The sequence below is a fragment of the Amborella trichopoda genome, chromosome 9, assembly GCF_054954075.1.
Source record: "Amborella trichopoda isolate Santa Cruz 75 chromosome 9, AtrichopodaSantaCruz75HAP2 v2.0, whole genome shotgun sequence".
Classification (NCBI taxonomy): Eukaryota; Viridiplantae; Streptophyta; class Magnoliopsida; order Amborellales; family Amborellaceae; genus Amborella; species Amborella trichopoda.
The window spans coordinates 35,353,837-35,425,925 of NC_142344.1; the positions used below are offsets into that span (position 1 = coordinate 35,353,837).

General features: G+C 36.8%; 1 protein-coding gene across 3 annotated transcripts; it reads right to left on the bottom strand.

Annotated features, from left to right (window-relative positions):
- Positions 1 to 6,806: 6,806 nt before the first annotated feature.
- Positions 6,807 to 31,824, bottom strand: LOC18446603 (ABC transporter B family member 14). 3 transcript variants are annotated; one of them, XM_006856718.4, is made up of 11 exons: positions 31,285 to 31,824; positions 22,969 to 23,023; positions 22,511 to 22,686; positions 17,638 to 17,838; positions 12,012 to 12,271; positions 11,612 to 11,925; positions 11,244 to 11,467; positions 10,766 to 11,139; positions 10,223 to 10,650; positions 9,858 to 10,099; positions 6,807 to 8,203 (listed from the first exon to the last, which is right to left on the bottom strand). In XM_006856718.4, the coding sequence occupies exons 1-11, from the start codon at positions 31,585 to 31,587 to the stop codon at positions 6,983 to 6,985; spliced, it is 3,798 nt and encodes a 1,265-aa protein (XP_006856780.3). In that variant the 5' UTR covers positions 31,588 to 31,824; the 3' UTR covers positions 6,807 to 6,982. The 3 variants fall into 3 exon arrangements, with proteins under 3 accessions (XP_006856780.3, XP_088704582.1, XP_088704581.1); XM_088848456.1 differs by having other exon boundaries at positions 6,807 to 8,252; positions 31,285 to 31,818; XM_088848455.1 differs by lacking the exons at positions 22,511 to 22,686; positions 22,969 to 23,023; positions 31,285 to 31,824 and having other exon boundaries at positions 12,012 to 12,276; positions 17,638 to 17,765.
- Between the last annotated feature and the right edge of the window lie 40,265 nt (positions 31,825 to 72,089).

Here is a 72,089-nt window from a genome sequence, read left to right on the forward strand (position 1 = left end):
GAAAACTCACGAGGCTTCTGAACTATTTTTGAAATTTCAAACCAACAACTTCAAAAAGCCAAAACATAATTTTAAAAATAATTCATCCTATTTTCTTAGTTGATAATATAAGAAAAAACAACTACTCATATATTCTGAATCTGAAAACTCATGAGGGGCTTCTAAACTATTTTTGAAATTTCAAACCAACAACTTCAAAAAGCCAAAACATAATTTTAAAAATAATTCATCCTATTTTCTTCGTCGATAATATAAGATAAAACAACCACTCATATATTCTGAATCTGAAAACTCATGAGGCATCTGAACTATTTTTGAAATTTCAAACCAACAAACCCTAAAAGGCAAAACAAGATTTTAAAAATAATTCCTACATCTATCATTTCTGCAAATACTAGATGGTTGGAAAGCTACTAACGAAATCCACAAAGGTTGGCGATACTATATATCTCCCTCTACACATGGCAAATCGGTTGATGATCAGTATAAGATTTTCCTTGAGAATATAAGTAAACAACATGACTGTATGCTTTGAAACTGAAAACTCAGGAGGTCTGGGAACTGTTTTGAATTTCAAACAAAGCCTAAACCTAAAATGGTAACCATCAATGACTCATACCTCCTCGGCTTCTGTAAATGATGTATGGTTCAAAAGCCACTGACAAAATCCTGAGAGCTTTACAATGCTTAAATCCTGAGAGCTTTACAATGCTTACATCTTGATATGACATCTCCCTCTAAACATGGTGAATCAATTGATGATAAGTATAAGATCTTCCTTGACATTATAAGATCACATAAAGACTCATCACATACCCTTGAAACTGAAAGCTCAAGCGGTTTTTCTACCAAGGAAAAGAATGCTTGAAGTTAAGATCATCACAAATACACATAGAAATGAGCTCAAGGTGTTTCTAGTGGTAGGCCGTAATGGGGGGAAGATGGGACTGAGAAATTCATTCTTACTATAGGAAGGGGACCTATTCACCAATGAGCTGGCCAAAAAGGGGGGAAAAAGGGCAAGCCTATGCACCTCCAAAGACTTAAGGAAAATATATTCTCACACACCAATGAGAAACAAAGAGGAAGAATTCCTAAAGTTAAGAATAATGAATTGAATACAATTCTAAACATGTGAATCAATTGATGATGGGCATTAAATCTTCATTAATAATATAAGAGAATCCGGAGGTTTCTAAGTCAATAGTCAAGGTATATGAAGACAATAATATGTTTTTATTTTTATTTTCTTTGAGGTGGAAATCAAAGTATCAAACTCTATTTTTATAGATTCTAGATATCCTCTTATGATTTGAAGCATCTCAAAGCAAGAGTGAATCTCGAAAACATTAGAAATAGATTGAGATCAGTGTGTCGTGACTTGCCAAGTCCACTCGGGCTCAGGCGAGTAACTAGGGGCGAGGCTGAGTTTACATGAGTTGGGTGTACAACTGGGGATTTGAAAAAAAATCAAAAAAAATTTAAAAACATTTGAAAAATGTTGGATTGTTTTATAATATTTTTCTATATGATTTGGATGTATTTAGCAAAGACTGGCGAGTGATTTTTGCCATAATCACGATTTTTATATATACCTCATCTTTTGAAACTTTTTGAAATGCCCCAAACTATATATTGCTTTTTTTAATCCAATTTTCCTCTACATCTTTAACTTGTGTTAAATTTTTAAAGTTGTTTTAGATTTCAATTTACTATTATTACTTGGATTTTAGTCTTTCAAAATTCTCTTTTTTTTTTAAAAGGATCTGTGTTAGACTCAGGACTTGGCTGAGTAAATTAGGGGGAGGCTAGGTGGCAAGTCCCCTAGCCGAGGCAAGTCGCGACATACTGGTTGAGATTTCAAATTTTGGGGTGTGAAATTTTACAAATCTTAAATGACTCATCCTTGATTATGGATGAACCACATTCAAACCCCCAACCAAATACAAATCATTACATGGGTATGAATTCATAATGCAATGCTCGAAGGGTTGCCATGGGGCCAACTACTTGAGGTGTTTCTCAATATCTCAATCAATTAGCTGCTTAACCGAAGTGCAAGTAGGATGGATAATCATATGTGATTTAAGAATTATATAATCACGGTAAAAGGCTTTAAAATAAATTCAAATAAACTCTAAATTTTGGTGATAGGTGATGGATTTGGACATAATGCCGCTTAATTGTGGTGAGCAAGAAGACATCCTATTAATTTATGATAGGGGGTAAATTTTTTATAAAATTATGTCAAATAAATGATTGGACAAGTTAACTAGGTATCCATACAATGAGGCTATGTAATGTATGAAGCTCTGTAGAGATGGTGTCAAGTTTAGTAATAATAATAGTAGAAATGAGGACTTAGTTAAGATTGATGGCCAAGAAGTTCTTAAAAGAGATTATTTTTTATATTGCAACTTGATAATCTATGCGAAAGAGAGATCGAGAAAGATATTGCTCATAGAATTAAAGCAGGTTGGATGAAATGGAGATGTACTTCTTGAATCTTATGTGATTATCTCATACTAATGAAACTGAAAGGGAAGTTCTATACGATGGTTGTAAGACCAGCCATACTCTTCAGGATGGAATGTTGGGAAGCCAATAACATATCCATAGTGAGTGTAGTTGAGATTAATGAGTGGCAAGACAAAGAAATATATAATTAGGAATAAATTCATCTCAAAGAATTTAGCAGTAACTCCAATAGGCAATAAAATAAAGAAAAGTAGAATTAGGTGGTATGGTTATGTGCATTATCGACCTAGAACAACACCAGGTAAGAGAGGAGATTTAGTCAAGTAAAAGGATCTAAAAGCGCAAAAGAAAGGCCTAAAAGAACATAGATAGAAGTAATGAGAAAAGGTATAGTGACATATAGCTTGACTAAAGGTATGACCCTTGGTAGAACATAATGTCGGAACAAACTTCATGTAGCCGACCACAGATGATTGTGATAAGACTCAGATGATGATGATATCCAAATATGTCAAACCACGTTCACTAACGTACAATATGCAATAAAATGACAAGATTAAAAATATTTGAATTAAAAGATCAAATCAGTTCAAGAATATGTAGGACAGGGGGTAAGCACTCTAAAAAAGTAGTGCCTACTTTGGTACCAATGTATGAAAGAATGAAGCATCCAAACATTTGCCAATTATGCCTACCCAAACCAAATTCTAACTGCTATATAACAGATGTTAAAAGAGGATTGGCCGTAAAGTCCCATGTCTATGATGGTTGGGAAGAAAACTCCATTTTCACTTAAAAGAACCGTTCCCACTTTGTTGGACTTCGAAATTTAAATAAAAAGGATGAAGTCCCCGATGGAGAAGATATAATAAATACAATTGACAGATGCACAGGCGGAGTGAACACAGAACAACGAATACAGAGAAGCTTTGAAGATGAGGGTTTACCATGCAACAAGTAAGGTTAATTGGGACAATTGAGTCACATTCCCCTTATTTTCTTTAATTTTTTTTATTACTATTTTCATGTGTTCATCAAGCAGAGGATATTTTGTTCCAATTTTGTAACTAGATATAATTAATTGAGCAGTTACACGAATTCCATGATAAATGTACCAACTTTATATAAATAAAGGATGATTGTTGGGATTGAAGGACTTAAGGGTAGTTCGACCTCGGGAGAGAGTTAAAGATGAGTAAGTAGAGGGCTCCTTTCTTGATACACCCAAAAAACTGCACATGAATGTGATCCGACACTCTAAATTTTAGGGTTTGAATATCCGAGAACAATGATGACTTATAGTATCTTTTAATATAGTATAATCAAGAACCAAGATTCATGTAGCCGACCCTAATTAATTAAAAAAAAACTAAAACAATGATGATGATTATATCCAAGAACAATAACATTTAAAGTATATTCATTGGCCTTCATACATATAGATTCTATCTTATTGGCTCTCACGGAGGCGTGAAACAATTAGCCCATCAAGACGTGGTCATCCATGGATCCACAATGAGTTGAGTTCACATTAGGTGGGTAACAACTTGGGTCACGTCTAGGTCAAGCCCAACCCCAAATCGACAAGACCAATCGGTTCCGAGTCAAAATATAAAAAAAATAAAACTATATGGATTATATAATACATATATGTGTTATATGTATTATATATGTTGTGATATTATATTTATTATATAATATCACAACATATTTGTATTATATATAGAAAATACAGGTTAGACTTGTTCAAAAAAATCGGTTCCGAGTCAACATATATGTCGTGATATTATATATAGAAAATACGGGCTAGACTTGTTCAAGAAAAAAGAAAATATGAGCTAGACCCGGACCCAACCCGAGCCAACTCTCGGGTCATACTTCTGGAATCGACTCCGACTCCGACTCCTCAAGTACAAAAGTTAAACCGGGACCTAAATCAGTTTGATCCGTTACTGCGAGTTGACCCAACCCCATTGACAACCCTAGTTCAATTAATGTCCCAAACAAGTTCCAAGTATCGTTTATTCCTGAGATACCGTTATCAAGTTTCAAAAGAACAGTTGTTTTGAAATAAATTTGTCCCAAACAAATTAGAAATCACTAGCCATTTTGAAACACAACATAAGCAGTTCACCTATTTTGTTCAAGAAATCATGGCTTTTGATTGAAACAAGCATGTCGGTAAACATTGTTCAGGAGTAAGAATAATAAGAGGCAACATCATTTGGACTCTATGAGATTAGAAAGTATAAATCGTTGTGCACCCCTGAAATGGTAGAGGGCCAATGATATATATTATAATTTTAGTTTTAAAGTTTATTTATAGGGTTTTCTAATTTTTTAGGGATTTTAGGGTTTTTGTACGTTTTGTTTATTTCATAAATACTATTCACAAATACTGTTTACAGGGATAAAATTATCATTGTGAATTTTAAGTTTAAGTTGGCATATATGGTCAATGTATTATTTGTTTGGACATTTTTTGTATTTAAAACAGTACATAATATTATAAATAGGTGTATGGGGCCTAAGAGAAGGCTTTTACAACTTTAGCTTGGATGTAGAAAAAAAACCATATATTTCTTTGAATTGTGCTTATGTTTGGTTTTGTTTCTTGATAATTACACTATTTCTTTAAATTTTTCTGCATCAGTTACAAAGCATAACATGAAAAAAAGTGGTGCAAAAAGAGACTCGGGATGTGCAGAACTCCTTACGGATCTTGAAGTCCTTCAAAATCTATTGAAATAAATTCACATCCTAGAGTAGGCAGGTCAAGATAAAGCAACTTTAGAAGACATTGCTTGGCTTTTACATAACACTGAAAACTCAAATTATGTTATCAAGTTCCACAAACACAACCCTTATTATCTGAAAATTTTTAATCACCCCCAAAATTAATTTATTGAATTAATTATTTATTTTCATTCATATTATTATAAATATTTTGTCCCTCTAGACGTGACGTATTTAAATTTGTGTCTATTGATGGGCACAATCACGTGCCTAATTGAGAGGGGTAGGGATGGAAGGGAAAGAGGAAGATAGAATGAAAAATAAAAACCCATAAGAGAGAAAGAGAGAAAAAACCAAATCCAATATTCAAGAGAGAGAAAAGAAGAGATAGAGAGGGAGTAAAAAACGAACCTAATCCAAGAGAGAGAGAGTGAAAAAGGAAAACCCAATCCAAGTGTGTAAAAAAGGAAAACCCAATTCAAGATAAAGGAAGAGTGAAAAAAAATAAAAAATTCAATATTCCTTTTTCTATTGTAGTTGTTTTTATTTAATTTTACTGGCATCAAATTTTTCTAGTCCATTTGATAAATGATCATTAGATTCTCATATAGTGAAACAAATTTGCAATTTTTTGTGGTATACATTATTATTTGGGCAGTTAACTTGTTAATCCTTTTGTCATAACATTTTTTTTAGTTTGTTTTGTTTTTCCAATGATTTTTCTTTCTTGTATGTTATATGAATTATGAAAGTGATTTATGATTTAGTTGACTCCAATTACACTTTAACTTGTTTGTATTTTCCTCCTTATGTTTGAATAGTTTTCTTGTTCGATATGCTTAAAGGATTTGGTAAACGCCCAATATGCTTAAATGTTTTATCGTACGGAAAAAACAATTATAAAAGAGCGATATGAATGACCAAAATGGTTAAATTTTCATTCTGTATTTGCAACGTATTTTATAGGCCTAAATTCTTAAATGCATAAACTCCATTAATAGGGGATAGGCGCATATTCAATATAGCATATGGTGCAACTTAATGAATGCTTAAGCGCTTGAATTTTCGTCTTAAACATGCTTAATTCCATTGGAGCATATGGGCTAAAACAATGGGTTGAAATTTTCGCACATCGGGGATTAAGGTAAGGGAGGAGGGCTTTAGCTGCTGTATAAATGGTCAATCAGTTTACCCGAAGGCCAATGTACATGCCCCCCCCCCCCCCCCCCCCTTACCCCCCACATGGGCGTGTTGGATCCCTATTGAATAAAAAATTTATATACAATAGAAATGGAAGAAAATGTACGAATAAGAAATTGTGGAACCGGTTTTTGGTAGGAACCAATTGGTTTTCGGTAAAAACCAGTTTTTGGTAAGAACTGGTTGGTCCATTGACAGAACTGAACAGTTCCTACAGTGAATCGTTGAGTTCAAGGGGGAACCGGCCAGTTCATGATATATGTTGAGATCTGGACCGGCCTGATCGATCTTACATCTAGATCAAGCAATTCCAATTCAGATGGATGCTTTTTTGGCTTTTTTAAAACATTAATACAAATATTAAAATGGAAACAGCACCTTTCAATCTATAGTTTCAGGGCCAAAAGAATCATGCAATAAAATATGAACCCATATGGGTACCTCAAGGCAAACTTGGGCCCTCAAAAACATAACAAGATTTCCATCATATTAGTGTTGTTGAATTATTGGCAATATGATTTTGATACTTTAACTCCTATAAACCAATGACCTTAATTTTAGTGATCAGCTAAGGTGAATCTAAAACAGTCCGCTGCTGTAGTGACACAAGCTGAGTGTATGTGCCACCAACCATGTTGGTGAGCTCCTCATGGCTCCCACTTTCCTTCACCTTTCCATTTTCCAGCACAACAATCTTATCAGCATTCATGATGGTAGACAACCTATGCGCCACCACAACTGTTGTCCTTCCCTCCATTAGCTTATCTAGTGCTCTCTGTACCAGATTTTCTGAAGTCGCATCCAAGGCACTAGTAGCCTCATCAAGGAGAAGGATTGAGGGGTCTTTCAAGATAGCTCGAGCAATGGCGACTCTTTGCTTCTGACCCCCCGATAAAAGAACACCTCTCTCTCCTACTCTGGTGTTATAACCATCAGGCATGCAGCTGATGAACCCATGAGCATGAGCTGCCTTAGAGGCCCTCAGTACCTCTACTTCAGATGCTCCATCTCTGCCATATAAGATGTTCTCATATATGGTGGTGGAGAATAATGCAGGTTCCTGCTGAACCAGACCGACTCTCTTGCGATAAGATTTCAGGTTCATGCCTCTAATGTCATGCCCGTCAATAAGTATACAACCGGAAATAGGGTCATAGAACCTCATTAAGAGTGCAATTACGGAGCTCTTGCCAGAACCACTTTGACCTACGATAGCAACAGTGCAGCCTGCCTCAACTTTCAAATTCAAGTCATCAAACACTACTACTTCTGGCCTGACAGGGTACCTGAACCCCACATTCTTCAATTCTATGTCTCCACTAACTTCAGTGACTACCTCTGAGGAGGGGTCATCAGGCTCAATTAAAGTTTTTCGTTCAAGGATGTTAAAAACTGAAGCAAGAGCTTGTGATCCCTTGACTATATCAGGGGCCAGAGCAAGCGTCTCTGCCACACCTAGAGCAGTTATCACTAACACCATGAAGGACTTCATGATGTCACCAAAATCTGATTTCCCATGTCTCATGAGAAGGCTTGCATACCAGAGAGCAATCGCATATGAACAATACATAAAAAACTGGGACATTCCATAGCCTAGTCCAGATATGTTGCCACGTAAAAGGCTTCGCTTCCTTGGAAGGTAGAGCTCCAGAGCAAATAGGGCTGAAACTCGATCCTCTGCACAGAATGCAACAATTGTTCGGATATTGTTGATGGCTTCTCGAGCTACAGCTGATGCTCGAAAATAAGCACTGTTGTAGTCTCCTCCAAACCCCCTGAGGAATAGTTGCTGCGCCCAAGGATCATAAGCTAGTTGAGAGATTCATGATAGCAATAGACTGCAAGAATCCAAAATTCTGAGAATGAACTAGAGAAAGAAACAAAGATGGTCATGAGATGACAGGAGGAACTGCATAATATGTATATGAGAAAAGAACTTAAATGTGTGTTATGGTGCATGGTGATGTGAGGGAACAATATAAGCCACAGCACTGCCCATCTGAATTTCATACCATTTCTTTTTGGCTAGGAGAACTGAGGTTTTGTTGGGTCCCCAACCAAAATCAATAAATAAATTGGTGAACCAATCATATAAAACATAATGCGATTATGGATGAAATAATGATCAGAAACAGCATTTATTATGACCGAGAAAGCCACTAGCATATTAGTATATAAGCAGGCATTTGCTATCACCCTAGAGAGCAATAGATCATTTATCAAGTTCAAAGGATGATCAAAACTAGATCATTGGTGTCCTGAGAGTTCAAAGATTGTATTTCCAGTATTACAGGAAAACTAGGCATACATGAATCTTAATTCCCAAGGTTGTCAAAGAGGGACATTTCATATGAAATGTGGTAGAATATCAGTTTGGGTGAGAGAGGTCAATCGTTCAAATCCTTTTAAGTTTGTCCCAAGAAAAACCAAACAAGCTGACTCATCCTTTTAGGAATTGGGCTTGGGCGTGGGCTGGAGTGGTTAGCAGCTGGCGTCAACAACGCTACATCTTAAGTTCGATACCTACTGCTGAAATATAAAAAAAAATTAATAATATGAAATGAAGCAATGTTTTCAAACAGAGGACATGGATCTTAAGCAAGATAAGACTTGCATCAGAGTCTTTAAAAAGGAGCAACAAGAAAAGGCATTTCCATTATCATCATCTTCAAAATGTGTCCAGTTAAATTTTTAACCCATGATAAACCTTCATGTACCAGCAATAGGGGTGGCAATGGGTATGGGTCAGGCCCTGCTGGACCCGGACCCAGACCCAAATGTATTCGGGTCCAAGTTTTGGACCTGGACCTGACCCATCGGGTCCAAAAGTTGGACCCATATCCATACCCGTCAGGTCCCAGATCTATCCCATCAGGTCCCATGTCTGGTCTGGCCACCCTCACTATGAGCTTCTTTTTTTTATTTTTTGCCCTTTCCTTACTATCATATACCCAAATTATTGGCAACAAGGTCACAACCCGCCATTAGATTTCAAGTCGTCTTATTTGTCATTTAATAGCTAAAGATGATTATGAATTCTTATTGTATACGATCTTTAATACACCCAAACTAATAGGGCCTGAAGTATTTTATCTCCAACAATTTACAGGTACGGGTCAGGCCCAACCGAACCTGGACCCGAATAGTATTCGGGTCCAGGTTTTGGACCTGGACCCTACTTGCCGGGTCCAAATGTTGGACTCATACCCGGACCTATTTAGGTATACCCAGTGGGTCCCGGGTCAGGTCTGGGTCCATAGCCACCCCTAACCAAGAGGTATAACTTACACATGATTTGGCAACACAATGCTGAAGTCAAATGAAATCATAGAAGGATATCAAGTATAGTTACAAAGTACTAAATTTAGTGAATCCACACGTGGCCCAAGAATTAGACTCATATTCAAGGAGAAAAAACCCCAGCTTTCAAGTTAAATACTTACTTCACCGATAGAAGCACCAATAAGTAGTGGGAATGTAGCAATTACAACGGCTGCCATGCGCCAAGTCAGCATAAATGCAATGGTAAATGCTGTGACAGTAAGGGAGATGTTTTGTACAATAGTAGAAATACGGTCTGCCAATGCACTTCTCACCAACGTCGCATCTGCTGCTAAGTGTGATGTCAATGATCCACAGTTATTCTCATCCAAATCAAACCAGCCAACCTCATTTCGAAGTATAACTGCAGTTAAGAAACCATTCAAATTGGTTAAACCTAACTAGGCCAAGAGAGGTGGAAATGGATATGTAAAACAGGGATATGCAACATTATATCAAAATTGTAGATGAACAATGCTAATAAGACCTGAGAACATCATGCTACGAACTCGAGCAGTAAGGCGCTCCCCCATCCAAGTATAAAAATAATGTTGCAACAAATATATGGGAAGAGTAACCACAGCTGCTCCAACAAATATAAGTGAAATCCTTTCAATCTCATGCTTGACATGTAGCTTGTCAGGGGAATAGAAAGTGGTCAGGCAATGAGTTATCCCAAGAGCAAAGAGAGGACCCTCCATGCCTGCCAGGATGGCACCCAACGAGCCAAGAACTGCGAACCGCCACTCAGGCGTATTCAGTCTGACTAATTTCCAGAAATATGGAGTAGCGTTTGAATTTTTCTTTTCCGAATGAGGGATGTCGCTCTGTGATTGTAGATCCTTGAATTTTGGGTTCGGATAATCTAACTCAGAGGTGGGGCATGTGGGAAAATGGGGAGTCTTAAGGAAATTCCTAGTGAACACAATTTAAGGTAAGATAAGAGTGAAGAATCCATAAAGCTAGATCTAAAGAATGAAATCCAGAATCGTTTAGGGTATCTTGAAAGAAAAAGAAAGTGCAGCCTTACTTTGTCTGGTTAGGAAGTGTCTTGCTTGGAAGCTCATCATTTGCTGATATCTGTAAGCTCAACAGAGAGGCATACACGCCATCTTTTCCAGTCGATATCAGCTGTTCATGGGTGCCACATTCAACGACCTTGCCATTTTGCAGAACTGCAATACAGTTGGCATTGCGAACTGTAGATAACCGATGTGCAATAATAATAGTCGTCCGGCCTAACATAATAGTATCAAGTGCCTGCTGAACAAGGTGCTCAGACTCTGTATCAAGTGCGCTGGTTGCTTCATCAAGAAGTAAAATCTTAGGGTTTCTTAGCACTGCTCTAGCAATTGCAATCCTCTGCTTCTGCCCTCCAGAAAGCTGGGTGCCACCATATCCAACCTGCCAAGTCAAACAAGTAAAAGCAAATAAAAAACCTAAGTACAGATGTTTCATTTAGCCCCACAGAACAGTTTTAAAACCTTGTTCCCTCTGTTGTAACAAACCTGAGTGCTGTAATTTTCAGGCAATCTTCGGATAAAAGAATCCGCATTTGCAGCTTTTGCAGCTTCCATAATCATCTGAATATCAGAACTTTCATTTCCATAGCTGATATTTTCAGCAATGGTGGTAGCAAACAACGCTGGTTCCTGACTAACTAGTCCAATTTGGCTCCTCAGCCACTTCATTTTCAGACTCTTGAGGTCATGCCCATCCAACATAATAACACCTGGTGAGTACCAAATATCATATAGCAAATCATAGAATAACCATTCATGTAAGTATTGGGCAACTACCATCAGCACCTTTTCTAAGACATTCCTTTACAAACACATGCTATAATTTTATTAATGATTATATGTTTCAGAAATACCTGAAGTTGGGTCATAAAAACGTTCAACCAGGGATAGAATTGTGCTTTTCCCTGAACCGCTTGGACCGACAATTGCAAAAGTACTCCCAGCTGGAATAGAAAGGCTTAGATCTTCAAATATTAGACCCGCTCGAGAGGGATAAGAAAAAGTAACCCCACAAAATGCAATATTGCCAGCCACATTTGGTAAAACTACTCCATTTTCCGACAGCACAGACACACTCGGACCTTTCTCAATCATACTCATTAAATTGCTTGCAGCTGCCCGGCCTTCAGCAAAGGCACTGAGATTCGGAGCTGCTTGACCAAGTGATCTACAAAGCCCCAAAAATGTTTTCAGGAAAGAAAAATAAATTCGAAATATAGAATGCAACCAGATAGATTCCATCTAAGAGCTTACATTCCACTGATAACAACATTGAGAATTGTTGTGAAGGCTTTGCCACCATTAGTTGCTTGATGCCTGACAAGGACACCTGCATACCAGAGTAGTAAGGCCCACGCACCAAACAGTAGACCATAGGTTATGCCGACACCCAGTCCTTTGGCCATGCCACTTTTTCTCCCCAACTTCAAGGAAGTTTCAAGTGAAGTTGAATATGCTTTACTTGCTTTGTCCTCCCCAACAAAAGAATGAACTGTGCGAATTTGTGAAATCACCTGACCTAGTCAAACACAAAGATGTATCAGAATACAGCGATAACTAAGAATTCAGAGGCAGCACTACTAACATGTGCGCCTACTGACTTGTAAGGTGCCAGAGAACACATTCCAATCTTTTGGGAGTTTTGGAAAGACTTTCATCTTTGCAACAACTGAAAATATCTCAACAGGATCAGTACTAATGTACTATTCCCATGTGTAACCTCACGTCACATAGCGGGCTTTTCCCATCTTGAATTGTACCATTTATGTGCAAACTGACCTCATAAACCAATATATATGCAGCGGAGTACTTTCCCATAGGCAGCTAAACTATATCCAAATCAGAGTACCTTAGGGAGTCTTCATGAAATTTAGAAAACAAGTTGGACAAAAGAAAATATGTCTGAAACAAAATCAGCACATTCAGGTCGACAACCATTAATCACAATGCATCCTCAAGTTAAGAGGGGTTTGATAATGCATGCCAGGAAGAGGAAGAAAAACTATACTTGCTGATTATGCTAGGTAAGGATTCTCAGTGGGATGGTGAATAGTTCACTGATCCATATGAAAAGGATTTATCTGTGGCTAGTGAGAAAATTTAGGGACACACTTAGGTTGAATCACATTCAAATAAAACTCATAAGATGCAATTACACATATATTTGGAGGTGACGAGACTTGAGGGAAAATTTAACCACCCTGCAACTCTGTGGAAAACTTGTTCAGTCAAAGTTACATGTCAACACATAAGGATACTTGTAGCACAAGGATTGAGACATCCTTAACATTATGACTCGGAACATTTCAATGCCATGCATCATATTAGCTATACCAAGGAACACAAGCAGGCAAACACATAATAATCATACCTCCGTTACAAAGACTAGGGAAAACGGCATGACCGATTCTGTATGATGCAGAATACAATAAATAAATCATCAAATGAAGTAAGCTTTGAAACATTTGGAGTCATTTCTAACAAATCTTGAATCGTAAATCCATACAAATTATGTAGGACCAGAGAAATCAACAAAAAATCTAGTTTTAAAAAAGAAACAAGGAAGCAGCCACAAACTCTCTTCCAATTCAAAATATGACCGACATCAGACTTTATCGATCTCATGCAATAGAAATTTCAGGAAATAGAAAAAATTTTGATCTATTATCGATCAAACATTTGAAGTATGCCTAGATGCAGAGACTTAACAAAAAGAAATCAAATAACTATAAGATCAGGCGTCACACCAGAATGTATATCTTGGAGATATATATATATATATATGTATATATATATATATATATAATAGGAAAAAGCTGAGATTAGCCCACTAGCTCATATGAACATATGAGCCAACGGCCCAGATTGAATCTGAGCCGATCTGACGATCACGGATGTCCGGTAGTGTTTGAATTTTATTTATTTTTCTACAAATTCAAATCACTTGAAATTTTAGGCATGTGTTTATCAAAAATAGGTGAATCTTTGAAAAATATCAAAAAAATATTTTACATGAAATAAATTTACCAAAATACCCCCAAAAAGTTTCGAGCGGTATTTTGGTTATTTTGTTTTTCACAAATAATTTTTTTTATATTTTGATTAGGTGCGTCTTGATGAGAAGAACACACACCTAAAATTTCAAGTGATTTGGATTTGTAGAAAAAAAATAATTCAAGTACTACTGGACATCCGTGATAGTCAGATCGGCCCAGATTAAATCTAGGCCGTTGGGCTCATATGTTCATATGAGCTAGTGGGCTAATCCCAGCTTTTTCCATATATATATATAGGGAAAATATATAATGAGACCATTTATCTTTGGTACAAAGTGGTCACAATTCATATTGACCATTAAATGTGAAATTGGGTGGTTGCATTTATTTCATTGACAAAACTCAAAGTTCAAAGGAAATTTTCTTGAACTTTGTGACATCTCAGATTTCACATTGGATGATTATAAGTAATTGTGACCTCCATGTAGCAAAAGTAAATGGTCTCATTGTATACAATCCCATATATATATATATATATATAAGGAAAAGTTTATATAGAGTCGAGGCTCTAAACAATCAAATTTGAGCATACCTCAAAAATCTCACTAGAAGAGGTTGTTTTGATGCCCAAATATATTCAAATTGATCATCTCGATCTCAAAATTCATGGACATGAGAAAAAATGGATTTCAAGTTTATTTTTGGAAATAGTGTATTTTGTAACACATTTTTGGACCGTCAATTTTAAAGAATTTCAAGTTTTCATAGATATGTCGACCTACACTATTTTCGACGCCTTTAAACTTTATAAACAAATGTGAAAATATATTTTAAGGCTGTCACAAAAATTTCCAATATTGAAACCACCTTGCTCGATACTATATGAAGGTAGGCTCTAATTTGATTGTTTAGAGCCTAGGCTCTATACAAACCACACCCATATATATATATATATATATAGGAGCAATGATCCAATGCAACGGTTGTATCATAGTATAATGCAACGACAATTCTAGAAAATCATGTTTGTGGTACTTGTATGACCTCAAATTTTGCACACACACTCTCTTCATCTCAATAATCAATCCCCCAAAAAAAACAAAGTTTAATTTGAACCCTAGATATGGTCAAAATGAGTCCCCTCCAAAAACGAATCTAGACCATTCATTTTGTGAATTTCAAGATCTTAGCTTTTATAAACTCAAAATCATTTTTTTCTTTTTTAACATTGTTCATCTAATGAAAATAAAGCCATCCAAAAAAATTGATAATGAAAAAATTCTTTTAAGGCCTAGATCTAAGCATCTCACCAAAATGAACGGCCTATGTTAATTGAGCTAAAAAAATACTTTCTAGGTTGTGTTTTCAATTTTTTTTTCTTTTTCTGTGATTGTTCATTAGAATGAAAAGATTGTATATTTCAAAATTTGGATCAAACAAATGGCCATAAGATGGTTTTCTAAGGTTGTTGCCATAAGATGGTTTTTAAAGGTTGTTGCATCACACGCACACGCGCACGCGCACGCGCGCACACACACACACACACATATATATATAGATGCATGAATAGGAGGGAGGAAAACAAGTGTGTGTTAAGACTGAAGTTAAGGAAAACTACATCCATTCCAGCACTAGTTTGAGTTTGAAATTATGAAGGTGCCTAGGCAAACATGCTAAGTATCTAATCTGCACAAGCTTCTTGAGGGCTTCAAGTTTCAAATGATATCCCACCTTCTCCTTGTGACAAGGTCTAGCATTGGCTAAATATAAATTTATGAGCAAGCTGTTGGCATTGGCAAGCAGAAATTAAACTCTGCGAATAAACAATTATGTCATGATTTCTTCTCCATGTTTAAAGTTCTCCGAATCAGGATGCTCACCCTAGTCCACGCAGTTTGGCACATTAAAAAATTCTCTCATGAAATATTCGAGTTCGGCCAAGTTATTCAGTTTTATGCCGGAATTTATACACTGTAATATTTTGGTAGAATGTGCTTGCCTCTTTATGCTTGAGATAAAGTTCAAATCCTATTGTTAGCACAACAATATTTTTCCATAATATAAAACTTCACCATGCTTACTCAAAATTGAAAAACTCAAGCAAGTTGACTAGGTTTTCACTCTGTCCAAGTCAAGGACTCGGAGTTTTTTAAAAGAAGTTCTTCTTGACTCTAAAACCAATGATCTAAATAAGAAAAGTTACAAAGAAAAACACATAGAAGAAGCCATGAAGACTTAGCTAGTAGGGGTGAGAATTTACCCAATTTGGATCTAAAACCCCAATTTTGAAGATTTGGATCCGATGGGTCGATCCAAATCTAAAATTTGGATCCAAATAGTAAATACAGATCGGATTCAGGTACAAGTGGATCCAACCCAATTATTATATTTTATATATATATATTATTGTATTTTTTGCCATATATTATTTTACAGATATAAAATGATATTTACCCAAAAATAGATATAAAATAACATTTTTTATCTGAATAGGGTCGCAGATCAGAATCCCATATATACTTTTCAAATCCTGATCTGGATCCGAATATTCTGGATCTAATCCAGGTTCAAATATGATTAGATCCAGATTAGGATCCAATATATACTTTTCGGATCCAAATCTGTATCACAATGGACCTGGAACAGGACCTGATCCGACCCATTCTCAGCCCTATCAGCGAGCTAGAAAAGCTACAAAACTGTGTCTGCAAATCCATATGAATTTGGTGAGTTTGTTCCAACTTTTTCTTCATATTTTGCATCTGAAAATAGTAGTTGAAGGTTGAGAAAGATTGTATGAGAAAGGAAAAAGTTATTGGGAATCATTTTATTTTATTGGACAGATTTAGATGGGTTTTGATGGGTACATGATTGCTGGAAATTATATTGGGGTTTGCTTAGAGGAGCTTTACAATAGTAACAATTGATTTTGAACTCTGATTCTTTTGTGGATAACAAAGTTAGCGACCTTTGTACACCCTCTTGAGTCCCAAAAAAATTTACATCAACTTTTCGTAGGTGTTTTGATAAGAGTTGCATGCCACATATTTGTTAATATTTCTGGTTGAGTTCAAAACCCAGCTTGCATGTTATTTTAGTTGTATTTATTTCTGAAAACCAAAAGATCTATTGTTTTTGGGCCAGCATTTCTAAAATTGTTGTAGTATATAGAGGCACATTTTGGGCCCTTGGATCTAGCCCCACATGTGTGCCGCACTCCATGGATGGGGCGTGGAGCCCTTGAACCCACTTGTCACCCATAGGGTTGGCAAGCCCCTCTACTTCTTCCCTTAGAACTTCTTGTTTTGATTAAAATATGTTTTAAGTTAGTTAGGTAATCTTTTAAAATAAAGGAATGTGTGTACTAAGTCTTATGGAAATGACCCGAGGCATAATCTAGTGAGTAGTTTTATTTTTCAGTCATATTTGCACGTTTATTCTGTGTTTCCAGGAACATTACTTTTGCTTAAATTGTTGGTAAAAGCTTGGTTTTTATTCGTAGATTGTGTCCATTTATTTTTGGTAGTAAAAGACAGGGTCCTATGTTGTATTTAGGGTTTTGTTTCTTATTTATAGCAATATTTTGCGGCACTTATAAGTGAATTTTAGATTGATTGATATAAGAAAAAGAGCAATTCTTTTATTTCATCGCCTTGAATTCTACATAGCCACTTCTATCCACATCCATCAACTTGAGGATATTAAAGAAGTCATTGCTGAATTGTAATCAGTTCATATATGAATTCCCTTATTTTATAGGCCTCAAAACGGATGACATCAATCACTCTAAAACTCTTCAGCAATATAATTTTTTGAACAGCATAAGTGCAAATGTTCCATGAACATTTAACTATTTTTATGGTAAAAAATAAAGATTCACTTACCTCTTCTGCCACTTTTGCCGCTTCAGCATAGGCTGCCTCACCCTTCTTTGATAATCCAGCCATCGTAACTGTATATGCACCTCCAGCAATAACCATGAGCGGAACTACGGCAAGAGTGAGGAGAGTAAGTTGCCATACAGATGAGAACCCCAAGGCAAAGCCAACCAAAAACCGAGCAAGATAATGTAAGCAATGGCCAACCTGCATAAAATGATAGAAGAATGCGATATAAGTAGTAGACCAACCTTCTTAAAATTTACCATGTAATTAGTAACAGATTGATATGAACTGAACGAGAAGCGCTAGTCAAGATAATTCAAGGTTTTCCCCCTAAACCAAACTGGTATGTAGATAATAAAATGAGATAGATGGGTACAAATGCTATTTCTGGATAAAATTATATTGCGCCCCTAATTAGAGAGCTCAATGTCATGCCACCTTTCGTACAACAAGGAGGCGGTATCATTGAATTTTCGTGCTGTTATCAGGAATCCAAATTGTTTTCATCACAGTAATGAAAAGAAATTGTTGTTACCAGAAAAGTCACTTACTATAATGAATAAATTCTCACATATACTTAGTTTATATTCTGATGAATTGTTATATATATAAATGCAGATGTGAATTACACATAGATTTCAATATATGCATACATAGATGTATTTATATATGTAGATACTTGTATATTGTACAGATGTGTCGTGTCCAGATGTCATTTTAGGGTTCAAGTTTCTGACACTAGCATCCATGTCTAGTAGTAGTACCGCCAAGCCTCATGATTAAGTCTCAAACTCCATTCTCACCAAAGGGTGGGAGCCCAGATCCCCACTAACTTACCATTTTTTTCATCCAAAAAAAAAATCATAACCATGGATATTTTGTTATGTACCACATGTAAGTGTGCAACTTCAAGATGATATGATTTTAAAATAATCACGAAGGAAACAAGAAGGCAAGAATGTAATAATAAGGAAACAGAAGACTGAGGCATCATGTGGGAAGTGATCAAACAAGCATTCACAACAACAGAAGTCCTGCAGTAGAAGCACTAACCACGGGTCCAAGGTTAGAACTTCTACCATCCCACAGGAGAAGCACCACCAACGTGTAAATCTGTTGTGTAGTGCCTCACACAGGCACACAACCCCAGCGCGCTTTGGGGCTTTGATAGCCTATGGACTTACAAGACACTACTCCCTACGCCACCTTGGCTATGAGTTTGCACCGTCTGGGTGCCAATCACTACGAGTGGAAAAGAGACCACCCAAACATCTCTTGCCCCTACTCCCATCCTATCATGGGGAGTCGAGGAGGTCACAATTGCCAGCACAATTTGGTAACAAGTTAGGCCATGCAATACGCTCAAAGCATGCTAAGAAATCACATACTATTACAAGAGACATCATGTCAATAGCATATAATCACATATCATCATGCTTATCAAATCACATATAAATCTTCATGATTCAAAAGATTTCACAAAGTACCCTACTGGTATCCCAAGTAGGTCACCTATATACCCCACCAGCGTCCTTGATGGGTCCACTTAATCCCTACTGACGTACCAGGTAGGTCCACTCATACCTCAACGACGTACCAGATGAGTCCACTTAATCCCTATCGGTGCACCAGAGAAGTCCACTTATACCTCACTGTTATACCAGATGAGTCCACTTGTATACTTAAAGTATCTCTGAAACCCTTTTTTAACATCAAGAAGCAACAATATCATTTATTCAAAATATCCTTGAAATCAATAACATGAATCCACATGAAGCAATTTATAACAGACACTTTGACTCATATTTCTATAAATATTCAGTCCAATATTTTGGGCTCAATTTCTTAAATATAGTTTCAGAAAGGTAGCAGTTATGAGAGACATTGAAATCTATACACAATAAATATTAGACAGTAGAAGAATCTCATGGAAATTCAGAGTTGTATACTAAATTTCCAACTATCTAAAATCCTTAATAATAGTCGTAACTATTTTAATTAAATGCCAAAATAACTATTTTTCAAGAAAATCAGGTCACTTACACATAAAACTTACAGTGTCTAAAATTCATAACAATAGACGGAAATATCATAATTTTATTATAAGCAGAAATACCAGTTTTCAAATAACTATTTTACAAGAAGATAAGACCACATACACATAGAACTTAAGGTATCTAAAATTCATAACAGTAAACAGAAATATTACAATTTTATTGAAAGCAGAAATACGAGTTTTCGAATAACTATTTTACAGGAAAATGAAGTTACTTACTGTTGCTCATCAGGTTTGGTTGATCTGAACCGTATCTAGGTCTGGACCCTCAAAGTGGACTAAGAGATTCAAGTCAGTACAACGATATGGATCCGACCGATCCAGAGCAAGTAATACATATATATAAATGGCCTGGTAAGGCCTGGACATGCCAGGTCATGTACAGGGCCGATTACCCATTTCTCACTCAATGACTTCTCCCCCAACTTCCAATCCATTTTTGTGGTATTCTTTTTTGGACAAAATGCATGAACCCAGACATCTTGCCCATTTTAAGATACCGAATTGCTTGATTTCATTCTTCAAAAAGGCTTTGAGAATAATTTTGGTTATATCTCACAAGGAAGAGTAAATGAGGGGGTGATGATGAATATATTTTAAAAAATGAGAATCCTAAAATGCAATTCCAAGATACCAGTAACCATTACGCTGCAGCAGAAAAACCCACTAAAGAGTGAAACTAATCAAAGGTATGGACAGTAGAAGGGAATCAGCTTTCAATAAGATTCCAAAAAAAAAGGGAATGATAGGGTTTATGTAAAAATATCGATGGGTAACACCTCATAGTACATATGTCCTTGACACATGAAATAGAAAGATGGCATACTTAGCATACACATCATAATGGATGTGTCAAGCAGCCAACACAAATAAATAATAGCCTACCACATCATAAGGCAACAATAAAAGAGAAGGCCCAATTAACAGGTCGAATAGAAAAGAGCAAAAAAGAAAGAGTGATCTTATGGTGCATTAACAACCCAATGAACCCTCAATCAAAATCATTTCTTTATGTAAGTATTTTATTTTATATATTTTTTTATTATTATTAATATTATTATTATTTTGTATTTATTATTACTATTATTATCAAAATAATTAGGGTCGTCACAGAGCAGGACGCTGTCCTTTGGGCGGTCGCCCAGGTCTGGGCGCTAAGCGGCCGCCTAGGCGGTTTCTTGGGTGTCTAGGCGGACGCCCAGGGTATGCCGCTTTTTCTGGGTGCCCAGGCTTGGGCGATGCACCCAAGCCCCCAGAACCCACCCAGGCGCTGGGCAGACCGCTTTTAGAAATACTGCTCCAAACTAAATCCAATATTAATGGGTGATGTTTGGATCCATTTCCCCTAACTTTCATAAACACTTTTGTCCTAACTTTCATAAACACTTTTGTCCAATGAAAATCACAAAATCTAGTTTTTTTTTACATTATTCTCTCTTTAAAATGGGCTCCAGCGGTTTTAGGTTTCAAATGAACCTAAAACTCACCTTTACAAATATTGTTTTTTTAAAGAAATCCAAGAAAAGCCCCTCAACATTGGGCATTTCTGCCCCTGGGTGGGATGCAGGCCCTACACCCCGCCTAAGCGGGTTCACAGGAGCTTATGCAAGCACTCAAAGATATCCTACCTAATTTGGCACCTAATTTGGCCGCCTAAGTCTGGGCGATGCGCCCACACCTTCTGGACCGCCTTGGCAGCCCCGCAGGCAGTGGCCTATACACTTTTAAATCACTGAAGACATCAAAAGGACCTTTGAATCTCCGGTCTTCATTTCACATGACCATAGAGACAAGAACATGGGTCGGTTAAAATTGAAGCTGGTGATAATAATTTTCTTATTTTTCAGAGTCTATTTCCTTATTTGGTGTGTTTGATGTGTTTGGTCCAATTCCAATTAAATTTGCAGCATTGCGTAAAAACTCCAAGGCTTACAAATGACCTCAAATGTTTAAAGAAGGGCATAAACATGAGTATGAAAGAGGCAAATGATTCAATGGCACGACTAATTCATGAGAGAAATATCTTGCAAGTAGAATTTTCATTCATCATTTCATCGAATGAAGACTTTCCTACATCACCATAAAAAACAAAAAGACCATGTAGAACCTTACAAACCAAACAAAAGTACAAAAGCAAAACAAGCCAGTTGTCCTTCAACACGTCTAAGCTTCATGATGGAAACATGAACTAGACCAGCCACATGTAATTACGCCAAAGATATCGACAAGGATAGCTGGAAACTCCTGTAAACCTAAATTACGTATGGTCCCAAAAAGTAGATGAATAGTATGGCCCCATCAAGTTTAAAAAACTTTGGCCAACATGAAGTCTAAATTTCAAACTTGATACAAGACTTGCAATTCAGACAATTTGGCAGAAAATATAATTCAACTAGAGATTGAAAGAGCCCCAATCCCATTCTATGGTTCAAATAGAGAGCTCTGGCATTCAGTGAAAGAAAAGGGTTCAGGAAAGAGGATTTTGCGAGCTGATGATTAATAATGGCAATGTATGTATTTGCAATAAAGTAGGCAAAACCCAAACAAACCAGAACGAAAAAAATCAAAAAAATATCAACAAAATTCTCCCCAAGTACATGACAAAGCTCACTAGAATAATATATACATTTCCAATACGAACATAACATATCGAATGTTCTGTAAGCACCCTAGTGTCCATGCAGGGTTGGTTCCCACCGAAGTCATAGAACTACTTCTTTGTTTTTACGTTCTTTTTAAAAATCTTTACCCACATATTCTTCCAGACAAAATGTGCAGGAAAAAAGATTGCGTAAATCTAACACCACTTGTTCGTACCTTGTCACCTATTGCATCCTGGACAAGTATTGTGTCTCTGGAAATACAATTCAAGACATTTGCACTTGTTATACTGGTATCAAAAAATGAAATGTCTTGATTCAAGACTGAATGGAAATATTTCAAGCGCAAACAAGTTGCCTGTCTTTCCCCAGTCTGCATCCAACAAGCCACCTCTGGAGAACAGTTGGAAAGACACTTTGTTAGTAAGGACGATACCCAAAAAGTAAAAGAATGATAAAACATATCAAGAGCATGGGTATATGCAGTACTGAGGTTCTGAAAATCTGAAAAACTGGAAAGGTTACATCTTGCAACAGTAAATTCCAGCATCCGCTAATGAAAAAGATTTCGTGAAAGCAATCATGAAACAGGATCTTCCATAAAGGATACCATTAATAATGTATGATGTGGTCGAGAAAAGAGGACACGATGCAAATGCATTGTGTCAGATGTACCTATCCAAGATGATGCCATGACAACCAGTCCCAAGTATAACAATTGCAGTGCATTCTGCAATGAAAAAAGAGATAGAAGTTAGCAAATGCATCAGAAACCTATAACAAATCTTGAGAAAATCTCAGAAACCGAGACAAGTATTGGCAGTTTAGATAGATTTTAATTCTTCAATACATCCAAACAATACATGAGCCCATGACAATTTTTTTATTCACAAAATGAAAACATAAAACACAACTCCTGCAATTATTCACAACTGAAAAGACTTACCTTTACTTAAGTACTGCATTGGCGCCTAATATTGACTCATTTAGGGTGGGGATCTAGAAAATGATTTATTACAACTCAGAAGCATGTCATCATTGAACTATGGGAAAAATAAAGTAGAGGTTATCCCATAAATCGTATCAGCATGTAGGCACTGCCAAACTCTGTGTCCAAGAACTTATGTTTATTTTTCGTATTTCATAACTGTAGCGAGGTATTCCTCGTAAAGTCCTCAATCAAAATAACAAAATATCCAGAACTGAGTTTAGACAGCACAGAGGCAGCCACAAAATCCAAATGAACTAAGTCCAACGGACAGTGCTTTTATTTGCAAGGGTTGCATAAAACTTAGCTAGACGACAAGTATCACGCTCTGATTCACCATATAAAATTTTTAGGAGAAAACTTCAAAAAAGAAGCAAAGAACATGGGAAACAAAAAACTGTCCTAGTTGAGCAGAATTCAGGACTCCAGATCCTGATGCCAAAGGTACCAGGATTATTAAAGTTTAAGTGAAACAGTTGCACCAGATTGTCTACAACCAGTATGTCCCAGAAAATAGTTTATTTAAAGACCCAAAAGTCAATGACATCTACGAATCTGCTTCACAGAAGCGATTTCATGAACAAACTGCATGTCATAAACAAACACAACCAATCAACTTTGATAAATCAAATGGGACTCGAGAACCGGATTCACGGCCTACAAGAGAAAAAAGCAAATTGAATTCAAAGTGACAAAGTCATATGTGGATCCTAAGCATCAAATTCCTAATATGAAAGACTCAAAATTTCTTAGTGCAGGATTACCTTGAAAGAGAAAATAATGACTCCAGCCGCCTTCTCTTTCAACATAGGCGATCCGCTTTCCCGTAGTTAAGGAGTCTCAGTATTCGTTCTAACTTCCACTCGCAAAGGAACAAGATCTGGATTTGACTATGGCAAGCACAGTTTACTATGCGAGTGGAGAGACTTTTGCGAGTTAATAGCAAGTCGAACATTTTGGAAGTGAAACAGAGGTAATCTTAGACAGAACGCTGATGTGGAGTTTGTGCCCTCAGTACGATCCGGAATTGACCGGATCTGAGAACAAAGAGCGGGCGGAGAGGAAAAGCTGTTGGGGAATCCACAAGCTTCCCTTTCTTTAAGGGGGGGGTGGCTAATGGACGGATAAAGGGACGCTAGCATATTCAATTGCGGACTTAAGTTATGCTAAGGTACGGAGTCACGTCAGCTGTGGGGACTTCCCATTGGTAATGAAATAGCAAGGCTGCGTTGGCTTCAATTGGCCTAAGGCACATTGAGCATAGCAAGAACCAAGCAACGGAAGAGCACGCTAGCGTGAAAGCCATTGCGAGGTAGCACATACGTTTTCTTGCTGGGACGAGGAAGCTATGCAATGGAGAAGCTTCCTTGTTCCTTAGCCGCTTGACTGAGCATAAGCCAAGAAATAACGGCTAGCGCGACGCTAACACGCATCCGTTTTCTTGCTGGGACGAGGAAGCTATGCAATGGAGAAGCTTCCTTGTTCCTTAGCCGCTTGACTGAGCATAAGCCAAGAAATAACGGCTAGCGCGACGCTAACACGCATCCGTTTTCTTTCTTGTCATTGGCTCAAAAGCCTATGGGCGTGCTAGCGCACTACGTTTTCTTCACAGGTAACTCTAAACTGAAGACTCTTAAGAAAAGATTGGAGTCAAATCAAGCCAAGTCATCCATCAAACATATTGAAATTCAATTTTGATGGCACTGGCAATCCTTGGGGTTTTTAGTTTTCCATCCATTCTCACCCTATTTCTTTTGATTTCTCCTTCTTTGAACTCAACCTTGAGTCCCTCCTGTCTAGACAAGCCCCTCGAACGGGAATGCCCCCAGATAACCGGCCTGTGGGGTTGAGACCCCTGGCATCTGCCATTTCCGACATCTTCACAAGAAAAACATGCGCGAGGTGCATCCCCTGCCCGGTTGATGGATAATGCCCTTTGAATGAAGAAAGAGAGAAAAAGGAGAATGAACATAACCCTATAACAGCCCAAATGAATCACTGATTCCTAGAAGACCTTTAGATCACGTAGCTAATAGAGCTAATGATTCTAAAATCGCTTAGCTTAGTTTCGAAGCTAAGGAGAGTGTTGTAGCCCAATCCTATAACAGGATAGCGACTAAATTCCTCTCCTAATGATCGAGTAGCTTCTACCTCCTTGTCAGTCCGACCTAAAGGTCGCCTGGTCGAGTCACTTTGGACCTTTCCGAGTGAGCCCCCAAAGGTTCAGGTAGTATTGCCTTTCCACAACTTAAGCAAAACAAGAAGGTTATGAAATTGCTTAGGTTGCAAAGCAGCGGTATCAATCCCGTCCTTCAACTACTTCCACATCGCTTTCAATTAGCTTTGCCAGAGTTGTCTAATAACATTTCTGTAGCATGTTGTCTACTTACCTCCGCTTTCTTTCTTCCTTTCAGATCAAGTTGTGACTGCGCTCACTCGCCACTCTCCCCGATCCTGCCTTCGCTGCCTCTCCTCATACATCGGAGCCTTGTTGTTTGCCAAAAGCTAATAGATCATTGGCAGGGAATCGTCATAGAGTTCCTTAGACCAGGTTCACCCATTTTTTGGTATAGACGACCACGTACAACCCGTCAAAGGTGACAGTCGTTGGCTTGCCTGTGGACCATGGTATCTGACGAGACATTGGCCTCCCTCCCAAAAAAAAAAACTTGCTTTTCACCACATTGAGTTTTTTCCCTGTAGATTTCTCAAAATCCAAAAGGATGCACTTAATTGCAGAAGCCGATCTAGAAGATGCTTCACAAAAAATTACTGCATCATCTGCATAGAAGAGATGGGATATAACAAAATCACAACAAGAAGGGAAAGCCACTGGGAGCATGCCTTGCCGTGTAAAGAAGTTCAGTTGTCTGCTAAGAAAATCCATAACCAATAAGAGCAAATAAGGGGACAAAGGGTCACCCTTACGCAAACCCCGATTCGCTCTGAAATAACCTTTTGGGGGTCCATGATGAAGAATTGAAAAGGAGAGAGAAGTAATACATTTCTGAATCCAAGAGAGAAAGATGTCCGGAAATCCCAAAGCTTGCATTCTGGCAAGTCAGGTGTTACACTTGTTAGACTCCTATTTAGTATTCATCCTACTATTCTATTAGTAAGCATTCATCCTCCCCCTATTTATATTCTTCATTCTAATCAAGAATAGTCCGTTCATCAGTGAGAGAGATAGTCCGTTCATCAGTTCACTTGCTGGCTGGCATCGACTGCTCCCTCTGCTTGGGATCAATTCGATAAATGGATGAAACAACCACCTATGCGTTGTACCTGGCTCTGGGGTGCTACGACGGGCCAAAGAAGCCTCACCATCATCTCCGATTGATGAAGATCTGCAGGGTCCCTAGTTCAAAAGCCTGCTAGCTAGCACAGAACCCTACTCCATTGAAGGTTGATCCATGGGACGAATTGATCCTGATTTAGCTTATGCTTCTCGTAATCATGGTTGCCTTTATAGATTGTTATCCTATCACATAAAAAAGTAGCATCAGAATGCAAGATACAGTACATCTAGACAATGGAGAAAATTACCAAGGAAGCAGTGGATAGAGCCAGTCTGTTTAAGAGGCTCATCTGGGAAAGGTCCTACAGAAGTAGTCAAGGAAGCTGCAACTACCAATGACTAGTGCACTAGAGAAGAGACCTTGAAGCAGTAAAAATCCATGGTACTTGCGTAAGTAAATATGCCATGACACAAATGAGATACGAGCACACATAGCATGAGTTAACTGTCGTGTTTTTACCCACATATGCTCAAGTATTCAGACTAATTACATGGTATGCCTGCATGTCAGGGCCTGAAAAAGGGGTAGACTCAGTACCACACCACATTATAGGATCTTTGGATTGAGCACCATACTGAGCATGATGAGATGGTAGTCATGCAGGCCCAGCAACCTCTTAGATGTATCATGTACAAGGGGAGTTGATGTTATTACTATTCGTTAGTTTATTTCACAAAGCAATTTCCCTGAATGTTAAGGGCATTTATGTAATTATATATACCCAAAAATCTAGTCATCTAATGAAGATGCACCCGAATATACCGATTGAGGGGGTCTACACACACTCTCTTGCTCTCCTCTTGTCTCTTTCTTCTTGGTGACGAGGCATAAAACTTACATAGTATCATAGCATTGGTGAGCATTTTAGCAAAGATTTTTTGGATATGAAATCTAATTCTATCAGTTTGTTTTAAACTACAATAGTCCACCATCTATTTTGATAATTGGAATGCACTTGCCATTGCAGCCAATCCTATTTGTCATGACTGCACTAAGCACATGGATATTGATTATCATTTCGTGCATCAGAAGATCGAAGTAGAGGCAATTTGAATGGACTATATTGGCACTGGAAATCATATTTTGGACATTCTCACCATAGGGCTTATGAATGGCATCAACATCATCATCATCATCATTCAAGTGTTTCCCTTAACCCATCCTAAGCCTGGGTAAAAGAGGTGGGTTGCATTAGGTAGGCAGCCAGCGTAAAATTTTGCCACATCTTATCATGAATCTTGTACCCATGAATGGCGTCACTTTGTAGAAGACAAGTTATCCATGTTTGAGCATGATATACAATTCGAAGAGGGAATTAAACTAGGTTTCAGGACTATGTATCAAGTATAAGGGGAATTGATGTCACTATTATTTATTTATTGTTTTGAGAAAAATTATTATTATTTGTTATTTTATTTCAGAACATGAAGATACAACTCCAATATCCTGATTAGGGGGTCATCTTTCTTCTTGGTGACCAAGTATCAAAATTACACAATCAGCCCTCGACCATGGTAATGCAGATATACCGAGGACCAAGATGACCCAGCTAGGATACTATTCCCCAAAATTAATTATTTAAAAAGAAAAAGAAAAAAAATTATCAAGGTAACTAAATGAGTATCTCAACAATGAGCCAAAGAATTACACTATGTAGGTTAACAACTCCTATTGGTAGTACACACCCAAAAATGCTCATTTTAACCATCAGGATATGAATTACATATAAAAGATTCTACTCATTGAATGATAGTCAATAAAAACCACTGTAGCTGGTAAAATCTAAAGTGAGACCCATAGCTATGAAGTAACAACCCAAGATATAATGTGGGAAGTACTATTAATGAAATTACTCTTCTCCTCAGCATTTTCTTGGATCATAATAAATACCCTCTGATTTCCTCGATTTGGTCGGTAAACCATATATTTGAACTCCCAAATGTCAACTATATGTTACATTTAACATTAAATGTCCACAGATAGTAACTGTTGGTGACTTCCAGGTTAATTTGAGAAAACCAACTTGTGAGGAGCATACAGGAACATCTGATTACGGCTCAAAAGTAGAGCCTGAAAAAGTTCTTCCTAGTTCCGCTCCAGATTCTCTCATCATCATTCAATTTTTACGATTCACATTTCATAAATTCATACCAACCATTCTTCCACCTCCTCTTTGGCTAACTATCGAAAGAAAAGTAAGTTGTAATCAAAATGAACGCATGGAATATGTCATCAAAGGGTCATCACTATTCACTCAATGCTGGAATGTTATGGAAAGAAAATGGAATCCATCATCAACCTCATCTCATATTCTGACAAACACAGCATGAAGGGCAAAACAGGAGTGGGCAAGCAGCTACTAGAAGATCCTATGTTTTTATTTGAACGTGAGATAACGATGAATGTAAATTATAAAAGCAACATACTGAAGAGTTCAATGATTCCATAACCAACAGTTGGTGTACCAGAACAGTCTAAGAGAGTGACCACGTAATTACAGAATTAAATCATAAGAACAATAAGCATGCTGTGCTACGCAGTTTGTGATCCAGTCTCAATAATTCAAGTTGGACTAAAAACACATGAGAGGAAGGGAAAAATCCTAGTGAAAGTGGCAGTAGCATCAAGAAAGTCCAAACTTTGTAGATACTTTTAAAACAGCAGTAAGAACATGTGCCAACTCTTCAGGGGTACTCATAATGTTTCCTTCAGATGTAATCTGCATATCAGCATTAGCAACATTAGGCTTCCCATGAAGATGGAACTACTGCTCACAAAGATGTCATAATCAATTACCATGCATATAATGAGGGTCTTGATAAGCCTTTCTATTATCATGCCTTTGAAGTCAACTTTCAGGGTGAGATAACAAAAAAGGCTGGATTGAGGTTGAAAGTGGCTGCATGCAGTGGATATGCGAACTGGTTACACATGTTCACATAATTATCCCGAAGACACTCAAACAACCTCGTGAAACCAATCTGTTTATCTCCAATTACCAAATTCTTGACCTCGATCCACAGTTCCATAAATGTCATGGATTTGAGGCTTCTGTTGACTGTGTACTTAGTAAATTGCTTGCTATGGGGAGTAAGATATCCCAAAGGAGTACAAGAAGTTATTCTTACAAAGATACTTCACAGTATGTACATCAAAAATACTTCACAGTTTGTACATTATAATAATTACTTAATTATCAGTTTGGGAGTACAAGATGTTCTTCTTACAAAGATACTTCACAGTATGTACATCAAAAATACTTCACAGTTTGTACATTATAAGAATTACTTACTTATCACTAACTCCTTATTGTCTTTGTAGATTTTCTAACCCATTTCAAGATTGTTTCTTTATCTGCTCATTAAACGTTCTCCTTCAGTCGTTCAAGATAATAATTCATAGAAACTGTTAAAAGGATGTTGCATTTTTCTGAAATCCTCTTCCATAAGATGAAGCTACCCATGTACAGACCTTGCTCAATGTAGTCTGATGTGCTTGGTTTCCATCATAAAAGAGCAAATCCAGATCCATCATCTGTGTTTCTGTCTCAACTCAATTGGATTTCTTATTAATTCATCCTGAACATTTTAACTCAGACTCAGAGGTCTCAACTCAATTGGATTTCTTATTAAGTCATCCTGAACATTTTAACTCAGACTCAGAGGTGAAGAAGGGGTATGATTCACTCCAACAGGGCCACTTTGATAAGGATAGAAACAAAATACAAGATAATACATCAGCCTAGTTAAGTTCCAATATGGAGAAGAATCATATATGGTTTCACGAACCAGTAGAAGGCATTTCCAATTTTATCATCCTAAAGACCAAAATATAAAAGACAGCCACAGATTACCTGCACATAAGTCCTCTAAGACGCCGCAACCCCCAACATACGTGACAATCCTCAAGAGTTCTCAGTATAGTTAAGTTATCAACCATCTCCAAAAGTATTCTTATTTGGAATCTATGGTAGAGTCGAGGAAACTTGGGTAACAATACACTGTTGGAAAGCATGTTTTCCAGAATAGTTTTCCAGGAATTTTCTAATGCAAGGTTTTACAAAATGAAATAATGGCCAATTTACCATCATAGCAAAGACTCTTTAAAGTTTTTCTCTCTATGATGCCTTCAAAATAGCATCATCTTCACCATCATCATCATTATAACCTTTTCTCAATTAATTGGGGTCAACTACACAGGTCCGCCATTCTGCTTTATTTAAGGCCACACTCTCAGTGTCTTCAAAATAGCATGAAGGTCTCGTATAATGGCCATTGTGATGCTCCAGGGCCACGACGACAACATGTCATTCCATTTTCTGAACCTTATCACATCAAACGGGATGTTATATAGCTAAGGTCTGGAACATTGCATAAACCACATCACAAACCGATGTGTGGCACAACGTGCTACAAGTCTTTGAAAGGAACTGTGTATAACCTCAGAATCAATTCAACATGTTGACCATTCAAATAACATTTTATCAAAGGAAAGGTTTTCAAACAAAGGCACCACAAAATGCAGCTTGGAGACACTAGCAAGAAGCATACAATTCCCTATTTAGCACTACAACAACAAAATCACTCCAAAATCGATTCCCTGGTGAGTCCATTACGAAAAATTCAGGTAGAGAATAAGCAATAGGTGGGTGTTTCTTTAGTCAAAAATATATTGGAATTCAGAGTAGGTGGAATTTTCATTTACCTTTCCAACTTCAGAAGCCAATTTGTTAGTATCTCCAGACAAACAGCCCAGTGAGTCTATTAACCGCCCGAAGATTACAAAGAATACAGGTAATGCAGCTCCATGTACACAGGCCCCAAGCGTACCAAAGAACATGAGAAACATGTCAGTTGTGTCTGCAAAAGCCAACAGTTTGAAGAAAGAAACATTGGATTCTCTCTCTTTGAAGGAGGAAGCCTGAGCCATGTCTTCCTCTTTCTTCTGAGGATGAGAGCTCTCGACTGCTGCTGTTGCAGAGGAGGACAACTCCATGGCTGCTTCCATTGGAGATGATGAAAATGAGAGAGTGATTCTTCTGAGGACAAGGGGAAGAGGGAGAAAGGGAGTTTATGAAAAGAGGTCGCATGGCCTTAGTGGAGGAGGTCGTTCTGGAAATAAATGCAGGGAGAGAGGGAGAGAGGGGAAGGTTGAACAGCAAAAAGGCGGTCCAATTCGTGTGAGCTGGGCCTGCACAACAACTAACTGGGCTGCTATTGTTTCGAAAGAGACTCGCCCTCCCTCCATTTATTCAAATTCTTTATATACGGACCATCAAGTCGGGTATTAATCGGCAAACCAAAATGGCGGTAATAAATCATTTTTATTTCGAAAAAGGAGAAAAAATCGGGTCAAAATAAGGGTGGCTAAAATATAAAGTTATAGAATTTGTGAATATTTCGATGTATAAAGATGATATATTATAAGATTATAATTTATAATTATGAAAAAAGCTTATTTAATTTTTGCAACCTAGAATTATTATATAAATGCATTAAAGCTATAATTTTGTGGCCTTACCTACGATCATTAAAGTACTAAATAAATTTAATAACGATGCTCACTCTATTGTCACAACATAAAACATATCATAGATTTATGTGGAGCATAAAATGAAACAACAAGAATGACACTAAATATACGGACTACATTAGTAAATAGCAAGAATTGTAAACCAAAATATAGGATCATTGTTCTACGAAAAAAAATAAAGACCCTCAATACAGGATTGCATTTTTATTTTTGGGTAAGTCAGTGGGGGAGAAGGCCCCATACAACCCTATCATTAGGACCTACGGATGCAATTATCTTACAACCCTATCATAAGCATAAGGCAGTTAATTAAAGACAGTTGCGCCAAATCCTGAAATAACAAAGGAGAAATGAAGTTTGGTGGACAACAACGCCAAACTGTATCATCAGGACCTACGGATACTCTCTTAGTGAGGGCATCATCAACCATATTTACCTTACGAAAGACATGTACAATGGACTATCTATGAAGAGAAAGTCTAGTGTCGCAATTATTTGCGATCATCTGTAGCCACCATGGAGCACGACATCGATTCTGAATGAAATTCACAAGCAGAGCCGAATCACTTCTATCTAGATAGGAAAGTATTTAATGTGAAGTACTAAGTGAATGTCTTCTTCAAGTGCCAATAATTCTATATGGTTATTGGAAACAATACCAAAATGCTTAACAAATGCAACAATAAACCCACCATTGTTGTCCCTGATGACCCTACCACCACCTGCTAAACTAGGATTTCACAGGGAAGCACCATTATTATTGAACTTGTAATTCTGACCCTCAAAAAATGACCATACCATCGGAGTGATGAATACTAGCTTCTATTGACACCGAGTTATTTGAAGAATGATTGCCTTTTTTGATAGATGGAATGTCCATTTTTTAACCTCTCTAGCGCTTGAACATGTGAGGTAATACGTTTCACAATTTGTTCTCTCCTAGCGGATCTTGACTCAAATACTCTCATGTTGTGCTCCTTCCAAAGAAACCAAATAGTAGTGAAAAAGATGGAAGTCCAAATATTAAGTAGTCCATGGGATTTAAACCTGAAAAGTAACCATCTCCTAAGCATCTTAGGAACGAAAATGTCAAGGACGAACATCTTTCCACATCGCCAAGCTAACGATCTTCATACTCCCGATGAAAAAACACAATAAAATAAAAGATAGTAAAGACTGTCATCATTGTTCATGCAAAAAAGGCATAAAGAGTTGAGCTGCATGCCTCGCTATTGCAAAAAAATGAAGTGGGTAAACAATTATGCAGAGCCAACCATGAGAACCATTTAGCCCATGGGTGGCATTTAGAAGACCATAGGGCATGGATTATAGGCTGCAATGATCCTTGATACCGAATAAAGCCTCATGCTGCCTTGATTGAGAACAGAACATTCACATAATGAATCCATACCAATGAAACCTTTTTGGCGTGTAACGGGAGAGTATAACTCTCAACCTCCCTCCATATATTTCTCACAGAACCTGATGTGGGAAGCAACAATACCCAAGATTGAGGTGAACTGCCAATAAAGTCTGAAACCCTTTGCCTAACAAAATCTCCCAAATCCTCCTGAATGTCAATACTATAATAAGAGTTCGACAATGACTGTCTTGGTAACCATGGGTCCACTCAGAAATCCACCATTTGACCATTACTAATACACCACTAAAGATTGCCCTTCAAATGTGTTAAGCCAGGTAAAATGCCCTTCCAAACATGAGAACACCATCTTTTTGCTTCGGCCTCCCATATAGAAGAATTTCTAAAGTATCTATATTTGAATAATCGGGCCAATAGCAAAGAAGGGTTTGTCAAGATCCTCTAGGCCAACTTCATCATTCATGCAATATTGAAGTCTAATAATATCTCGTACCCCCAGATCTCCCTGCTCTTGAGGGAGACAAACTGACCTCCATTCGACAAGATGGACACCTTTTTTTTATGTTTTACCTACCCATAAGAAATTCCTATGTTGCCTCTTTGCCATGTTACATGTTTTATTTGGGAGGATAAAAGATAAAATCCAAAAAACCATTGATTCACTGAGTAACCGGCATAACAGGGTAGCAGTTAACTAAAACAAAACACAAAGACCCAAGTATGTAAAATAGTGGTCCATCCAAAGTGTAACATTGCGTACTCTAATAAAATAAAAAAATAAAAAATAAAATTAATCAAACTTCTCTATGCATAAAAAAAGCAACAAAATGCTTAAGCAAATTCAAATCTCACATGGAATTCTTAGCTGCCTAAATCTTTAGTATCGTTGAATCTCTCTCTTACACTTTATAAGGATGCTCTGTTAGGATTTAAGAACCCTCTTAGATGTGAAAACATGAATCCCAAAGGTTGGATCCCACCAAGATCGTGTACTTATTCAGCTATAAACAAAATAAGAGAGAGCACGAGCCATAATACGAGAAATAAAGTATGAAACACACACGCCACAAGATCACAAAGATTTACATGGTTCACCCCAAGAAGGCTACTTCCATGGGCACGGAAAACTAAAATCCACTATACCAATGAAAGTTACATTGCAGATTTTGGCACAAAGAGTTACCTCTCTAACTCTCGACAAAACCCAGTCAAATAAACTCTTTTAGACGCAGTCTCACGATCGGCACCATCATCGACCTCTCATCTCTATTCCACAGCAAAACCACTGTCCAGAAAAAGACCTTCTTCATTCCACACTTAAACCACTGTCCAGTAGGAGAACCTTGAGAGCAACATAGACTTTATCTCACTAAAAGGGGAAACTACCCAAAATCTTCATAGGAACCGTTTCTCTACAAAAAATCAACCTCTTAATCTAGAGAAGCCACCCAAATTCTTCATGGGAATCAGTTTTCTACAAGAAACCAACCTCTCAATCCACAGGAGGCACATATGTGGCTTTTCTTTTAATAAGAAGCTCGCTTCTCTCACTATAGAGGAAGCCACCTTTCCCATTTGGTAACCCAAATAAGGTACATAAATTCTATGCACTTTCATCTTATATATATAAGATTAGGAGTCCAAACTTAATAGGAAACTTTCTATAAATGTTAAATATTACATATATCTCAAAAACCGAAAGATATATCTCATAGTCATAATCTTTCTTTATGAAACCTTATCAATATTAATATCAATCTCAATCCCACATAATATGGGATTTCCTTATGTGGGTGATTTTAGATAATCGCCATATCCAACATGCCCTTTATTTAAAGAAAAAAAGATATTTCATTGGATTACTCTTCTTCTAACTCTACCTATTACTTTGAGATATACGATTGGTTTGATATCTTATTTTTAGAGAAAAATATTGTTTGTATTTTTCGTATACTCTTTTTAAGGGAACTTAGAGAATTTTTGGTTAAGTCAATATTTTTAATTTACACCACTATTAATGTGTTTATCTTTAAACCAAATTCAATAACATTAACTCATGAAGATATAAAGCTACATGGAAGAAGTTTTTTTAAAAGGTTTTTTGAGAAAAGATAAAATGCAGATTTATATCGATTTCATTAAAAAAAAATGAATTTAAAAAACTCAGAGTTCTTAATGAATTTTTAAAAAATTGGAGATTTTTTTTGAAAAATCATGTTTTAAACAGAGCGTGTTAACTATAGTTGGGGCACACATACATTTAATAATTCATAATGTGAACGGTGACCCAAATCGCCACTTTGGATTTTTATCTAGTTAAGAGGAATGGCGATCTGGATAGGAGATCTAAAAAAAATTAAAAAATAGAAATAAAATAATAAATGTCGTTGGATCTGGGCGGTGCTCTGACGGGACCTGCTGGAATCAGCCCAAACCGGACAACCAAGTGATTAAAAAATAAAAATTAATAAAAATGTGGAACCAGTTTGTATCTGTTCTCTGGTAGAACCGAAACTAGCCGTTTCATGGGGGACTAGCCAGTACCTAATGCCTTTCAAAATCTAGATTGGCCCAATCGATTCTCAATCCAAATCAACCGATTTTGATCAAGATCATTGCTTTTTCGGACGTTGGTCATTCAGCGGAAAGCAAGATGCCTTCATTTATAGAAATTAGAAACATAACATGGATTACTATAAAATAAAAAGGCAAATCGGCCCATTCTTGTACCTAGGAAACTTAGGGATGGGGTCTACGAGTGTCCCATTTTTCTCTCCAAGAAAACTAGGGGTGGGAAAATGGCCTTGTCAAGTCCTGGCCCGGACATGATTACTGGACCCAACAGGTTTGCTATGGGTCTACTTGTCCGGAATTGGATTCCTGATAGACCATTCCAAATCGGGTTAGAATGGACGTGACCTGGTATACATAAAAACAATATCTATAAATTACTGCCCCTAGTTAGGGAGACATCCCTCATCTAAAAGTTCAGGAAAAAAACGTATTGGAAAAGATGTTTCTTCAACTTGATTAATGCAGACAGACTGTTTCATACCTAGCTTCTTTAACAACTCAAAAAAAAATCTTACTTTATGGGGTTATGACAAGCAACCTACAAAATTCCCCTCAGACCTGCATCTTAAAAATAATTTTTTTTTCCTAAAATCAATTGCCCCAATTTGGCGCTTTTTCTCTTTTCTAGAAAAACTATTTTGTCGAATTCTTTTCAAAAGATTTTTTCTAACAATCTTCTATGTGAAGATGTATGCGCCAAATTTTGGGCAAAACGACTTCCCTTAAGGCCCCCAAAACGAGGGAGGGCAGCCTGCTCATGTTTGTTCATAGGGATGGGACATGCGTCGGTCTATTCGCTGACTTGATTGGTCAACCCAATCTGGGTCCTGGTCTAGAAATTGGATTCAACTTTAGACACAAATGTTGGAGCCTGTAGTACAGGTTCGGTTCCACTTGACCTTGACGATCTGATTCAGGTCTAGGTTTAGGTCTTGGTCTTGCCTGAACCATTATAGACCGCATCAGGGTTGATGCTACCAGTCCCAACCCCGTCTGCATAAGTAAATTACACATATAATAAATATATGAATTATATATTATAGAAAATCGCAAAAACCCCTCAAACTTGGAGTTTCTAGACAACATCCCCCTAACCAATCTTTTTATCTATCACAAGTTTTACTCCAAAATAAACTTTTCTAGTAAATACTCCCAAAATGAGATAATTGGATTTTTGACAAAAATTCCCTTATTCGTACACGATAATGTCACATCCAGTAAAGTGCTCGACGACACGAAAGAATGCAGGATCGAGTCCACAAAGGGGCGGACCAAGTGCGGACATTGTCGGACTGCATAGGCCTATTCCCAGACCGCATGGGCCTGTTGTCGGACTGCTCTTTGGCAATGCCTGATAGCACGGGCCTATTGTTGGACCGGTCCTTGGCAGTGCCGAACCGCTTTGGGATATTGCCGGACCGCTTGTTTATACTTTATACTACCGGATTGCCTTATTTAGAGTTAATGGAAAAGTGAAGCAGTCAGTGTTAAAAGAAAGAGGGTATTTTGATCCTAAAAACCATAATTTATTGACTTGAGAGGCTATTTACTAGAAACATTTGTTTGGGGTAAGATTGTAAAGAAAGTTAGGTCATGGAGGGTTTTTGTAATTTTATCTAAAATTTATGCAACAATTCTGATATCCATTGGTGTCTAGACCTAGACAAACTTTGTCCAGAGTTTTAGACCCAATTGGGTCGTCTAGATTGGGTCGAGTTGCCCAACCCATACTTGCCCGAACCCAATATTTTCCCCTCTCTCGAGGTTTCAGCTGAAAGTCTTAGTAAAGACCACAAGAGTACGTACTTTTCTGTAGGGATTCCTCTAGCAATTAGTAATTTTTTTTATAAGAGAAGCAATTAGTAATTGTACCGGGTTCAAATGATCCATGTTCTCTATGATGTTTATCTCTCTTTGTTTGAGTCGACTTTTCTTATCTCCAATCAGTCTAAGGGTGGCAATGGACCACGACTTGCCCCAATACCCAACGACAGGACCCAAACGCTATTTGGGTCTAGGTCTGGGTCAATGTAAACCCTACCCGAATAGTGCTATTATTTAAATAATATTCAAAATATAATATTATTATATTTTAAATATTATTGAAATAAATATAAATATATATTTAAGGGAAAGTATAGAATGAGATTATTTATCTTTGATACAAAGTGGCCACGTTAATATTGACCATTGGATGTAAAATTGGGTGGCTGCAATTATTCCATTGTCCCAGCTCAAATTTTCTTAAAAAATTCTTGAACTTGTTAACACATTTAAGCTATCAAATTTGACATAAAATGATTGTAAATAATTGTGACTACTTTGTCTAAATGGTAAATGGTCTCATTGTATACAATCCCTTATTTTTAATTGTAATATTTAAATAAGGGTACGGTTTCTATAAGGTTGCAACCTTAAACAATCCAATTAAGGAGCCCAAAATTTTATCATAACATGCAATTTTGTTGTAAAAAATTCTTAAGATTACCTTAAAATCTAGTTTTATATCTAATTATAAAATTTTAAATTATCAAAATGGTTAAAATCAAGTAAATCTATAAATATATGAAAATCTTGAAAATAAATGGTCTAGATAATGTACTACAAGAAGCACTATTTTTGGGATTCAAAAGCTTTTTTTTTTTTTTTTTCATATTCATACATTTCGATATCAAGATGATCGATTAGGGGTTTTTCAACATTAAAACAACATTTCTGATAGATTTTTGAGGTGCATCTGTGATTTTACATTTTAAAGTTACAACCTTATATAAACTTTTCCCTTTAAATAATATATATATATATATATATATATATATAAAATTGAATATTTAAATATTTACATTTATTATTTATTTTTGGGTCGGGTCCAATCGCGTCCGATCGGGTACGATAATTTCGGTCCGGCAGGACACATCGCGACCCCTTATTCTTCACCGGCAAATGCCCCATAGTCCAAATTTAAAAGACTGTATGTCAGATAAACTTTTAGGGCAGTCAATCGTAGGGGCACAATTTAATAATTTGTTTATGGATAGCGTCGCAAGAAAAGCAAAACAATTTCCTGGGAAAACTTATTGTATATTCATAAAAATGGGAAACCATTGATCCACCAGACCTTTTTTAAGTTTGTCTACTGTGATTTCACGTGATTCTTTAAGCCTTAGGTAGTTTGGTACTTGCACTTTGCACCCCCTCTCTACCTTGGTGCATTTAAACAATCTCACCTAACCAACAAATGTAGAAGAGCAATGTGGCTGTTCCATTATCACTAAAAGACATATCACCTAATACCCCAGCAAATTTCTACAATTTCGGCTTTAATGATCCCAACAACTTGAATTGTGGCACTTAATGAATGCTCCCCTAGGAAAGAATATCAGATCCACATGACCACATAAAATCGATCTATTGTTTTTAAATCTACTGTTTTTGAAATGGCTGCAGTAGACAATATTGCTATTTCTTTTTGAAAGAAGGATGTAACAAGATAGGAAAGTGTATATTGTATGTAATAAAATAAAAAATATATATATTACATCATTTTATGATTATTATATATACAATGAAAGAACCACCACAATAATTGTGTGGGTCACAATTATTTTCTCAAAGGTGCGGTTTCTATAAGGTTCCAACCTTAAACAATCCAATTAAGGCGTATCTCCAAATTTTATCATAACATGTAATTTTGATGTAAAAAATTCTTAGGATTATCTGAAAATATAGTTTCGTATCTAATTATAAGCATTTAAACTCCAGAGTTTTTAGGTTTATCTGAAGATACTCAGTATCCATTAATTGATATGAATATGCAGACTTGTCTTTTATAGACAAATTACAGATGACACTAATAGAAACTAAATCACAGACACCTAAACTATACCCAGACTTAACATAAAATATAGGATACAGTATCTTACCCTTCCCATATTTATTGATTACAATATACATCTTCTATATTTACTGGATATACTATATATACTTTCCTTTCACACTATAAACATATGAAAATCTTGAAAATAGACGGTCTAGATTATGTGTTGTAAGATGCACTATTTATGGAATAAAAATCATTTTTTTTTTCATATTCATATATCTTGATATCGAGATGATCAATTGGAAGGTTTTTCAACATTAAAATAACCTTTTCAGATGGCTTTTTGAGGTGGATATGTAATTCTACATTTAAAAGATCAACCTTTTATAAACTTTTTCCTTTTCTAAAAGAGTTCCTCTCTCTTTAAAAAATTCTTTACATGCTTCTGCTGTTGCATAAAATTTATTTGCATATATCTTCTATGGATCGGCATCTTTTGATTGAATGATAGTGTTGCCTACATCTCTTTGGTCATATGGATTGTATACTTCACATTCCTCATTTATGCGGAGGCTCATCTAACAACGGCGAAAGAGAGAAAAAAGAGTGGAGAAATGGCTATCAAGTATCAAATATGTAAACTTTGAAAGCAAATTACAATAAATTTAACATAGGTTTCTCTAATAAAAAGTATGAAATATAGGCCACGAATGAAATCAGAACAAAATTTGTGGAATTGATATCTTCTGGAATTGGCATTTTCGGAATTATGGGTGTTTGTTATTTGGATAGCATTTGATAACCGTTAAGAAGATGCTTGTCCACTATTTGGATTGAATTAATAATATTATATTATTAATATAAAATTTTTATTATTATATTATATTAGTAAATAAATTAATATTGATGTATTATAGTAATATTATAAATATAATGTTCATGTTAGTGTATTGTAATATTATGTTTACAGCCAAATTCCTTTATAATATTAATGTTAGCGTATTATAATATTATGTTTATAATGAGGTTTGTCGCATTACTGTTCAAAGACAGATATGATCTCGAAAGATTAGTCTTCTTTGAGCACTGCTAGTAGCACTGATTTGAAATCACATACAATTGAGGGGAAAAAAGAAGAAAATGTGAAAGAAAGTAAATAAATAAATAAATAAATAAAAGTTCATTTAAATTAAACTAAAGAAAAAAGAAAAGAAACTCGCTTAAAAAACTTGGAGTAGAGGAGTTTACACTTTTGTGCCTTCTCTTTCTCTTGAAGAATTGGCTTGAAAGGATTTTCTTTTGAATTGAAGTTTTGTAGAGAAATTTGGTGGGAATTTGTAGAGATTTGACTTGATTTCTTAGCTGGGTTTTTCTAGGGTTCCTTAACCGAAGGAAATTTTGGATATTTTTATAGGATTTCTAAGTATTTGAAGGTCTTTAGTTATTTTGCTAAGATTTTTTGGGATTTATTATTATTATTATTTATGGAGTGTTATAGGGGTTTATATAAGCCTTAGAATTAGGTTTTTATATCCTTTTGAAATCAGGAATCTTAGGGTCTTTAGTTATTTTTTATGGTTTTATTATTATTACTATTATTTATGGAGTGTTAGAGGGGTTTATATAAGCTATAGAATTATATTTTCTTAAGGTTTTTTAGGGATTTATTATTATTTATGGAGTGTTAGAGGGGTTTAATACAAGCTTTAGAATTAGGTATTTCTATCCTTTTGAAATTAGAAATGCTAGGTTTATCTCTAGGTCTGATAGGGTTTAAATTAGTCAAAACTTATTAAAATCCAGTCAAAATCCATCCAAGATTTGATCCAAAACTTCAGAGAAACATCTAGAAAGGCCTAGAAGATTTAAAAAATTTTCAGATAATTTTTGTGATGTGAAAGGTGTCAGCGATGCGCCCACATCTCTCACCACAGCTCACCCGTGGCTCAATGTTGGAGAAACTGTTGGGTCCAACAATGGTGGTCTGGTTTAGTTTCAACACATTTTTGGGTCATTGTTGGCTGTTGTCTTGATGTTTCTATGCTATTTTGGATAGACCTGGACATATTCTAATCAAATGGGCTAATTTCAATTTGAGTTAAGGATTTTTTAAAGACTATGGTCTAGAGGTTTGGATGCCTTAGGGCTTACTGGGCTAGTTTGGTCCCATGGTTCATGGATAAAAGTTTTGGGAATTCGCTTAGCCAAATACTTTAACGGGTGTCTACAGTTACCCCTAATTGGCATTAACTTGGACAACAAATGAATGGCTAAAAAGTAGATATTCAAGACATGATAGAATAAATGAAGAGTCATTCACTTGAATACCTAACACCTTGGGCAAAGCTAGGATGCCAATGGGTCTATAAGACATCAATGAGAACTATGCTAAAACTAGGCAGTTATATCTTGTTGAGAGGTTTTTAATAATTGGGATCCATGGGTTTTTAATAGAGACCGTGCTATTCTGGATGGTTATACTTTGTTGAGAGGTCACCACGATGATGTTAGCTGGAACTATGGCTAAACATCTTTAGTTTGAACCATAATTTTTGGGTTTCAGTTTTCAATTGAAAACGAAATGCTTTCAAATTTGATGATAATGATGATGATGAAAGTCTTGGCTAACATTTTTTTTTTTTTTTTAATCTTTCACACTTAATTCTAATGTTCTTTTTAGCTCCATTGGGATAATATTTTTAGGATTTTAAGCCATTTTTTTAAAGGCAAGTTTCTCTCTTGGGATTTTCAGCTCGCACTTCAAGAATTTTAGAGTACGTGGAAATTTGGTTACATCGTATACATGCTATCCAACTCCTTCGTTTTAAAAAATAGTTTCAAAAATTATGAAGATAGAGAGAGCATTTTTAAAAACATAACTAGGTTCCAGGTCTATAATTTTAACAAAAAAATTAAGATTTTTGAATCACATATACAGAATTGGAAGAGAGTGAAATTTTTTTTTTTTTTTTTTAAGGTTTTTGAAAAATAAATTTTGAAGTGCATCTAACTCAATCTGGGCTTGATCTAATACCAAATCTAGATTGAGTGGGGCCTCATCAAAATTTTCCCAAAGCCAATCAAATTTCACTGAAGAGATCAAACCCTCTTTAGAACGTCTATAGTGCCGACTGTAAATACATCAAAGTTAGGAAAAAAATTAACTAAATAAAGTGCAATGAAATAGAAAATAATGAAAATTACCAAAAAGGGGAAAAAAACTAGAAATAGTATAAAGTAGAGGACTTAAAGATTGTTAGGACCTCCCGGACCGGTACACGTAGAAGGAGCCTTGATCAGAGCTTTTATTTCTGCTTAAATGACTAATATACCTTGATCTTAAGTGGTCGTTTGGATACCCGGAAATCCATTACAAGGAAACAGATTGCAATGAAATCTAGCATTTTTAGTGTTTGGGTACACCTAAAAAATAAGAAAATGAAAATATATTACGCGTCATTTCCCCATTTATTGTGAAAACTATTACATGTGGGAAAGCTAAGAAATCAATTATGGGCTGCGATAGGTAATTGTTTACGCATCATTTCTCCAAATCCTTTCGCTGCTAATTCAACATCTCTTCTTTGTCACTTTCGAGCCTCTCTTCTTTGTGCCCTCTCTCTTCTTTGTGCTCTCTCTACAAGCAAGCCGTGCGGATAACCTCTGCGAGCAAATTCGCTACGTCTCTCTCGGGGCAACAAACTTGGAGCAACCTTGAGCAAAATTGTTGCCTTTCTCTCTCTCTTGGAACAACCTCTCTCACCCTATTCAAAGTCATCATCTGTTACTCTTACCGTGTCCAAGTAAGAGCAATTTCTCTATCTTTCTCTCTCTGTTAAAAAAATTAGGGTTTTACCTATTTTTCTATGACATAAATCGGCCCTAAAAAAGCTAGGGCTTTCATTTTTTCTATTGCCCTATAAAAGTAGGGTTTGGTGGATAAAATATTCTTGCAACAATAAACATTTTACAGGTCGATTTGAGCAGGTAAGATTAGGTTGATTTGATTCGTTCTTTGTTACTCTAGTTTCCATAAAATCAGTAAAGTTATAGGTTAATTTGACTTGTTCTTGTTATTTCCGTTTATATAAATTCAGTAATTATGAAAGGTTTCGGAAATCTTGATCATAGGATTGTCACACAATAGTTACCAATATTTATTTTATAAGGTCAATCGTTTTTCTTTTTGGGTTTTGGTTATATGATAATTGCTTTTTGTTTGTGGGTATCTCTCTATGGAATTTCTTTTTAGATTTTTGTATGATTCATCATTTGGGGATCTCTCTCTTGAGTTTTTCGAGCTCATTTTCTGAATCCTGATATGAGCTCTCTCTCTCTACAATTTAGGAAATTTCTTTGGAGTTTAGGTTATATCTGATATGAACAACAATGAATTATTTTGATACTCTGTTATATAAATTTCGGTGCATTTTTGGTATAATCAAGGTGAGCTATAATCTTACCAAGTATAGGTAGCTTATTGGTAGCATAATTTATGTGTCACTAAACAGAATATGATACATGTTGCTGAAATTATCAGAGTATGATACATGATATTTCTGAAATTAAACAGAGTATGATAAATGTTGCTCAAATTGATTTCTCTCTCTCTCACCGTACTTTAATTAGATTTATTTGCTTCTCTTTATGGATTGGTTATTGAGAAGCTATTTTGGCCTTGAAGGGACTGCGTGAGATAATAAATACCATGAGTACAAGGAGGGGATTTTTTTTTTCCTGGCAAAATTGACGTTTCACAGTCTGTGTAGGTATCTTTGTTTTCTGTCTAGATAAGTGTTGGTTAGAGATCTTTTAGTTTCTGGATGTTGGTTATTTTACTTGAGTGATTTTGGGAAATTGCACACAACAATAGAGCTGATAATAAAATGTGACATAATTGCTGATTTTGAAATTCCATTTGACTGTGATAAACCTTAATCATACATTACCACATGTTTGTGTATGTGTGACTCAGTGACTCTATGTTTTGGAAAAATCATCTAGAATGGTCTAAACTTAATTTAAAACATTCAAATAGTTTCTTCATGGGAAATCATCTATGTGATAAAAGAGATGATTACTACAGTTCTACTTCTAAATACTCATCATCCAAGAGAATCGTATCTGTGTTTTTTAAAATATCGTTCTATGTTTATATGTTGAACATTAATATATTTATTTATTTAGAAAATATTTATTTTGATTGATGTGTTGAACATTTAGTTTGTAATAAGAATACACTAATATCTTGAAGTTCCTTTCTGTCCAACATGGTCTCCTCTATTGAAGTAATGCGGCCACAACTTGACAGATGCTAAAATGCATTATTGTATTGCAAGAACGACAATTTTCTCTAGTGCTATATTACCTATTGGAGATTGAATTAGGGAGGGGTTTTGTTTGGTCTAAATCCATTGGACTGACTTTAAAAATATAAAGAAAAGAGATTCTAAAATCTTAAAAATTAATTATTGACAAGTCTGACTGACCCATCAAAGGCCTTTATTGGCTTTCACCATTCCAGTTGTAAGATGGCATTGGACTTGTTCTAGGCCTGGTCTCCAGATCAACTGTTCAGGCCATCCACACAAGTCTGATCCTTGTTACAGTAATACGTACAACCTTCCTCTCACTTGGTTCCAAACATGACCTTTTTAGGTTACATGATATGTGCAACCTTCTTCTCTCTAGGTTCCTTTAACTTTTTCTTCCTTTGTTGCAATTGTGAGACATCTTTCAGAAACTTTTAGGCATATCATGAAGCATCCTTCAAGCCATTTGTGTGTGTGTGTGTGTGTGATTTAGTGTCCCACCGAGTTTGCAAAGTAGAGAAGAAGAACTTGGTGCTCTTAATGTATCTTACTTGTGATCATCCGCTATGTTGGAAAAGAGGCAATGAAATGACAGTCTATAGATCATTACCAAAACAAATATGTTGGTAGATTGGCAGGCTTCACATTTCTAGCTATTGATTATTAGTGGCTGGTGACTAAGAAGATAAGTACATGTACTATTGGAGCCATGTCTACAATTTGTAAGTGGCTTTATATAGGAAAAAATACTTTTCTTTTGAGCAACTTGCATAAGGCCTACATGCAACCTCTGTAGATTCGTACTTTCAGATACATCTTTGGTTTGCAGATCCACAAGTCCTTATTTTTCCCTTCCTCAAAATATCATTTTTTTTTTGTTTTTGTATATATGTATATGTTTTGTGGTTGCTATTGAGGTTTTCTTAAGGTCTTATAGAGTGATCAATCTTTTCCCGTGGTGGGTAACAATCAAAATCTCAAGCATGAAGTAAAGATGAAAATAGTCAGATCACTTATTGCAACTAGTAGTACTCTAGTTATATCAGGTACTATTCTAACGACCTATGTGCATAAATCATCTGCATAGCGTAATTCAATTGGTACAAAGTACCATAAAACGATAATTAACTCCACTGATGTGTACTATCAAAACCATATTAGAATGAGTAAAAGAGCTTACTTTATCTTGAAGAATATTCTCTTAGAGAGAGGAAACATCATTGATATAATGTGGGTTTCATTTGATGAACAATTTGTGATGTTCATGTAAATTCTAAGCCACAACCTGAAGAACCAAAAGATTGGTCATGAGTTTGGTTACTCAAGAGAAATTATTAGTCGACTCTTTAACCGAGTGTTGAATGCAATCATAAGACTTCACAGGGAATTTTTCAAACCACCAGAGTCGAACATACCACCAGAAATTGCTCGTAAGAAGGGTACGTTGTTTCCTTATTTTAAGGTATGCATATTGGTCATACATATTGTTTTTTACTTGATTAATGTGGTATTCAGAAATATTTTAATTACTTCTTAATAATAAGATTGCGTTGGAGACATTGATGGTACTCATATCCCGGCAACTGTTCGAACTAGTCTAAAAAAAAAAATCGTATTAGAAAGGGCTTTATATCATAAAATGTGATTTGCTCATTTAACCTTCAATTCCAATACATTCTTGTTGGATGGGAGGGCTCTGCTACCGATTCTTGTGTTTTACAATCATCACTCTCCTGTGATTATCCTCTTGTAGTTCCAGTAGTATTCAACTCTATCTTTGATGCTATATTTGTTCAAATAACAATATATTACCAATTGATTTTAATTTCAATCAAATATTCATTTTGCAGGAAAATACTACCTTGTAGATGCTGGGTACCGTAATATCCAAAGATTTCTTGCCCCTTATCGTAGGACTCGTTAACATTTGAATGACTATGGTCGTAGTAGATAAAGACCACAGAATTACAAGAAGTTGTCTAATAAATGATATTCCTCGCTCAGAGACATCATTGAACGTGCTTTTGGAGTTTTGAATGCACGTTTCCCTATCTTGAAAGTGGCTACTACCTAACCAATCAAAGCACAAGTCAAGATAGTTGTTGCATGCTATATTTTACATAATTTCATTATAAGTGAAGACGGTGATCGTCCTGATTATGAAGATGTAATAACTGATCAAAACCAGCCACAATTAGTGGAAGTTCCAGAGTTAGAAGTATTTGGGAGGAGTCAAAGGGAGAGAGATGAGTGGTCTGAGTTCTGAGATGACTTTGCGATGCGGATGTGGGTAGATTATAGGAGTCATCTTAATTGAAGCTCATAATTTTTATTTTTGTAATTGAGATGAATTCATAAGAAATTTTTTATGGGATACAAACCTGACTTTGCTTTATGTTTTTTTGTTACGCATTATGACCCTTTTAAATCTATGCAAATTTCTATTTTTCTCATGTATAACTTAGATTTGTAATTATATTTTACATTGCTATATTAGATGAATGCATTCCATGTGAATTTTTTTTTTATAGTTGATGTGATAGTGATATTTGATAATTCATATTAAACATGGCGAATGAAATTCCAATGACTCGATCAAATCCCAAGACATGAAGGAAACTTAAATGGACTTAAAAAATGGAGACAATTTTATTGGAGCTACTTGTTGATCAATGCTTGCTCATTAAGAAGCTCAAATTAGCTTTTAAAAATGAGCAATGGAGTGCAATTTAGCAAAAGTTCAATGCTAATCTTGGAATGAATTTGGGAAGGGATGCTTTTAAGAATAAACTTAGAATGCAATCGAATAACTACAAGACTGCCAAACAAATGAAGGATCAAAGTGGCTTTAGATGGAATAAAGAATCACATATGGCCATTATCGATGAATCTTTATAGGATGACTATGTAATGGTATGTGTATGTTTCTCATCTATCTACTTTTTTCTTATTTTAAAAAATGTAAATTAATTATTTAAGTTAATGCATATTATTTTAATCTTATAGTCTATTCCGCTTGCAAAGAACTTCAAAGGGAAGTCTTTTGAATATTGGCAGTAGTTGAGCATAATTGTCGGCAATGATTTTGTCGAGGGTACTGGTGCCAGGACGACAGCACAACTAGAGAGAGACATTGATGATGATGTTGAGGATGTTCGAGAGATGATTGTAGGATTAGATGATGATGATAACGTTGAGCAAATAGGTGCTGATAAGGACTTCCCAAAGACACCAGCCCAATCAAGGACGAATGGAATGACCACTAATCCATTCTAGAAATCAACATCGATTATGCCATTGAGGAAGAAAAATAAAACCACGGTTGATACTATGGAGTCAATAGGTGTAGCCGTGAAAGAAATTGGTGCTGCAATTGTAGACTCGAGGAAACCAGCAGTAAATCCACATATACGAGAGGCCTATAGAGCCCTTAAACATGTCCACAGCCTTCCTCGACCTGTCTTCATGCGAGCATATAATGAAATAATGACAGACGTAAATATTAGTGAGGAATTCTTAGAAATGACTGAAGAAGACCAAGGGTTTTGGATTAACTCGAAGTATTTTCAAGAAGGTAGTGACATGTAAAGTGGAGTGAAATCCACACTTTTTTTATTTAGGTACCTCTTTCTCTTTATTTGACCGAGATGACTTTTGGACTTGGGAATTTTTGTTATCGAATTGTTATACTTACTCTTTAACACACACACACACACACATACATTATCTCTCTCTCTTTTGGTGGATGATGATGAACTTCTCTATCAGTTTCTATATCGGTGATAACATTAGTAAATCTTGTTGGAACAATGATAATTTTATTTCACGTTCTCATTCTCACTTTAAAATAGTGGCGATTAGAATCAATACTTTGCACTCTCTCTATGTTTGGAATGATGATGATTAATACATTTATTTCTCTATCTCTCTGTCTAGAATGGTGATGCTGTTATTACTAGATAATCTTTTTAGAATGATGTGATGATGACTTTAATTCAACATTTCAGTGGAATTTTGGGACAAAAAGAAAGAAATGATAGTTTATAGGTAACTGCTGGTAAAATATTGGTAATGTATTTCCCATATTTCTTCTCGACATAGACAAACAATAGCAATATATTTCCCAGGTTGCATCTAAATACTACCCCAATAGTAACAATCCATTTGCATGTAATGTATTACTCAGTAATGTATTATGGCAGCAATATATTTCACAGACAATATATTTCCAAGTATCCAAATAACCCCTAAATGAATCCTGTTGAAGAGTCTCTTGAAAATATAAAAAATTTAAGGCGTTATGACTTGAGAAATGAATGATCTCTCTAGATGGAATGGGTAGTCTCTTGTAAAACTAGGGTCACTAATTCCTATAGATGAACTTAAGTTATGGTTTCTTAAAGAACTAGGATTAGGGTTTAGGTCTTCAGTCAGCTAAAGATTTTAGGGTTTTTTAAGAGAGCCAACCTTTGGGGGTCGAAAATGAAGGTATATATAGGCACATAAGCATGAGATATTAGACGACCGCTTATCAGAGCACGAGTCGACAACTACCCACATCGCACCTTGCGGCGCACATTTCATGCCTTCTGCGTCATAAGTTCCAGCGCAGTCTGCGAACCAATTGACATAGATTTCTCGGGATTTCGATTTCCATGATTGTTTCTTACCAAGGTTGATCAAAATTACCCGGTTTATTGATTTTCTATATTTCTTGTTACTTTTCCCTTGAAAAAATCACCTATTTTGTGGATTTACGTTTTCTAATGTTGGATTTTATAAGTTTTGTGATTATTTTGTACTATTTATGGCCTTGATTATCGATTAGGTATGAGTATGGTAATGCACAATGATGTGCTTGGCTATGTGTTCTCTAAGGATCAAATGACTATTGCTTTTTTTCTATGAATTTATGGGTTATCTCTATGCCTGAAGATTTATAAATTCAGAAGAAATATAAATTTCAAATTGGGTATCTACTGTTGCTCCTCTTTGGAGCACTCCGCCCTTCCAGGGATAGGTGGGAGGATTGATCAACTCCCGTAGGCATGTTCGACAACTACTAGAGCTATCGAAATCTGTTCCACACCGTAAATCTCTAGCTAGGTGGAAGCTCACGAACACTCTCACAAAATACGTTTGGAGTAGTCCTAGCTCGACTCTCACGCACAACACTATTTCTCAGGGCTGGTTCTTTCCTTAGAACTCGAATGGGAGAGGGATTTTACTCACTCTCTCTCATACTTTCTCTCTCATAATAGGAGCTCTCACACCTCTCACACCTTTCTCGTATGTGTGCAGTGATGTGTATAGAGACCTCTACGCCTCTTCCTTTTATAATGAGAGAAAAAGCCCTCTCATTCATGAGGGAGTAACCTCCTCATGAATGGACACCCTTATGGTGCATGGTGTATTCCATTCATGGGAGGGTAAGGGTGCAACCTCTTTCCACCTCCCTTCATGTTGTAACGTAAGTCAAACATGAAGGGAGTGTGGTCTACTTGGGTGTTCATTCACACTAAGGATGCACCCTCATGTCTACATCTCCCACTCGTCCCATACGTGAGAGGGGTTACATGCCCAATTTGTTGTTCATTATCGCATCATGAATATTCGTTAATATAGAGGAAAAATGAGGTGTACGACCTATTGTAGCGAACATTCTGTTAGAGAGAACCATACCAAGTTTTTAACCAACTAGCATGGAGCACCTCATCTCTCCAATACCTACAAAACAAAAAACTGCTCCACTTGCCCTAGACCTGATTTGACCACATCGGACTAAGTTATCAACTAATCCCTCGTGAGCCTAGCTCAAAAGATTACTTAGCCCATTTGTACACAATTACTTTCAATGCGCGCGTAATGTGTATTGTTTTCTTATAGTACCAAAACAGAGTGCGATATCAAATGGTCTTACCTACATTATTCTACTCTGACCCCAACCATTGTCTCAACAATATCTTACTCGAGTCTCATACTTGAGCCTAAGGAGTACATGCCAAAGTGAATGATCGAAGTAAAGTTTTCTAATATAGTCTAAGGTTTATGCGGGCACAATGGGTCACCTACTTATTAGCCTCGCACAGTGGCAAAAATGAACATTATCATCTTTTTCCACACTAGTAGGTATTTTGGTCACTAATATAACACGTGTAGTATAAATCACACGTCATGGTGGATCACATTAAATGTGTGTCGGAATCCACACCATGCAGGTATTGTCTATTCGCAGCCATACGACTGGTCGTCACCTAGTGCCCCACAATCACATCCATGCATCAACTTGAACATCCTTTATATTCATCCCTAGCTACTTACAGGCTACATGATCTTTGGAACGTCAATTTGAATTGATCATATTAATTCCCTAATGTAATCTCATCTCGAACCCTTAGTTGATGTGATAAATATACCATGTGTATATCTCATCCTCCAATATCCCAGAAATTGAAGGTAGCTCGTGCGAGTAGTGATCTTTGACCTGCCGACGAATTAAATGATAATACCACACTATTGCGCACCCGTGTGTATTAAAGTACACAACCATCCATTAAATAACATCCATATTCAATTATAGCAGGGTACAAAGATCCTATAGTGTAACATAAACTCATAGGGTCTTGAGGCTCACAGTTCTTACATGAGTTTGATGTGCGGTCCTGACAATTGCCTTAGATAAGGGATCCGCCACCATTTTAGTTGTAGGAATATGAGTTAGTATTACCTGTCCATATGCAACAATGTATCGAATTTAGTGATATATAACATCAATATGTTTTGACTTTCCATGATACTTTGGGTCTTTTGCAAAAGCAAGTGCTGCTGTATTATCACAAAATACAATGACATGCTTATTACCAGTCGCGACAACACCCAAGTTCCTTAGGAATCATCTGAACCATATAGCTTCTTATACTGGTCCGGTACAAGCAACGTATTCAGACTCCATAGTGGAGAGAGCGACACACGACTGCTTTTTGCTACACCATGAGGCTGCACTACCTCCTAGCAAGAAGACATAACCTGAAGTCGATTTACGCTCATCTAAGTCTGTTGCGCAATCAACATCACTATATCCCTGTAACTGTAAATTGGTTCCTTAGAAACATTGCATCTGACTCGAGGTTCCCCGAAGGCATCAAAAAATCCTCTTCACTGATTGCCAATGACCTTGTCCTGGATTACTCTAGTATCGACTAACAAGACCCACTGCATAATCAATATTTGGATGCATGCATAGCATTGCGTACATCAAACTATCAATTGTACTTGCATATGGAACACGAGACATTTTGTTCCTCTCAGCTTCTGTCTGCCAACATATGTCAAGACTTATAGTATACCTTTTCTCAACTGGAGTATCTATGGGTTTCGAGTCTTGCATATGGAATAGCTCAAGAATCCTTTGGATATATGTTTCTTATGACCTAGTAAGAAATATTTTAGAACGATTTCGATGTATCTTAACACCGAGTATGTAACTCGCCTCACCCATATCCTTCATCTCAAATTTAGAGGACAACCACTCCTTCATGGCAACAAGTTACTCCAGATCATTCCTAGTTAATAAAATACCATCAACATACAAAGACAATATCTAGATGTTGTTCTTATATTTCTTAATGTATACACAATGGTCTTCTTGAAGAATTTTAAAATCATAAGTCATTCTAGACCTATGAAATTTGATGTACCACTATTTTTATGACTGTTTGAGACCATATATGGATTTCTTGAGTTTGCACACTTTGCGCTCAAGGCTAGAGGCTACAAAACCTTTAGGTTGCTCCATATATCTCATTTATCAAGTCATCATTTAGAAAAGCAGTCTTCACATCTATTTGGAAAAGTTCCAGGTTCATATATGTGATGATTGCTAGGATTAAGCGAATCGAGATCATTCTTATCACCAGGGAGAATGTCTCATCGTAGTCCACTTCCTCAATTTGGGTGAACCCTTTAGCCACTAAGCGGGCTTTATACTTATCTATAGCTCTATTTGCCTTCATCTTGATTTTCATGACCCACTTGTTTCCAATTGATATTCTATTAGGCTACAGATCCACAAGTTCCCAGACTTGATTATGCTATATAGAACTAAGCTCGTCTTTCATGGCTGACATCTACTAGTCCACAACAGGAGTATTTAAGGCCTTTTGGAATGAGCTAGGCTCATCAGCATCAAGTGAAATGCATGTGAGAACTTCTACTTCAAAGTGTCTATGAGGAACTTTCCCACGTTGACTCCTTGGAAGTTCGACCTGCGATTCACTCTCAATAGGTGTCTCTAGCAGGCTCGGTGACTCAATATGGGTCATATGCTCATTCTCAACCAATGGCTCACTCCCATTATTATTGACAATCATGAGAAAACTCTCACTATTACCCTCAAGTGAAGGAACCATCTCAATGTCTGTCTGAGATTCAGGCTCTTCATAGAGCTCGTCAAACATACGAGACCGCTTCTTGTTAGGGAATTTCGTCTTTATAAAATTTAAATTGTGAGATTCTTTTTCCTTCATCTTGCCACCATTACATTCTTGACAGACCACATATCCCTTCAAGTGCTCAGAATACTCTGTTTAGGACATACATCGCAGTAAGGAGTGCATCTCCCCAAAATGATATTGGGAGGTTGGTGTGAGCCATCATAGACCTCACCATGTTCAACAGAGTACGATTCCTTCTTTCTACAACACCATTTTGTTGTGGAGTGTAGGACATCATTTCTTGTCTTTGGATTCCCTTATTCTCACAAAGCTTCTTAAATTGATCAGATAAGTATTATCGCCATCGATCGGTGGGAAGAACATTAATTCTTCTGTCCAACTGATTTTTAGCCTCTAGCATAAAATGGCGAAAGCAATCTATTGCGTGCGATTTATGCGAGATTAGTTATACATACCCATAGAGAGAATAATCATCAATAAATGTGATAAAATAATGGGAACCGTCACGGCTTATCTCATTAAATGTATCACAAATGTCGGAATGTATTATATCTAAAAGACCGGTTGCTCTCTTTGCTTTAGGAAATGGCTTTCTAGTTGATTTTTCAGCTATACATGATTCACAGATAGGCATGTCTATTTTGGATAAAGGCAACAATTATTTTTTGGCTAATCAGATCATCCTATCTTTTCCTATATGGGCAAGCTTAACATGCCACATTATCGAGTTGTGTGTAATAGAAGGGGTGGAAAGGATGACAATGTCATACAGGTAGAAGGAAGGAAAAAATAACATCATCATTATCCAAAATAAACAAGTCATTAAAAATCTGGCCATAACAGTGAAAGCCATATGGAAATGTAAAGGTAGCATAATTAAGCATGAAACTGATAAAGCAACTGTCTCTAACTAGACATAAAACTAAAAGAAATTTTTTTTTCATTCCTGGAGCATAGAGGACATTATGGAGAAGAAGGATCCGACCACTTCGGAATCGGAGTTGATAAGTTCTAACCCCTAACACATCCTCTAATGCGCAATTCCCCATGAAGATCTTTTGACTTCCAACCAGCAAAGTTTGGAGCTCAACGAACACCTCTCGATCCCTTGCTATATGCCTTGTTGCTCCTGAATCTACAATCCACCCAGTAAATTGTGAATGAGCAACAAGCACATGAGTGCAAACATTTGCATAGCTAGGAAAATCAGTTTGCACCTTTCTAGTGACCCTTCTTCTCACAATTGTAGCAAGTTATTTCAGATTTGTCCCTTGTGTACCTCCCGCATCTATGCTTGGTTCTTTCTTTACCTAAGCCTCTTGCTTAGGTTGCTCCTTCCTTTGAGGTGCCCTATTCCTAAACTTAGCTCGAGGTTTAAGGCCTCGAAGCCTATTTAATTGGGCAACTAAAGAGGTTCTAGCTCCAGAAGATGAGCAAAACTCAACCTATATCTCAAGGTGTTGAGAAAGTTGTTACAACTTCATTATGCAATATCAATGACTTTATATTTTTTCAAGATTTTGGAAGAGACCTAAGCAATCCGAGCATCTGTTGCTCGTGATTGAGTTTGTTTCCAGCTGCCTCTAGGTCACGTATCATTTGAGACATTTTTCGGATATGGCCTGCCATCGACACATTTGGAGGCATTTGGCATGCCTCAAAAGCCATAGATAAAGCTCGTAATCGAGCAGCGAAAGTGCCAGCATATTTCTGTTGAAGCGCATCCCACATAGCCTTCGCCGTAGTGAATCCCTTGAATTCATTAATGTGGTCATCAACCATAGCACTTAGCAAAGTAAAGCGAGTGCTACAGTGAGCATTGTCTCATGCCTCATACTCACGAACAAGTTCTTCAACGACACCTTGTTTAGGTTTTTGTTTAATGGTAGTTAGATATTCAAGTGCACATTGCTCATTTAGAAGGTATTGCATTTTCCTATGCCACATAGAAAAATTGCTCTCACTCAACTTTTCACCATTAGTGAGATCTGCGATCACATTTTTAGAAGCCATTCTAAGTCAAAACAACAAAAAATGCACGTCTTAGCATATGAGGCCTATCAAGATTAGTTAGCCATGATTCTCATGGTATAAGATGCCTCAACTTTTATAGCTCATGCATAAGGCCAACACGACTATGTGAACTGTACATAAGGTTACATAGTGCACATGCCTATGGTCTTACTATAACCATCATGTGCACTTTGCAACATCATAAGCCAACCATAGCCAAGCCTTTACAAGTAAGGTGGGAACGATTATGCGGGCATACTCGGGAACCGGGTTCCACGATGGCTCAAATACCAATGTTGGAAAAAATACATTCCAGCGATTGAAGCGGAAGCAAAAGCAAAATGAAACAACCGAGAACCGGGTATCATACATGAGTGCTCGTACAACAATTGATGAATGCTTGTGGAGATGATTGATCAACTCCTGTAGGCATGTTCGACAACTACTAGAGCTATCAAAATCTGTTCCACGCTGCAAATCTCGAGCTAGGTGGAAGCTCACGAACACTCTCACAAAATACGATAGGAGCAGTCCTAGCTCAATTCTCACGTACAACTCTAGCTCTCAGGGCTGGTTCTTTCCTTAGAACTCGAATGGGATAGGGATTTTACTTACTCTCTCTACACTTCTCTCTCACAATAGGAGCTCTCACACTTCTCACACCTTTCTCGTGTGTGTAGAGACCTCCACCCCTCTCCCTTTTATAATGAGAGAAAGGGTCCTCTCATTCATGAGGGAGTAACCTCCTCATAAATGGGCACCCTTATGGTGCATGGTGCATGCCATTCATGGGAGGGTAACCCCCTCATGAAGAGGTGTAACCTCTCCTCACTTCCCTTCATGTTGTAATGTAAGTCAAGCATGAAGGGAGTGTGGTCCACTCGGGTGTTCTCTCACACTAGGGATGCACCCTTATGTCTACATTTTTTTTTAAGGTGATTTAAGTAATGATGTTGGTTAGTAGTTTAGCCCTTGCAACCGTGGGGCAATAAAGAAAAATTTAGATAAAGAAAGGTGATTTTTGAAAAACAAATGAATTGATCACATAGTTTATGTGCATGCGACCACGACGCACTAAAGAAAATTTTAGGAAAAGATAGGATTTCTTTTTTTTTTAAAAAAAAATGCCTTGATCACGCAATTTAGGCTCATGCGACTGTTGGGGTTATGTCGTAATTTAAGTCCTTATAGGAGCACGTAAAATTATGACTATATTGATATGATGACGCTAATTGGAGTATGATACAGAGGGACCAAAAGATTATGGTCCAACAGGACCAAAGGAGGTATTTTTGATGTCATGACTCACCTGATTTTTGGCGAGATAGGCTCGACTAATGTCTAAAACCTTGAAGCCCTGGGCATATGGTACAATTGTGAAGAGTTTATAGGGTTAGCCCTTGATGAGGTTGGGGTGATGCCTAAGGTGGTTGGCCAAAGGACTTCGTGACCCTTGTATACATTGGAAGGCCTGAAAGGACAAGGTACAAATCATCATCATGACCACCGCACAACATGTACCTAGATAGCTATATTGGGAAGAAGACACTATTGAGGGTATGACATGCACATGTGCAAGAGATTACCCCCATGCCTAATTGCGATAAATGTGCACAGGTCTGGGTGACCTAGGCTTGTCCCTAACGTCGAACATATATTCTATGGACAAAGATTGTATTCTCATCACCTATTGGTGAATTTGATAGTCTAATCATGAATCCATGTGATAGATTGTAGGCCATAAGAACTGCTGGGTCACCTTGAGAAAGTGAGTGTAGGACATGATCAGTAGTAGAGATGGAGTGTCTCAGTATATCCACAATTTTCTTAACATCATTGGATCTAATTCCTATCCAAATGATTTTAAAATTATTAATTTTACGTTAAATAATTTTTAAAACATTAATATAAATTTTTAAAAGTCCTAGATATTTTATTTTGTCAAAAATAAATTTTAGATAAGCTAAAATTGATTTTTTAGGGTTTTATAAATTCAAAGAGAAAATAAAAATAACCATTGATTTCTACAAATTATTTTATTAAGTCTAAAATTTTATTTGAAGCTGTGGGGGCCAATTTGATTGGAACTACCACGTCGGGCACATTTTGAATGGGGCGTGGGGCCCACTTGAGAACCACATGAGTTCCATTTTCTCTGCGCCTCTTACATATTTTAAAAGAAGCTATCTAGAAGATAAGAGAGACAGGGCTGATCGTTGTCAAAAAGGAAAGATTGAGATATGATTGAAAATTATATGACACTAATTGAGATCATATGATACTTTTCAATAAAATAATCTTTGATGTGATTAAGTTAAGGAAACTGAGGAATAAATTCTAGCACATTTCTTTTGATAATGATGGCTAATTTAAAAAATCTATGGCTAAAATCTCTCACCCCATAGGTCTCATTTGATATATAGGCAAGATTGAATCTCCACAAGAATGGCAAACTAGACCCTAAAATCCTAGCCTCCGTACTATAAATATTCTCTATGGGGGCATCAGTCTCTACATATATAGGTATAACCATCTCTCTCCTTGCTGTAAATATTCTCTGTGGGGGCATCAGTCTCTACACATTTAGGTATAACCATCTCTCTCTCTCTTCAGAGTCGCATGCCACTCTCTCTCTCCTCTCCTCCTCTCTCATAGCCTCTAGGTCAAGAAAGAGGCGGCACACACTGGGTCACCCTTTCTTGTAGGGAGGTCACATGTCCCATGCTCATGTTTAGTCATATGCTCTTCATATTGAAGGAGGGTTTTGCCTAAGCTTCCCACATAGTGAGATTTATTGGTAGACCAAGAACTCGTGTGTCATTGTTAGAGGAGACTAGGTGTGGGTTATACGAAGTCCTTGGGGTAACCTAAGGAAATGTATTCCATAATTTTAATGACTTCATGTTTCTTAATTCTTCATGCATTATATTTTTATTTGATTGAAAATATTGTAATGGCTTGCCAGAGATGATTGTTTTATTGAAGGGTGGATTGTAATGGCTTCCAAGAGATTTGATCAAGAAACCCCTTGTGGATTGAAAAATATGATTATTTTATTGAAGGGTGCTTAAACATGTTTTCTGCAATGAAGACAATACTCTGTGACGTGAATATCACAATTTTATATTCCTTCTTAAAAAAATGTTCTAAGGTCCACACCAAATTTTTATATTTCTATTTTAAGATTATTCTTTAAAAAAAGAAGGGTGATAGATAAACTCCATGGGCATTAAGAGGAAAGAATATTTTATTGGGAAATGCTTAATCTTGAATTTTTGTAGGAAGATTTGTTCTTCTGTGATGTGAATGTCTCTGTTTTACATGCCCACTTAATGGAGTGATACGGACCAAGATATTTCTTGTTATTTTGAGTCTACTTTTTAATAAAAAGTGTTCGAAAGCAGTCCGGGCCCTTGCTTAAAGGTTTTCATCCCAATCCGTCAGGATTTTAAGAAAGTTTGGTGGCCGGTACCAATGGGAGCTTCCTCCCTAATTCACCAAGCCTTCAATTTCAGGGAAGTTGGGTGGTTGGGGCGAATGGGAGCTTTCTCCCCGATTCACTAGGTTTTAATTTTGGTCTACTGGTGGGGGCTTGCTTAAGGGCTTTCTTTCCACTTTAGGAGGTGTTGCTTTTGATAGACAGTCGAGGGCCCTTATTGGGCATGTGAGTTGTTACGCCAAGTTAGGAACCGATTGACAGTTGGGGTCCTCTTTGGGGCATGAATCCCAATCTACCGGATCCTAATCGACAACCTTACGAGTCAAACTCGAGTTCAATGCGTAAGTGGTAGTGGGAGTCATTATTAAGTCAATAGCCCATATTGTCGAGATACCGGTCTGGCTTGACAGTCAATAGCCTTTTGGAGGCAATGACTCAATTTGTTTTAATAACTTCTCTTTGTTTTTGCTTACGTATTGGTTGGGAGGGATCTTTCACAAGGTGGCTAATCGGATTTGCTATCTTGTTGATTTTTCGGAATTCAGTTGTCCTTTAAAGGTTGACTCAGGTTGTTGAAGGCTTTCTTGAGCTCTTTTTGGTTTCAGCAGTCGGGTGCCTTGTTTCCCGAGTTGTTGAGCTTTTTCATGTTGAGTTGGTTGGAGTTGCCTATCATGGCGAGCGCTACATTTAACCCATTTATTAGTCCAAATGCCCTTTGGGGATTTCACCTGAACTTGGGTGGAAGTGGTGCCACAAAGCTGTTGGTTCTCTTTCTTTATTGAGCACTTCTACCTGTAACTTCATAGTCACATCTGCTTGAAACTCATTTATTCTCTTGATGATTCTCATCTGACTTTCATTATGCCTGATTTCTCTTTTGGCATTCTTAAATGTGGCTTCATGGCCATGTCCGCTTCTATTTTTTTTCATATTTACTCATGGCGCCATTTCAGATTTTCACCACACCTGATTTTTTTTCTTGGGCTCTTTTTCTCATGACATTGTGGTCACATCCGCTTGAAACTCATTTTTACACGTGATGATCCTCATCGGACTTGTATCAAGCCAAGTTTCTCTTTTGGCATTCTTACCCATGGCTTCATGGCACGTTCGGTTCTATTTTTTTTATTTTTACTCGTGATGCCCTTTCGGGTTTTCATCACAACGGATTTTTTCTTAGGCTCGTTTGCCTGTGACTTCATGGTCATGTATACTTGAAACTCATGTTTAGTCATGATGATTCTTATAGGGCTTGCATGATGCTCAGTTTCTCTTTTTGCATTCTTACTCATGGCTTCATGGCCATGTCCACCTCTATTTTTTTTTTACTTGTGGTGCCCTTTCAAGTTTTCGCCATGCCGGATTTTTTTTTTGGGCTCTTTTAAATATGGCTTCATGCCATGTCCGCTTCTATTTTTTAATTTCTTCAATAATATGTGACAAGATGTATGATGATGGTTATGATGGATGATGGGAAGGTCCCCTTATTGGTGATGTGAATGGAAGGGTGGATTCAAGTTGGGCTTGTGGTGGTAAGTGAGTATGTTTACAAAGACTCGCTTGGGAAATGGGTATTCTTGGGTGAGACCCAGCTGGGGAATGAGGTGGTTGATTGAGAGCGCTCCTTCATGGTTTTGAATGATGCTCAGGGTGGGGTTTGAAAGAGTCGTGAGAGACAAGAGTGCTGCATCGACTGGGGGATATGAGGTGGTGAAGATACCCCGATCCTGATTGAAGAAACCATGGAGGACCAAAATACTCCATACAAACACCTCGATACTTGAACCACTCATACTCACCTTAACCCATTCATAAACTGGCTCCTACAAGCCCATAAAACACTCAGACAGTATTGACGGCACTTGAGGTGCAAAGCAAGACCAATCAGGACACAAGATCGCCAATTTGAGAGCGACTTGGAAGCAGAAGGCTCCGGTGCCATTCCCAGTGGCACCAGAGCACTTTCCAATGGCGACAATAAGGTGACACGAAGACACGATACAAAAGAGGTGAACATGCAGCAACCCGAACGGAGAGTGAAGGATGTTGGTGGTATAAGACCAAGAAGCTAGAAACACTACTTAAATATTTTCTGTTATTTGAAACTATAAGGTTTCAAATACATGAACCTTTTAAAAAAAAACCCATTATATATAAATTTCAACATAAGCTTGGCTTATACAACTTTTAAAAATAAATAAATACAACTACAATAGGTCCCGTTACATATCTAATCAATAAAAAAAATACAAAATACATCATTATTCTCAAGTACATAAATACTCTCATTTACAACTCAATATAAGTTACATGCTCAAAAATTCTCATCGTTTCCAAATCACATGATGACTTCATCCTCGACATTCATCCTCACTAAAATCCACAGCATCATAAACACATGTTTGATATTATCATGATTAGCCATTCACAACATCAACTTGCATGACACAAGGTTAACAATTCATCATAGCATAGTGTAGACTAGATGAACATTAGAGCAAACACTTTGCATACATGATATGATCAATTTCTCCATAATATTAAAAAATTATATGATTGTAATTATATTAAATAAATATGCAAATAACAATTGATATGCCATATATTGAACCCTTTGTGCTTGGGTCATAAACAAATCTTTTAAAAACATACTCTTGTCTCATAGATGAGTGTAAGAGTGGTTTTAATAGCACAAGGAGATGATTCCAAATGAGATGGTTAAAATACTTTTAAAAAAACTTAATAAGGTCCAATTAGAGAGAGAATTGCGGTAGAGATCATATTTCAAAAGGAACAAGAGAGATCCAACTCAAAAGAAGCTAACTATTAGCATACTACACATGGTCCTTCGGTCCACAAAATCTTTCTCAATGAAAAAGGGAGTACTCTAAACCAATATCTTCTAAAATAGAAATTAATTATCTGATAATGATCATAAACCAAGGATATACTCAGCAAAATTCGGATGGAATCAATCCATGGAAAACTAGACATTAAACATGAATAATCAAGGTACACGGAGCATAAAGATCATGCAAAACTAATGATGGGAAGAGATAATAACTTCTATAAATATGGATTTACAACAATCTTTTCATCATAAAAGTGTGAGAATATGAATAAGAAAATCGAATTTAAATAATACCTTGAGGGTGGTATAATTTCAACTTGACTTTGATGAAGGGGGAACACTACAATATCATTTCATGATCATGAAGGGATCAAACACAAGGTCCATAGTATCTTTAGGTCCGTTGTCCCATACTTTAATTCTAACCAAGTCCAAAATGGTGTTTACATAAAAACCATTGGTTTTGAATAAATGCATTAGTGTAATAAATGGATAAGGGCAATGGAATAATAGTAAAGAGCATAAGTCATATGGAGAAGGTAAATATGTTTATGAGACCACCAATAGAATTTGATGAAATCATATCCTTCACATGCACCTTACACTTTTCACATGGGTCATACCAATGGGACACATCTATATGTTTTGATCACATGCCATATATCCCATATGGATTATAATTTTCAAAATAAATTTTATTTTAAAATTTTCTTGGCTTCATACATGCCAAGTATGCCACATGTGCGATAATTAAGCACGTGACAAAATTGTTACTTAAGTTATAACCAAATATAATATAACATAACACAAAATAAGATAATAAGGTCCCCAATACCAAAACAGTCACCCACACCATGTCAACAATATGGTGGGACTTGGGATTGCCACGTGCCACCTTATGGCCACTCGAGTGGTACGTGGCATTCTACAAGAATGTTTTTATATGGGATTTTGTTCCAACAAATTTTAAAAATGCATTTTTAGTGATTTAAAATTCCAAAATTTTTTCAAAAAATCTCAAAAAATATTTAAAATATATTTGAACATTAATTGACTTTGACTCTATGTATCAGAGTACTCTATTGGGCTAGTACTGAATGATATTCTGCCGTATCTCAAACTGAACCAGCGGACCTATGCTCCACAATATATGGCAATGACGCATAATTGGTCACATCAAAGTTATTAAACTAGAGCTTTCTACCATCTGTTTTTTAATGGATTAAATGTGTACCCATGTGGGACATATTGCTACTCAAATACAGGGGACCTCTCAAAGCAAATGTACACTGGCTTTTCTATGTAGGGTAATATTTTAGAAGAGTTGATTCCCATGCGACTGGCGTTGCACATGTCATGAAATGATCTCGTGTCAAAATACAGGCTCATATCCCATAAGCCATAACCATTCCATACATGGTCAACTCTTAATAAACGCTCAGGTTCTATTGTACTCGATATGATTATCCAAGCTTTGGCTAACCAACACAACTATGAGGCGTCTTAATCAATATAGTTCTGCTCAGAGGTGACCCTCACAACTCCTCGCGAGATTATTCTATCAAAACACAGACTCTCAATGCCTCATATACTCGAGGTATAAGAATATGGGCTCCAATGCGCCGAGCACCTAGATTCATCTCTCTCTTATTCCTACTGAACAAATGATTATTGCCTTTAAGGTCTTAAAACCATATAGCCAACATTCTCCCATTTGAGCTTTTGAGGCCTTAACGAATCTCTCTCTCATATTATACACAATAGAATAATGTAAAGCATCCATACACATCCATAAAAGCATTACTCATATCATGCAAGAGAGTAAGTAATAACCATTATGTTAACCTCCTCAATCCCATATCATGCACATGCTAGGTACACAAACGTAAACGATTGTATGCTCCATAATCACAATCAATTAATATGGTCCAATAACACGATCAATAGTCATGTACCAATAAAAGCAAATGTAGTTAAACATATGCACTTGCAAGAGCAAATTATCATGTTCAATACATGTCACGTAAGCAACCTATGTCTTAAGTCTTTTGTCGAGCATGGCATTGGTGGATCTATGTATCATATCAATCTCATATCATACTAATGCGAAATAGACTGTACATAGACTATAAACCAAAATCTAAATTTCATTTTCGATCTACATCACGCAGATATCATAATTATTTATGAATTAAGTCACATGTTGTCTATATGTCACCATACCATGTCATACTGATGTTAATGCCTCATATAATATCTTATAGACGCTTATGCAAAAACAATCTTTTATTTCAAATACGTTCATATTTATTTTTCTTATATGCTCTCTCAATATTTATCCATGTGCTAAAAAATTCACAACATTATGTTCATATCAAGTCTCAAATAATACAGGTTTGCACTCGTACAAAAGTTCATTAAATCATATTTTATTCTTATGCATTGTTCTCAAACCTTCCGTAGTCACATACTGGTACCTTGTCCATTTAAAACTAAGGTGTGGCAGTAGAGCTTGGACTATTATGCATTTAATTCACCATCTAATATACTCAATCTCCCATTGATGTTATATTCGGATTAGATGGTTAGCATAAGTCATCATGAACCTAATCATTAGATCCAACCCCAAGATCAAAGTGGTTCATTTATCCATATCCGAGTAGTCAAACACATTATAAGTTTGAATCAGTGGTTTAAAAAATGGATCGGTGCCCCGGATTGGGCACCCCAAAAACCCATCCGGATCTGTGAATCGACGATCCGGATCAGGAGTCGATCGAATCGATCGGATTAAGCCTTAAAAAAAATCCAAAAAAATTATTAAAATTCATTATAAATATTTTTTATTAAGAATTCAATAAGAAATGGGGGTACTACATTATTAACTTTCATTTTATTTTATCAATATGAGAATATTGGGATGTTCGTTCCCTGTCGCCGAATATTTATTAAAATCTAACTAAAGACAATATAATATATTGGAATTATAATTATTGGTATGTATTTTATTATTTTATCATCTTTTTGCTATACAAATAAAAATAAATTTGAAATTTGTCTCATAATATCATCTAATTTATAAATCTAAAAATTTAACAATAAATTAAGAGAATCGGACAAATCAGCAAATTTTGTCTCAAAATATTTTTAAAAAAATCTTATGAATATTTAAAAATAGTGTTCTTGTAGTTTCTAAAAGAAATTAGAAGTGATGTATTATGTATTCTCATTACTTTGTAAAAATAGATGAATATTGTGACACTATTTTTCCGTCTGGATGTCTTTATAATTATTATTTATAATATTATACCCCTTTTACATTCACGTCAATATCATTCTTATCTATTTTAAACAAATAACTGTTGTGCTCTGATACCACTTGTTGTGAGCATGGAAGCAATAAACTCGATGGGTTAATATTTGAAAAAACAAAGTATGAGAAATAAATCATGAAACACATACAACAAGAACACAAAGATTTATGTCGTTCACCCAATAAGACTATATCCACAGGCACGGTAAATAAAAATCCACTATTCCAATGAAAGTTACATCAAAGATTTTGGAACAAACCTCGACCAAAAACCCCAAGTCGAGCAAACCCCTTTAAACCTGCTCTCCCAAACGACACCATTGCTGTTCTTTCATCTCTATTCTATAATTAGGCCACTTTCTAAGAAGAGAACAACTTTGAGAGCAAACGAGATTTTATTTCACTAAAAGGGTAAACAACCTAAAATCTCCATGAGAACCACTTCTCTACAAACCTCTCAATCTTCGGGAGTCCAAAAGAGGCACTATTACAATGTTTCCATCCAAAGGATGCTCTCTTCTCTAGGAGGATCGCATCTTATGCACAGGAGCTTCTACCTCCCCCTCTCTTTAGAGGAACCACTATTCCCATATGGTTATCCAAATTGGGCACACTCATCCCATATATATAATTATGAATCCACACAAAATAGGAAACTTCCTATTGACATAACATATATCTCAAAAGACCAACAAATATATCCATCCAAGAGTCCTAATCTTATTGCATTTCTATTTCTTTTAGGAAACTTATCAATATCAATGTCAATCCCACAAAATATGGGAATATCTCAATCCCATATAGTATGGATCAGTCGTAATCGATCCTACAAAATATAAGGTTATCTCAATCCCACAAAATATGAAAATAACTCAATCCCACAAAATATAAGAATTTCTCAATCCCATAAAATAAGAGAATTTCTTTATGTGGATGATTTTAGATAGCACCAAATCCAATAATCTCCACATTAATATAAAAATCACCTGCTCGCCATGCACACATCCATTAGATATCTTTATGAATTCTTCATTTTTTGCAAATTAAATCTTCTTCATCATTCTTGCTAAAAAATAATGATTTTCATCAAATTTTTTCACCTCAAACCTTGCGTCGAAACCTTTGTTGCCTTACCAAAAACCCTAAACCGGGCTACTTGGCTCAAAATAGCTTTGATACCACTTGTTGTGCTCTGATACTACTTGTTGTGCGTGCAGAAGCAATAAACCCGATGGGTCAATATTTGGTAAATAAAGTATGAGAAATAAAGTATGAAACACATACCATAAGAACATAAATATTTACGTGGTTCACCCCAAAAGGGCTACATCCATGAGCACGATAAATAGAAATTCACTATACCAATTAAAGTTACATCAAAGATTTTGGAACAAACCTCGACAAAAAACCCAATTTGAGCAAACCCTTTTCAACTTGCTCTCCCAAACGGTACCACTGTCAATCTCTCATCTCTATTCCATAACTAGACCACTTTTTAGAAAGAGAACAACTTTGAAAGCAAACGTGATTTTATTTTACTAAAAGGGAAAACAACCCAAAATCTCTATGGGTACCGCTTCTCTACAAAAAACAAGCCTCTCAATCTTTAGGAGTCCAAAAGAGGCACATTCACAATGTTTCTGTCCAAATGAAACTCTTTTATCTAGAAAGAAATCACATCTTATGCATAGGAGGCTCTACCTCCCTCTCTCTAGAGGAACCACCATCCCCATATGGTGACCCAAATTGGTACACAAATTCTCTACGCTTTCATCCCCTATATATAATTAGGAATTCACACAAAATAGGAAACTTTCTATTGATATAACATATATCTCAAGAGACCAACATATATATCCAACCAATAGTCCTAATCTTATTAGATTTCTATATATTTTAAGAAATTTATCAATATCAATCTCAATCCTATAAAATATGGGAATATCTCAATCCCATATAATATGTGTTAATCTTAATCGATCCCACAAAATATGAGATTATCTCAATCCCACAAAATATGGGAATATCTCAATCCCACAAAATATAAGAATTTCCCAATCCCACAAAATATGGGAATTTCTTTATGTGGGTGATTTTGGATAGCACCAAATCAAACTATCTCCACCTTGATATCAAAATCACCTACTCGCCGTACCAATATCCATTATATATCTTTATGGACTCTTCATCTTTTGCCAAATAAATTCCTTCATCATTCTTGCTACAAAATAATGTTTACTATCAAATTTCTCCACCTCGAACTTTGCATTCGAAACTTTTATTGCCTTACCAATAACCCAAAACCCGGCTCTGATACCACTTGTTGTGCACGAAAGCAATAAACTTGATGATATTATAAGAGCACAAATATTTACGTGGTTCACCCCAAAAGGGCTACATCCACTGGCACGGTAAATAGAAATCTACTATACCAATGAAAGTTACATAAAAAATTTTGGAACAAACCTCGACAAAAAACCCAAGTCGAGCAAACCCTTTTCAACCACTCTCCCTTCCTTCTCTTTACTTCTGGTAATATCGACAATAACAGATAAAGACATGAAAGCAATGAGAAACTGACTTTCTCTCTTACTGAAAAGGGGAACAACCCAAAATCTCTATGGGAATCGCTTCTCTACAAGAAACAAGTCTCTCAATCTTCGAGAGTAAAAAAAAAGCACCATCACAATGTTTCTGTCCAAAAGAAGCTCTCTTCTTTAGGAGGAAATCGCATCTTATGCACATGAGGCTCTACCTCCCTCTCTCTAGAAGAACCACTATTCCCATATGGTTATCCAAATTGGGCACACAAATTCTCTGCACTTTCATCCCGTATATATAATTACGAATCCACACAAAATAGGAAACTTTCTATTAATATAACATATATCTCAAAAGACCAACAAATATGTCCATCCAAGAGCCCTAATCTTATTGGATATTTATTTCTTTTAGGATCCTTATCAATATCAATCCCACAAATTATATGAGAATATCTCAATCTCACAAAATATGGGAAAATTTCAATCAATCCCATAAAATATGGGATTTCTTTATGCGGGTGATTTTGGAGAGCACCAAATCCAATAATCTCCACCTTGAAATCATTAACTGCTCACCATGCCAGCATCCATTAAATAGCTTTATGGATACAACATCTTTTCCCAAATAAATTCCTTCATCATTCTTGCTGAAAAGTAATGTTTGCCATTAAATTTCTCCACTTCAAAATTTGCATTCGAACCTTTATTGCCTTACCCATAACCCAAACCATGGCTCTGATACGAGTTATTGTGCTCCACTTATTGTGTGTGGAAGCAATAAACCCGATGGGTCAATATTTGACAAATAAAGTATGAAACATATACCACAAGAACACAAATATTTACGTGGTTCACCCTAAAATGGCTACATCCATGGGCACAGTAAACAGAAATCCACTATACCATTGAAAGTTACATAAAATATTTTAGAACAAACCTCGACAAAAAACACAAGTCGAGCAAACCCTTTTCAATCACTCTCCCTTGCTACTCTTTACTTCTAGCAATATCGACAATACTAGATAGATACGCAAGAGCAACGAGAAATTGACTTTCTCTCTTACTAAAAAGGGGAACAACCCAAAATGTCTATGAGAACCGCTTCTCTACAAGAAACAAATCTCTCAATCTTCGAGAGAGACACCATCACAATGTTTCTGTCCAAAGGAAGCTCTCTTCTCTAGGAGGAAATCACATCTTATGCACAAGAGGCTCTACCTCCATCTCTCTAGCGGAACCACCATTCCCATATGGTGACCCAAAATTGAGCACACAAATTCTCTACACTTTCATCCCATATATATAATTAGGAATCAAGTCGAGCAAACCTCTTTAAACCTCTTCTCCCAAACGGCACCACTGCCGATCTCTCATCTCTATTCCCTAGCTAAGTCACTTTCTAGGAAGAGAACAACTTTGAGAGAAAACGAGACTTTATCTCATTAAAAAGGGAAACAATCCAAAATCTCCATGGGAACTGCTTCTCTACAAGAGACAAGCCTCTCAATCTTTGGGAGTCTAAACGAGGCACAATCACAATGTTTTTGTCTAAAGGAAGCTCTCTTCTCTAGAAGGAAATCACATCTTATACACAGGAGGTTCTACCTCCCTCTCTCCTTAGAGGAACCATCATTCCCATATAGTGAACTATATTGGGCACACACATTTTTTGTACTTTCATCTCATATATATAGCTAGGAATCCCCACAAAATAGGAAGCTTCCTATTGATATAATATAAATCTCAAAAGACTAACAGATATATGGTCGGATGCCTCTATCTCGCCTACCCGGCTCTAGGTGATCAGGTGACACGTCATGGGTCCGGAAGACCTGAGATTGAGATGGCTCTCTCGAGAACCTTGTTCGTGGAACAAGGGCAGGTGCCTAATTAGTGAGAGAGGAATTTGATATGTGAGGCAGGGATAAACCTCACTTGGGTCCATGACTTACTTCGGTTGACTCGCATGGGCACCCTCTTAGATCATGACGGAAAGCCCCCTAGTTGCTTCAGTTGATTCAGAATCGCCTCCCTTGACCAGCAATCTCCTTGTTTTCTATACAACATTATCATGGTTAACTTGCAAGATAAATGGGTCGAAGGACCCACCCTTGTCTTAAGGTAATGCACATTCATATGGTGAAGTTAGGGTGACAAAGTGGAAGGTTCAAATAAAGGTAGAAAAGAGAATAGAATTTGATGAAGGGACGAGACTAGCATGATAGCTGGACAGTGATTGAATCGGAGTGGTAATAAGATGAGCATGGTACTCAGGACCAGCACGATGACAATATTACTCAAAACTAAGGCCAATATGATTGTCCTAATTTGGTGTGGCAACAAGACGAGCATGATACTTAAGATCAGCACAACGGCAATATTGCTCGATGGCCAGACCGCTGTGGCAGTGCTAGACTAAGCCTACCCTCAGTCAAGTGAGAAGAGAAGAGAATGAAGAAAAGGTGCGAGACTGCGATGAGATGGGTTCCCGACAGCGTTAGGCATCGCCACCCACAGCTGTGGAGTAATAGTGTCGCGGCCCTTGAACGGCGCTGGACGCTGCTGCTCACGGCTGGAGGGTGAGTAGTGAACTACAGATGACACTTGGCATCACCATTGGCAACACGAGAAGGCAGCACATCCCTTTGCGGGAGGCGATGGCATTTTGTGAAGCGCGGGGCGATAGCCTCTTGTGAAGCGTGCGACGATATTTTCTTATGCAGCACATGGCGATGGACGTGGGACGCAAGAGAAACCTGCAGAAGGCGATAGGCACCGAGCGTACGAAAGGAAGCTTGTGGACAACAATAGACATCGAGCACATGAAGGAAGCTCGCGGACGGCGATAGGCATCGCCGCGACCCTTCTCGGGCGGTGATAGGCATCGCCGTCTGCGATAAGCAGATGGTGCGAGAGAAGCCTGCAGACGGCAATAGGTATTGCCACAACCCTTCGTGGGCGACGATAGGCATCGTCGTCTGCGATAGGGGTGCAACATGGTGAGACCCCTGCAGGCGTCAATCGGCATCGCCATCTGCACTCATCGCTGAGAGACAGAGACGAACGAAGAGAGGGAGAAAAAAGCTCGGCATGACGCCACCATCGCCATGCACGATCTGTGAAACCACAGGAGAAGACAAAGAAAGAAAGAAAGAGGCATGCGCGACATTGCCACTGCCGCACATAGCCTCTGAGAAAAGCTCAGACGAAGAAGAAGAAAGAAGAGAGAAGAAGAGAGGAAAAAAGAGAAGAGAGAGAAAAAGATTTACCTTAACCGTCCCAAAATTTTCTCTCTCCTTTCTCTCTCTCTCAAGTCGTGACCCAACAATGAGAAAATATGGAGATTTTATTAAGCAAAAGTTTGGTCCTGTGTACAATGGGAGTACGTGATATATGTAGAGTTTTGCTTATACATGGGTGGATTGATCAAAATTAAACTTAATTGATGAAAATTAATATTTAACTGAATTAAATAAAATAGGAAAATATGGTGCAAAATGACTGATTTGCCCCTTCTTTAAAATTGTGGAAATTTCATAACAGTTCCTGCTGTTGCCCTAAAACGTGTATGATCTTTCATGGATGATCTGAGGTTGCTCTGGTGTCCGTTTATCCAAAGATAATTATTTTCTTGTAGGACTCGGCATGATGATCGATTTGATAACAACTTCGAGGCATGGATCTTGTTTTTAAGCCACGATCATGTGACTTGAAATTTAGATGAATCTTTCACGCTTCGGATATATGGTGTGCTCATTCCTTGATGTTTTTTCATGATTTTTTAGCTGGATCATGCTAAGTATGCCATCATGGTCGCGTGGCAACAAATGCAGCTCGATTTTGTGTCAAGACGAAGATTTCACAACTTTTGAGTTTTGGCTAGAATCTAGAATTCTGTGCGCAATCTGACCGTTTATCATGTGTGGAGTTCAGACCATTGATAGCCATGGACCTTATGCATGTGATGTAACTGGTTTCCCATCGATTTCACGAGCGCTGTGATTTGGCTGCTCGAGCTGGGCGTGTCACTGCTGATTTTTCTACAACTTCTTTCACGGATGGGCAACTTCTCTCTAGCTTTTCTTCACGCTTGGGTGTCACCACGGGGAGTGCCACATAATCAAAACGCTCGTCTTGACGACACAAATATGGGCACAAAATTTGGACATGATTTGACCTTGAACGAGTGAGATATGAGCGTCGCAAGTCACTATTTGTGACTACCCCTTTAATGGTGATTACTTGCAGGGTGGCTGTACAGGAATAGTGTCTGGCTCC

What these genes read in the sequence shown, in the direction of transcription:
- LOC18446603 (XM_006856718.4), bottom strand. Translation starts at nt 31,587, where the DNA reads ATGGAAGCAGCCATGGAGTTGTCCTCCTCTGCAACAGCAGCAGTCGAG. An exon ending in CATGGCATCATCTTGGATAG is followed by an intron (nt 22,687 to 22,968) that starts GTACATCTGACA and finishes ACTGTTCTCCAG; the next exon opens with AGGTGGCTTGTTGGATGCAG. An exon ending in TCGTAGCATGATGTTCTCAG is followed by an intron (nt 10,100 to 10,222) that starts GTCTTATTAGCA and finishes TCTTAACTGCAG; the next exon opens with TTATACTTCGAAATGAGGTT.